This window comes from Spea bombifrons, chromosome 1 (genome assembly GCF_027358695.1).
Source record: "Spea bombifrons isolate aSpeBom1 chromosome 1, aSpeBom1.2.pri, whole genome shotgun sequence".
NCBI classification, from domain to species: Eukaryota; Metazoa; Chordata; class Amphibia; order Anura; family Pelobatidae; genus Spea; species Spea bombifrons.
The window spans coordinates 118,337,855-118,409,011 of NC_071087.1; the positions used below are offsets into that span (position 1 = coordinate 118,337,855).

The following is a 71,157-nucleotide window of genomic DNA, read 5'->3' on the forward strand; positions in this document are numbered from 1 at the left end:
TAAATATGATAAAAACGGCATCTGAAGAAAGCCCTTCTTGTTCTTAAGGGGTTAAAATTGGTTATAATTCAATAACTGTTTGTCAGGAAACATTAGTATGAAGGATTACATATCTGCTAAAAAAAAATCAAATTAGTTACAGAGCCTCAATAGGTACAAAAACAAATTGCTACCAGTGTGTAAAGAATTACTTATAATAGAAGCAATTATAGGCCTGTAGCCTAAAAGTTATCATTTGTTAATCGTTTATTCTGGAGTTACGAAACGGGCTGTCCACTTTCTGTACATTCGGCCAGGGAAAACGATTTAAATCGGATAATTCCGAATCTGGACTCTCTCCCCAATGCACAACTAAGCGCGCATCAGAGAGATATGGTGTTGCCGATGATGACGTCTGGTAGTTTTGCATCGACGCATAACGCGTTTATAACGCTATTCCTTGTCACCGAAAGAAAGTACTTCCTGTGAAATAATTGTTTAGGTTTATAAAGAGGAAGAAATGGGTTCTCATCTCCCGCCAAATTCTATTTGCCCATGTTTTTATACAATCGGTCGGGAACCTTAGTCATAACATGATATGATATCCCGTGATGCTCGATTAATGTATTCTCTACTGGCATGGCGACGAGTGACATTATCACTCCCTGTACTAGAGAAAGAAAAAAAAACATTTTCCCTGATCTATCAGAGAAGTGCAGCGGGCTTCAAACACTAAAAAGAAACACAAGTTCCACAATACTACCCCACCACCAACCGACAAGTTTTCCAGAGACTGAACCTTCGTACAACCAACGTAGTTTTACCCCGGGTTTGAAAGAACACGCAGAGCTGTATTACGTCTCTAGCGTTTAGTACTCTACATGAGGGACTTTTGACGTCATTCAGAAGGCGCCGTTAGGAACCTTCATCGGCTCGAGCACTTTCGGTTTGTGGCGCGAGTCTCCTACCGGGGAAGTGAGAAACCATGAGTCTCCCTGGTGGATCCCCGCCTCCCAGCTATCTGCTAGTAAGGGGCAACGATGCTATACATATGGGATATGTTTAGGGGGTTAGGGAAGTACTCATTTTTTTTTGCTTGTTAACGTAAAGTAAACATACAGAATTAGTGCAGCTTTACTTTCGAACACCGTATACTGGAAAGCTAATTGGTAAGGTCTGCCCTGACCGTATTGTATCCTGTTAAAGACACGTTGGCTCGTTGGCTGTACTGGAGAGAGAGATCTACAACACACTTCTTGCTGCATAATGAAACTTTCTTGGGTACACAAGCAGTATACTCTGCTCTTGCACATGAAGGCAGTCATAGAGGGTCCTTTAAGTTCCAGACCTTTCTATTTTAAATTAACGTCACCTTTGTATTTAAATAACGCCATTTGCATTTGTGGAATATTCTAGTATAATCTAGTGTGCGATTCTCTTACAAAACGTTCATAACCTGGCTGTTCTGAACGGGTTTTTAATTTCCAGAAAGATTAAAGGGGCAGTTTACTGTCTCATGCAGTCACGCCAACAGTGAAGCCCTATTTAATAACTTTAATTTGCATTCTTTACCTGTACAAAGAACAAGTTTCTTAAAGCAGCTAAATGTGGGAGTATTTTCTGCGCATGCATGTGGGGATTTTGTTAGATCCACTGGAAATCTCACACGAGCCAGCGTTGGAGTTTGTTGGTGGTCGGTTTGTTGCACGGTGTAAAACAGGAGATGGATTTGGCCGAATAAATAACCTGCACGCCAAGGAGCTGACGTGATGGAAATAGGAGGATGATGAGACATCTGTCCTTTGGTTTGTAAGGGGGCAAACGTGACGATTTAAAGGGGACACTCAGCTGTTGAATGCTCCCTTTAAAGAAAAATGTTAAGCCTAAAGATATATATTAAATACTTATGATCCTGTTTTAGAAGTTAGAGCTTACATATTGTTTTTATTTTTTTTGCTGAGGTAGGTGTAGAATAGGTATACATTTCCCATCAGCATCAACCTCATACACAAGTAGAGGAAACCCTTTATACTCTGACTGTTACCTTTCCATCTGAGAATGCTGTGGTACAGAAGCAGTTGACTTTGGGTTGTTAACTGCATGGTTTAGGCATTGTTCTGTTCGGCATCTAATCATCCCGTTTCTTTTCAGGCCTCGCTTAAGGCAGATTGCGTCAACAAGCCTTTCATCCAGAGGTGTCAAGACCTTTATAGAGTCATTGAGGATTTTCCTGCCAAGGTAGTGGGATAATGCATTTTTCCAAGTTTTATTTATTTGACGTGAAACGTGATCAATGGCCGTCTAGCTAGACAGTTTTAATCCCAGTAATATATAAATCCTGTAACCTGTTCACATTATGCACATTACTCATGCCAGGATGGGTTTTGTGAAATTATATGATGGTTGACAATTACTATATGACACCCAACAGCCATAGATTGCACCACCCACCCACTTGCATGGTAAGGTGTGGGGTGATTAGTGGCAGTATTTGGACATTTAGTTTTTGGACAAAATTGCTGGCTGTTTAGCATTCTTTGATTTTGTGAGTGTTGCTAGAATCGATCCTCTTCAACTACCTCTTTCACAAATTGCTCTGAAAGGCACATACTAATCAATCTAAGACATCCTAATAGGTGGGCATCCTTGGTGACTGCCTAACTTTCTTGGCCCTGGTGTGATCTGTGTGGACAAACCAGTCCTTCATAAGAAACACTACATAGAAATCTCTGCAAAGAAACCCTTCACAAGTGCCATAGAAATGATCCTTTAACAAGAATGTTTTTTATAACAGATATCCTATCTTAGATGCCACAAACCAGTGTGTGATATTGCATGTAAAAAAGTTGTTTTCTAATCTATCATTTTTGTTTGTGTATAACTATATGTATAAATCAGAACTTGTTAGAGGGGAGGTGAGGGATGTGGTGGATAAATATGACATTGTGGTTGAATCTGTTATTAGGAGCTGCATGCAATCTTCCCATGGCTGGTAGAGACAATTTTTGGTAGCCTGGATGGCAGCATTATTGGATGGAACTTGCGTTGTTTGTATGAGAGTATAACTCCCCTTGAATTTCGCACTGTCTTAGAATTTCTGGACCCAAGGTAAGTATGCTTGTATAACATTGTTGTGGCAAAACCCATTTATATATTGCTTCTATATTGTTGTTATTATTGCTTATAGTGGCATAATGATGAAACTGGTGTACAAGCTACAGGCAGAAGAATACAGATATGATTTTCCTGTTTCATACCTTCCAGTAAGTGAGCCTCTGTCTAGTACATTGTAAAACCAGACACACAAGTAGGAGCTGGTACTTTATCATGTTTATTATTATTTTATTTTACCAGGGACCTGTCCGCTCATCTATACAGGAGAGAGTGCTGCCAGAATGTCCTTTATACCATAATAAGATTCAGTTCTCCTCCTCAGGTGGTGTTGGAATTAATCTTGCTTTGAGTATCCTTTGCAGTGGTATTGAGAAATAATGTAATGTGTAAAATATATGTATTTAATTATGGCCAGATTAACAGCTCAAGGGAGATGCTTTCTGTTATCTTTGTACATGAAAGGACTGTAGAAGGATCATGCAGCTCAACCACATCCCTTATCAATGAGAAGAAGAATTATGCACGCCCCTAGTACACCATTCACATACACTAGCTGGTATTTTTGTGGTCACTGAGCTTGTGGATCATCTTCAATCTAAGTGCTTGGTAGAAAAGAGGATCTGGGTGAATGCCTATTAACACCACTTCCCTCTGTTTTCATGCTTAGACATTTGTCTTCGCTGGGAGATGTAACCCTTTAATCATTATACATCCAGCTAGGGCTGCAACTAACGATTATTTTAATAATCGATTAGTTGGCCGATTATTTTGTCGATTAATCGGTTAATCGGATAAAAAAATACATTATTTTAAATTGAAGAAAAATTGCAATAAAAAACGTACAATTTACACTTTCATCTCTTTATTGCAATGGCCTCTCTCTATTCACCTTCTTATTTTACTGACATAATAATAAAAGCTACAAGAACCCAAACACAGTGCTTCTCAAACTAGGTTTTAATACAAAGTTATTAGTAAATATTAATTCACATGTTAACTATTTTTCATATTTAATAAAAACTGAGAAAAAAGCCTTGTTTAAATTTTTTTATTTACCAAACTGCCCCCAGTTATGCACATCTGACCCCCAGCTTGCCACTCTGCCCCCATATATGCCTTATACCTCTTATATGCCAGATTCCACTGTGCCCCCTGATATGCCACTGTGCCCCTGATATGCCTTATACGCCTTATATGCCAGTGATATGCAACTGAGCCCCCTGATATACCTTTTACCCCCAGATTTGTTTTATGCCCCCCTGATATGCCTAATATCGATATGTCTTATACCCCCTATATGCCCTAAAAATTCATAATACCCCCCATACACCACTATAACTCACCCATACACCACTCTGGCTCCTCCCCCTCCCATACACCACTCTGGCTCCTCCCCCCTCTCATACTCCACTCTGCCTCCTCCCCCCTCCCATACACCACTCTGCCTCCTCCCCCGCCCATACATCACTTTGGCTCCTCCCCTCCCATACATCACTTTGCCTCCTCCCCCTCCCATATACCACTCTGCCTCCTCCCCTCCCATACATCACTTTGGCTCCTCCCCCTCCCATGCTCCACTCTGCCTCCTCCCATACACCACTCTGGCTCCTCCCCCTCCCATACACCACTCTGGCTCCTCCCCCTCCCATACATCACGTTGGCTCCTCCCCCTCCCATACATCACTTTGCCTCCTCCCCCTCCCATACTCCACTCTGCCTCCTGTGAACCTCCGTTTCTGACAAGACACCAGGGAACCGGGTAGAGAGGCAGAGTGGCGTATGAGAGGGGGAGGAGCCAGAGTGATGTATTGGAGGGTGGCTCCCATACACCCCTCTGACTCCTCCCCCCTCCCATACACCGCTCTGCCTCTCTACCCGGCTCCGTTACTGAAGACACTTTCCCTGCAGCTTCATAGAAGCCACAGTGTAAGTGAAGGGCAGTAACGGAGTCTGTCTGTGCGATGCAGAGAGGATGATTCTCTGTCAGCCTGTGAGTGTCTGCATCGCACAGACAGACTCCATTACTCACCTTCACTTACACTGAGGCTTCTATGAAGCTGCAGGGAAAGTACCTTCAGTAACGGTGCCGGGTAGAGAGGCAGAGCGGTGTATGGGAGGGGGGAGGAGGCAGATGGGAGGGGGAGAGAGACGGAAGTGAGAGACCGGCCGACAGTGAGGGGAATCCAGGTCTCCTGCAGCGTTGCGGGGGATCTGGATTCCGGTGTTATAATCCGATCTCTGTTTGAGGTCGGATTATATAAGGAGAGGGGTTTTTCAGAGCATTTGCTCTGAAAAAACCCTCTTTTTATAATCGATAAAAATCGATCCGATTAATCGATAATGAAAATCGTTGACAACGATTTTCATTATCGATTATTATCGATTTTATCGATTAGTTGTTTCAGCCCTACATTCAGCTGTATGCTTCTGTAACTTCTTTTAAGGGGTGCTTCTGTTTTTCTCACTGCTGAATGTAAAATTCCCAGTATTGTACCTTAATTGTATGTGTTCAGATCCATTTGAATATTTCATGTTCAACTTTGCCATATGCCTCGTCACCCCAAAGGTACGTAAAACAATTGAAAATTAATGAAAATGTGTTTTCATATCTTAATAGTATTTATAACAATTGATGACATCATGTAAAAACGTATGAGTCATTTAAGGGGACATTTATAAAAACACAGACTTTAGCGCTAGATTGCTAGGAAAAGTTATGTGTCTTTATTCATTCTCCTATCATCCTGAGTACTGTTCTCCAGTAACAAGCTTGACATTACCCTCAGCTTTTTGGACGGCTACCAATCTGCCTGAAAAGCCATTTATTTTTTTCTATTGCCAATTGATATATCTTATATATTAAATGTACAGAAGACCCCAGATTTGTATCTTAAAACTAGTTGCATCTCTTCGTTGTCCTTTTGCCTTGCCTAGTGTTGAGAAAGACTATGCATTGCTACTTGGAACCTATGCTTTGCTTACACTAGCATTTTGGCTTTTCCAACCAGCATCCATGCTTATAGACCCCGTTTTTATATTGAAATATACAAAAATGTCAGTGCGTCTGACTGAAGCAAAGTGGTGGCCCTGTCAATACATTCATAACAATGGTGTTTATAGAAGCCTTATGGATAATTATTTGTATATAGGATATTTTCACAAATTTTAAATGAAAACTGACATTTTTGTGGCATATTTCATTTATGAATAGGACACAGAGTAATGTGTTCCGTGTAGGAGCGGAAATCTTACATATAGTTTTGCATTGGGCATCCTTAGTTCCTGCTCTTCCCAGATCAATAGCATGCTGTAAATTCACTGTTTGCTACAGTTCAGAATTACCCTTCAAAGCTGGACTTTTCCATCGCGCTTCTTGTTGGAAATAAAACCACGTTGAATGCTATTTACGTTGCATTCTGTGTTGTGTCTGACATCATCGACGGTGTTTCGATTTCCAGAAGGCTTTTCTGGGTTAATAAAACCAATTCCAAAATATTTTATATGTTTTAAGAGTCTCTTTAGCAGAAAAAGCTTCCTATGTTATGTGGCCTCTTTAGAAATTGAATAATAGGATAACTGTAGACGGGTAGTGCTGCTTTATTAATACCCCATACTGTTACCGTACAGCAAAGCATATAATAGTATCCACAAATTTGTCATATACAGAACACTCAAGGACATCACTTCAGCACCTCGGACAGTGCCTACTTCATCTTAGTAGACAAGTACTTGAAGTGGTTCCTTCCTATTGAGGGGAATGTCCCACCTCCCAACTTTTCCAACCCAGGAGGAGCTGTGCCTTCCCCTGCACCCAGGTAACACAACCAAGCCCGCTATGTCTGTTAGTCTTTGTATTCATATTTACCTCCTAAATTGCTTGAGATTTTCTTGTGCTAATGCCAAGCAAGAAGATTCACTGACAGTTTTAATTATGTTGTCTTAAAGATCTCCATCAATTCCATTCACTTCTTATGGTACCAACCCCAGCCTCCTGAAGAGACAAATTTGTCATCAACATCTGGTGAACGCTGACCCTGCAACACAGGAAATATGGAGATCGGAAACGTTACTGCAGGTGAATCTTTGAGCAGAGTTTGGCTGTTAACGATCAGCCATGACTAAAGGGCTTTGTTTTTCTGGGTCCTACCCTTACAGTCAGTACAGTTACAGGAAACTATGATATAAACACAATAAAGAAACTAAAAGATGAGAGCACAAGTAAGCTTTATATTTAAAAATATATACTTGTATCTGAATTTTCAGTTAAAGTAATACCTCGTCTCTAGTATTTACTACTCATTATACCTAGTAACATACTAGACTAATATTATAGGTAAAAGATAACTTTTAACTCAAGGTTTGGGATTCCTATAAAAACTAGCAGACGCAGAGAAGGACAGGTAATGGTGGTGTAAGATGGTACTGTAGAGCAGACACACCTATAGAGATAAAAGGAAGGCTTAGCAGGCTCAGAGTTAGAATCTAAAATGAACACAAACGATCTAATTGCAATTGTTTCCTCCAGGTCTTTGTGGAGATGTGGCTTCACCATTACTCTATGGAAATGTATCACAAGTTGCAGTCTCCACATGCCAAGGTAATAACCACAGTAAAGGCCTTACTTGCCTCAGTTAATGTCAGTGTTCCACAATAAGAGTCTGTGCAAAAAATGGCATCGTCACCGGGCCAAAATTCTTCTACAGCGATGTAAAAGACTCATTGCCAGTTACTGCAAACATTTGATTGCAGTTGTTGCCAAGGGTGCCACAACCAGGTAATAGGATTAGGGAGGCAATTGCTTTTTCACATGGGTGATATACTCTTTACTTAACACGATCACTTAAAACATAGGTTTTGTGTTTACTCACATTGTTTTTGTGTTATAATAGCTGCTTCACAGCCTTAGTAAATACTATTAAGTCCTATAAAACAGACCCAACATGGACGTCACGGCTTTCACACTGGCGGGAACGTTTGTTCAGATCAGGGTTTATATCATTCAAAAAGCCTGGGATCTCCTCTGTCAGCAATGTCTCTCTCTCTCTAAAAAGAGACCCCTTATTTGCCCCCAATCCAAAGTTAAAAATCCAGTAAGACTATTATAGTATGTAAGGGAGCATTTTCCTCTCTCATAAAATGAATAACCTATCTGTGCTAGAAAAAAAACTATATATAAACATGGAAAAGAACAAAGATATGTTAAAAATAGCAAAAAAAAAAAACACAAAACCCCTGTTCACAAAGAACATGCACTGTTTTAATACAATTAATTATTTGTTTGTTGATAGAAAATATTAATAGGTACTGTGACGGACTCGTCCCTTCAGACACACCGCTGTGGATCGTATACAGCCCAACCACCCGTTCCCCTGGAACCCAGTTTCTATGTTATACCCCTTTTTCCTATTTCCCCGAGCCAGAAGCTGCCCTGTGCCGCCCGCACCGCCAGGCCCAGTACCAGGACATACAGGTTCTACTTTTGGAACCTCTGGGGGCTAGAATATCCTCCTGCCCCACTATGTGTACCAGACAGGATTATCTCCACAGGGTGGCCAGGGCTCCTGCCTGACTATCGGTGGAAGATATCAGAGGCTAATCCCGTTATCTCCCCTATTGTTCCTGGGAGACCTGAATCCCCCAGCTAAAGGGGGCGGTTCTGTTACTCAGACGTCTCATTCTGTATGTTGATTATATGGATATATATACCTGTGCCTGTGTACAATAAAGCGTTCTTAATGTTATACCCTACACTGAGCCTCGGCTAGTGACTGGGAAACCGGGGAAAGTGTGTTGTCCCAGGCTAAGAGAGCACAAGATAGCGGAGGTAGTCGGTCGGACTAGCCAGCTCCGTTACAGGTACTTTTCTAAATACAGTTGTGATCAAAAGTTTGCATACCCTTGATGAATTGGTAATTTATGTACCATTTTAAAGAAAAATTAGTGAGCACGAAAAACGCGTTTCTTTTATTTCTTATGGAATTCATATTCAACTGTAGTTTATGATAGAATGGCACAAAACATGGCAACAAAGACAAAAATGAACTGACCCCTTTAGCATCAATGACAGCGTGCAGTCTTTTGTAATAGTTGTCTATGAGGCCCCAAATTCTTTCAGGTGTTAAAGCTGCCCATTCGTCACGGCAAAATGCCTCCAGCTCATGCAACGTCTTAGGTTGTCTTGCATGAAGCGCACGTCTGAGATCTCCCCAGAGTGGCTCGATGATATAATGGTCAGGAGACTGTGATGGCCACTCCAGAACCTTCACCTTTTTCTGCTGTAACCACTGGAGGGTCAACTTGGCCTTGTGCTTAGGGTCCAAGAGTATCCCATGCGCATCTTTTGTGCGGAAGAATGCAAATTGTCTGCCAGTGTTTTCTGATAACATCTTGCCATCAATTTTCACAAGATTCCCTGTGCCTTTAGAGCTCCCGCGCTCCCAAAACATCAGTGAGCCACCACCATGCTTCACAGTGTGGACGGTATTCTATTCACTATAGGGCTTGTTGACCCCTCTCCAAACATAGCGCTTATAGTTGTGACCAGAAGACTCTATTTCGGTCTTGTCACTCCAAGTCACAGTGTGACAGAAGCTGTGAGGTGTGTCAAGGTGTTGTCGGGAATATTGTTACCGGGCTTTTTTGTGGTGTTAGTGCAGTAAAGGCTTCTTTCTGGCAACTCCACCATGCAGCTAATTTTTCCTCAAGTATCGTCATATTGTGCTCTTTAAAACAACCACACCGTCTTTTTCAGAGCAGCCTGTACTTCTCCTGAGGTTACCTGTTTTTCTTATTATCCCAAACAATTCTTCTGGCAGTTGTGGCTCAAATCTTTCTTAGTCTGACCATGGCTTGGTATCAAAAGATCCTTTAATTTTCCACTTCTTAATAAGTGATTGAACAGTACTGACTAGGTCGTTTTCAAGGCTTTGGATATCTTTTTAAATCCTTTCCCATCTTTATAAAGTTCCATTACATTGTTAGGCTAGGTTTCCACTTGGGTTTTTGTCCTGCGTTTTTTTTCTTGATGAAAAACGCCAAGAAAACTGCCACTGCATTTTCCTGCGTTTTGGCGTTTTTTCTGGAGTTTTTTTCTGGCGTTTTAGCTTTCCTGTGGAAATTGCTTTTTTTGACCTTAGGCAGTTTTTCCAGCCTTTACAAGTTAGAAGTTTCACCCAGCTAAAAGGGATTAGGATAAATGGCAAGTATCTGCCCTCTCCTGATGTAATTTACTTGGTAGAGTTCTACTTAAACGCCCCGGTGGACCCTTTTGTCTCTTTTCTGTGGTTTGTAAGGCATGCTTTATTCCAAATGTCTGCTCCTCTAGGAAGATTGGCCCCAAATGATGGTGCAAATTGTTTGCTGTTGCTTTTGGCACGCAGGATCCAGTTAATGCGTCGCGTATGTTTGTTTGTAATGGCCTGTTTGTTCTAAATGGCATAAAATTCAATATGAACTTTTTGTGTGAAACTGTTTGTTTTCAGCCTATTTCTCGTAGGACACAGAGATACTGGGTCCATCCTTTGCATTGTAACTGTGGAAAAAAATGCCATAAAAAACGCCAAGGCAAAAAACCCACATGGGTTTTTCATGGCGTTTTTTCTCTCCCATTGACTTCTATTGGAGAAAAACGCCAAGATTTCCTTGCAAAAAACGCCAGAGTGTCAACATGCTGCGATTTTGAAAAACTGCCACAGAGCCCAAAAAAGCAGAAAAACGCCAAAAGAGGACTGAAAAAACGCCAAACAGAAAAACACCAAGTGGATATGGCATTGTGCGATTTCCTATTGAAGAACAGCTAACATCTGGCTGAATTGGCGTTTTTATGGGCGTTTTTAGCAAAAAAAAACAAGTGGAAACCTAGCCTTATGCAGGTCTTTTGACGGTTCTTTGTGCTTCCCATGGCTCAGTATCTAGCCTGCTCAGTGCATCAACAGAAGAGCTAACAAACCCATTGACTATTTATACACAGACACTAATTGCAATTTAAAAAGCCACAGGTGTGGAAAATTACTATTTAATTGCCATTTTAACGTGTGTGTGTGTCACCTTGTGTATCTGAAACAAGGCTAAACGTTTAGGGAGGGTATGAAAAACTTTTGATCAGGGCCATTTGGGTGATATGGGGGCCAAACTACTATGTGATAATAAATGGCTTCATATGATTACTAGCCTTAAATGAAATACTTTTTTTGCCTGCTGAGTCGTATTTTCAAAATCAGTGCCAACATTTCACAATTTCTGCCAGAGTATGCAAACATTTGAGCACAACTGTAGAGGACTCTGACTTAATGTCAAAAAAGAAAAGCAAATCTGTCATTTTTTCTTCTATCATTGATTGGTCTGGTAACAACCAAATCGTCTAAGATTTTTTTTTCTGCTAAGATGCTATCAGCATCTCTTTGTGGTGTGTCTCCTGTATTTAAATGTTGCTAAGCGGTAGGTTTTTACTGTGACTTTGTGACCATTTTATAGCTATTTATGAACATTTAGGCATTTAGTAGAAGAAGAATGTACTATTTTAATCAATCAATTAACACATAGCTGCCTTTTCTGTACACCTTTATTGTATCTTTTATGATTGGAGAACATTTCTTAATTTAAATTGGTTAGACATATAGAGGTAGGTATTCCCTTGTACTTGTACTTGATGTTGTGTATCTAGGATTGATGTGCATTTCATATTTCTGGTGATGCATAATGGATTCTAGAATATACGATTTACAAATAGTATAAAATAGTATTAGAAATATATTCATGAGAAAATTAGTCATTGCTTTCAGATGGCAAAATAGATTGAAATGTGCTCCTGAATATTGTAAAAATGTTTAGTAGTCTTAGGGGAATCTATTATTGTCCTTATCTTGGCCTGGATTGAAAGTTATGGAGTGGATATCTGGGAGAGGCACTGCTTTTGTATAGCAGATTCTGTGTCATGGTGTCTGTATTTACTTTGCTTACTGACTTGTCCGTTCTCTCACTCCATATCTTTGTTTTTTTGTTTCGTCCCTCTGTCCAACCTGTTGGGTCCTGTGTGTCTCAGCTGGAAGCTCTTCACAGCCGACTCAGTTTGTCCAGTTATCAGCACATTTATCCTGTACTGCCTGCCAACTTCCATTCATACCAAGTACTTCCAGCACTGTGGGACACACTTGTGTGTTTTTAAATTATTTCTGAATTTAAAGTGTTGTGGCTTCTTCTGTCTTACCTCTTACCTCATCTTAGCTACCTCTGTACATTGTAATGAATGTGCTGGCATGTCAGAGCCACGAGGCTGCTGTAATATAACACTTTTACTGCTTTTTATATATTTCCTAAAACATATTTGCTTTGGATATGCTTGTGGTGTTCATGCTGTAGCTCTAACTCGTAGAAGTGCATAATGCCCTCCTGGTGACTTGGGTGCATCACATGATCTGGGGTGCATCACATGACTGCTGGCTGTGTGATTGGCTAAACCCCTGGATGAGACGTTATATCACTCTGGCTGGACAGACTTCTAATATATCGTATAACAGGAAAAGGTGCATTCACCCTCCTTAAAGCTTTACATATTTGATAGAAGCTAAATTGTAATTTTGTATTTTAGCCTTTAATATTTACAAATTGGGGAAGTTTTTGAACATTACTTTTTTTTTTACCGATTAAACACCTAATTTTTACAGATGGCACCTAACCGGTAGCAGAAATCCTAAGTAAAATTACATAAATCCCCCCCCCCTTAAAACAACAAAATATTTGTGTAAACAAGCGAGAGACAAATCAGTGTCAAAGAAACACATAGCAAAACCACTAAAAACGTGTAAAGCAGTCTTGACCCTTAAGGGGGGGTAAACACCTGGAAGGTCCTGTGGTAAAATATGCTGGTAATTGTATAGGTTTCTGTGTTTCCGTCCTTGTTTTTATTCTTGTATTTTGTTTATCTAAAGTTTTCCACACACACACATTATCTCTTTCTCTCTATATCTATATTTGACCCTCCTTTGGAATGTCCGATATAACTTAGTGGTACCAGTGATTGTTCTTGGAGTGGTGAGGTCAACTGTTTGGTTCAGGTGCGGTAGCCAGAATGCTGGTTTTGTCTGCCTTTTGTGAAATTATATTTATGATTTTGTTCGTAAAGCCTTTTTGAACTTGCTGTGAAAGGGTGAATGCTATCTTTTATCCACATAATGATTTTCAGGCACCTGCTTCGGCCTTTTTTGCTTTACAAGCTTTGATCTGCTGAGGCTTTCTTGTTTACGCTCTGTGCTGCAGTGTGTCCTGAGCTTGCAGGTTCCTACTTGTAAGATGTCAGCAAACATCCCTAACTCTGTGCCCTTGTTATCTCCAATGACAGGAATCATTCCAGCCCACAGAAGAGCATGTTCTGGTGGTGAGGCTTTTTGTGAAACATCTGCATACGTTCACCAATAGTCTGAGGCCAGAGCAGGCATCTCCTTCCACCCACTCTCACACAGCCAGTCCCTTGGAGGAGCTGAAAAGGTGAATACATAAAGTTACCGCTAGCATCCTTAACTGATATATATACCTTTTTAAGTCTTCCTAGGCACTCACGGTGTCTAGTAAGACCGCTAGTCTCAAAACTCCTGTAAAATTTGCTTGTGTCTTTTTCTTCTTGACCTCCTTGTTCTAACTTCATTTATTAGGGTGGTCATGCCTCGATTTGTTCAGCAGAAACTCTACATCTTCTTGCAGCACTGTTTTGGCCATTGGCCACTCGATGCCTCCTTCAGAGCTGTAAGTCTTGCATCCTATAATTGTAGACTGTGCTAGGGCATATAAAATACCTTCAGTCTTACTGAGCTCTTTGCCGTGGAACTATCACATTGTAGCTGTCTTAAAAGAGCTGTATTCCAATACAGGTCCTCGAGATGTGGCTGAGCTATGTGCAGCCTTGGCGGTATATTCCTGAGAGGTATATCCCTGTCAGCAATGAACCACAGAATCGCTGCGTATCTGACAAATGGTGAGTATTCAGTAATTAAAAAAAAAAAAAAAAAAAATGGATGCAATGTATGTTGCTATTTTATTAGAGTGAAATTTTCTGTTGTGTGTTTCAGATTTCAAACTGAAAAAAATATCTAAATAATAAAAATCAAAAAATATATATTTATTTCCAGATAGGTATCAAAACACTTTTGATATGTGACTAAAAATAAGTGTGGAGCACTCAACTAGATATTGAACCATTTTGAAATGTGCACTTTTATTTTTAGTCGCATATCAAGTGTTTTGATACCCATGTGAAAAAAAATGATCCCCTTTTTGGTGTAGTTAAATAAGTGTGCTTTTTAGTCTTTTACTAATCATAAATTTCAAATGATTAACTTTCTCTACTTATCATAATTTTGTTTATTCAAAAAGAGTAGACCGATTGCTCAGTGTATTAGTGGACCTTAGCTTTTTATAGTGCCATCTGAGAGAAAAAAGTTAAGATTTTTGAAAATTTACATTTTCTGAAGCATGTGAAAGCATGAGCCATTTTCTATAAAATGATTTCGTCTACAATCCGAAAGTTCCGGATTCAAGTATCAGCGAGGTTGTTAATATTTTCTTTATACTTTATTTTTTTTATATATTTTTTTCTAAACTCATATGGTAAAATTAAATTATTTTTTCAATTTTTGGCTTAAAATATGATGAAAATCATGCTACCTTCAGTTTTTGAAAAATCTAAATTCCGAAGAAATTTAACGTTCGAAAAAAAAAATAAATTATTAATTTGCAGCCAACTTCATTGCTTACAAATTCCATATATAAAAATCAGATGTAATTTTGTTAATATGTTGTAATTGTTTAATGCTGCAAATAATTGAAACTGGCATTGTCATTGTGATTAAGTAACTATGGGAAATTTCAGAACGCTAGCTGGCTAGTACGTGAGTGAAACATTGCCTACAAAATTTTGACCAGGCAAATGAAGTTTAATAAAAGTGTGTAACAAAAAATATAGCGCAGGGCAGTGTACAAATATTGATTTTATTTTTTTGTTAAGTGTTTAATCTGCTGTCCTGCATGCATTTAGAATTTTGTGCATTCTTTTGTACGTTAGCACACATACTGAACTGAATATGAACTGACGTTTTGGGTGAGTTGCAAGTAATGAATGAAGTGTATCTTCATATGTTTCTCAACAGGGCACCCTTTGTGCAGGAAAACCTGCTCGTATATACCAAACTCTTCCTTCGTTTCATAAACCGTGCTCTCCGTACTGACCTGGTTAGCCCTAAAAATGCGCTGATGCTGTTTAGAGTAGCAAAAGTATTCTCCCAGCCCAAGCTGCCAGAAATGATTCAGAAAGGTAAGCACTGCGTAACCTGGATGTACTAAAGGTTTTTCCAAGGACTTTGCTCATTTTAACAGTTTTATAACTAAATGCTGAATTAGTAATAGAATTTCTGTTACTAAAGAAGCAAAGCATCTGAAAATCCATATAAAACCATAACTTTTTATCACAAATACCCCTAAAACAAATGAATAAACTGGTAATTATTGCAATGCATGGATACTGGTAGTGAGAAACACAAAAGGGTTAAAATCCCACTGATGCATACGACACACATTCAGTCATTTAACTAACTTATTGTCAGGCCAAACCACTTATAACTAGTGATTGGTAATGCCAAAAGAATTGGGATTTCTACTCTCTAATTTAAGTCGCTGAGGTGGTAGCCCACGGGTTAAAGAAAGTCAAAGTGCACCAGTGTTAGATTAAAAGGAAATTAATGCACATAGTTAATTACTGCAGGTAACCACTAGACGATCATTCTCACGCTGAGAACATCTCTGTACTTGTGTGTTCGTTAATTTCATTTGCATGTGAGTATGAGTTATTTGTATCCCGTGGAAGAGATGTTTATACTGCTCCTCTCTTGCTATTCAGAAGATAATAATAGTAGTAGAATAGTAGACACCAGTACAGACAAAACTATGACGTTTAGGTTATGCACATTCATTCATGTATATTTACGAGGCATGATGATGTTGGGTACTAAGTTATTTACTTTACGTCCTTGATTCGTAGGGGAGCAGCTGTTTTTGGAACCAGAGCATGTCGGACCTCAACGGCAGCACCGGCTTCTTATGTCGCCAAGTCTTGGTGGCAGTTTTCTCTCCTCGTGGCAGCCACCGATTACAGATGCCTCATTCAAGGTGAAGAACCACGTGTACAGCTTGGAGGGGCAGGATTACCAATACGTGCAGATGTTTGGCAGCGATTCACGCAATTTGGTAAGTGTGTGGAGCACGTGATTTGGATGAGTCTTAATCTTTTGGTCCAATACGATTTCCATGATTTTTTTTTTTTTTTTAACATTCAATACTGAATACTAAACTACATTCAATACTTCAATAGTCACGTTTGTGAGATACTGTATGTAGTACAGAACCACACATGAATCATTGCAAATCTTTAAGCCTGATAGTTGGCAGCATAATGTAGTTCAGGTGTTTGCTATTAAATGACTCTTATTACACTTGTTCATTCTGTCAGGTTCTCCGACTCGCCCAGATGATTGTGCAAGCGAAACAGACTGCCAAATCTATCTCTGACCAGTCGCCGGATGCTGGGGGAAACCAGTCCTTCCTATCCTGGTTCGGGTTGAACACTTCAGAACTGAACAATTCCTACATTGCAAATGACGTGGATGAAATTGGACATGACAGTGTTAGGAAGACTGATGAGCACTTGGAGAAGGCCCTGGAATATCTCTGTCAGATATTTAGGGTGAGCTCTGGGGGAGATTCACAAAACAATTATAAAATGCAACCCATGTACTTTCTAGCCACAGGAATTGTAAAACAACATGTCCTCAGGAGTTTATAATAACCCCTAAGCAATTTGCCAAGGTCCAAGTAAGGTTGAGTTTACACAAAACTGAAAATAATTGGCAATCATTCATTTGGGAGTTGGCATTGATTTATTCTTTTTGTTTTCAGCTTAACTCTACTCAGCTGAGCCAGATGTCAGTGAGCTTTGGGACATCAAGGGATGAAAATGGGAGGAAGCAGCTACCAGATTGTGTAATGAGTGAGGATGGGGTAGTTCTGACTCCTTTGGGCAGGTACCAGGTAAGGAGGAACCCTTATTGTCAAGTTTACATGTGTGCATCATTTCATTATGGAATAACTAACCATTACCTGAGAACCTGAAACTGCTCCACAAACTTGGATTCAATGAATCCAAGAAGAATAAAAAATCCACCAGCCTTCTGCTGCCATTCACTTTTAAATGCTGTTACTGTAACACTATTCTTGTGAACTCTTCTCTTTACAATCTCCTTATTACTTGGGTAACTGCTAATTACACTAACTATTAATGATGCCTGATTTCAGATAATAAATGGACTACGCAAGTTTGACATAGAATACAATGGTGACCCAGAACTGCAGCCAATCCGTAGCTTTGAGAATGCTACAATGGTGCGCCTCCTGTACAGGCTGTCATGCTCACTAAATGAGCGGGTAAGATATAAGGGAGAAGTCTTTGCTGTTAGTAGGATGTATGAACTGTATTATTTATGAACTTCGGAAACTATTTGTTTTGGTGGGCATACTTGTATGGCTGGTGCATGTTGCTGGCATCCCATTCTTGTGAATGTAAGGAAGGTCCACCTTCATAATAGATGAGGAGAACCTTATCGGGCAATGAAATTCAGTCTTTTTTTTTTCCTCTCCATTCAGTTTTCAGACAAAATGGGTTCTCTGTGTGCACGTGGGGACTTTCTGGGAAAGTTTTGTCGGTACCATCTAGTCAGTAGCCCGCCGAAACGCAGACTGACCCCGATTACATCGCACCGATGCTCTGTGCCGCCAACCCCCAAAATTCGCCTCCGCTTCCTGGCCAACTACCGGATCCTGCTTTACTTGCTTTTGTTGTATATCCTTCGTGTGATGCTATCAATGGGTCCTGTGAGCTATACGTTCTGTCTTCTGATTGGTTACTTGCTGTATGCAACTGCTATGACTGTTATTACAGAAAGTTGGAGGTCACACCAGGACTGATGCAGACGTGTTTTTTTTTTCTTTGTTTTTTAACGTCTTTTAATGCGATATAGCTCCTGATTGAAATAATTAAATAGCTTCATTTTGTTTTCATTTCATCGTGCATTATAGTGTTTTTTTAAATTCTGTGTAAAATGTACTTTTATATGCAAATTATAAGTTATATTGTTCAACTTTGTTTTTGTATTGGTTAATATTATTTTCCTAAGAAAAAAAAATACTTGTATTGAGCATTGATACAAGGCAGACATCTTATTCCCAGCTCCATTTTCCATTTATTACATGGAGTGGATTGTTTGCACCTAAAGAAATTCATCCAGGCAGATACAAGTTGCCAGAGGCAAATACTTTCTTCAATGCTGGATTAAAAGCATCACAGGGTGCTATACAGCATGGTTCACATTACTCCTGGATGCCATCATGAGAAGTTTTTATTAACAAAATGTAGAATTCCAGAAAAAGATAAAAAAACATACAGTATAAATAAACCTAGCGTTTCTGTACACATTTTAGAGATGTAAATTCATGAAAATATAGCGGCCTGATTTTATTCAAGTACAAAAGCACATTAATACATGATACCTGCTATCTTTGAAGGATGAACTGTCTGTATCCATTATTGTTTATTCCTCGGCTAAAAAGAAAAAACAGTTTTGCGAACAAATATCTCCCTATTACTCCATGTACTTAACCAACAACTTGCTATATAGTTTGGACGGCTGAGCATCCACGGTCATGTGTCTTTAGATAACGTGCTGCTCGTTCCAGCACAAGGAAATAAAGTACAAGCAATCGAAGTGGGAAGTTACTATAGCAACCAGGCAATGAAAGTGGGGATAGGGTAACGGATTGAAACTATTGACATGGAAGTAGCTACGTTTTCTAATTTGCAATGTGTATGTAAATTAAGTAAAGTGACAGCAATGCTCATCAATATATTTCACTCATTAGGTAAGGCTAATACTGCAGTTATTTGTCACCAGGTGCTTGTTTCTGGGCCACATGTGCAGTAACTGGTCCTCATCTGGGATGCCTCCACATACTTACTGGCCCCAAGATCATATGTACTCAGGTGTATGCAGCCCTGGTTTAGGGAATGAGTGAGTTGTAAATTTCACTTCCCTACATCCTAGCGCTTTGGCCTGGAAAGGGACCACAGTGGAGAAGATGATCCAGTCATGAGAGAAAATAAAGTAGGGCAGGATGTTTTAAGCTCCCTCTTAAATTGTCTTGCCACCTCAAGAAATATAGAATTTGATGCAGATAAGAACCTATTTGGCTCATCTATACAAGAATATATATAAAATATGTATATATATATATACACACATTACATGTAAGGCATTCTTGTCCTGTGTGAGATTTGGAAAGCTGCCACTGATTATGTTTTCCTTTATAACATGACATTAATGCTATGAACACAGCCACCCAACTGTCAACACCACATCATGCTTGCCCAACATGAAATGTATCTTTCGCAGTTGCACTGTAATCTTGTATTTCAATGTAATCTTGTATTTCAATGTAATGAGACTAAATGTAGCTTTCCATACTGGACTAGATAATAGGTAAGTAGCCAGGCGAATAACTTGCTTCTTGTTGCGATAAATCACATCATCTGTACAGGTACACAAACAAAATAGTACTTTCCCCAGCCCAAAAAAACAAAATACCTTTATTATAATAAACCAAGAGGCAATTCATAGTCAAATAAAAAAAAATGTGCTCCATCATTCTTTTAGAACACAGGATATACTAATGTTTTTTCACCAGATTACATTAGTCAGCAGTCACCACCACAATGGAAATATACTTCATTATGTGTACTTATTTGACTGCTGCAAGATAATTAGACACCATATTCTCATTTAGAGTCCTGTCTTTAATACCATTGAAGAAAAGATCGGCATACTTTACTCACATCCCAAAAGGGATTAGATTTACTGTGTGAGTTGATAATATAGAGTCCATGCTTTTGTTGATAGGACAGCACTCCCTCATCCAGATCCATTGGCCCCAACAACAAGAAAAGCAGCCGATGTTTGCTGCAGTGGGTCCGTTTTTATGATTTGGGTGCAGTTCCCCCCCCCCCCCAACCTTTAAGCAGCAGAAAGGCAGGCCTGTCGGATGCTCTGTGCCCAAGTGTTCAACAGCGCTGTCAGAGAATGCTTGTCAGGCAGCTGTAGGAGCTTGGACGTCATGTAGCGATACACGGACTGCAGGAATGGGTTGGCTTCTGAAGGGAAAGAGAGATGGCGGGGAGAATATTATAGTTATAACATTGAACACTGTTGAGTAGTAGCATGCTACTGTTAAAGGCCATCTAGTTAAAGTACCATATTGCCGAGGGTTATCCATCCACAATGGGCTCTGCTCTGGGTAATCAGCAGGGACGCTAAGTTGCAGTGGAGGAACACTTGGGAGGTTTTTATCATCTGAGGGAAAAAAATCAAAGCATTTCTGTGTAAAAAGTACTAACACACAAACGCTACTCAGAATATGCAGGAAACAGTAAATTCTTACCTGATAATTTATTTTCCTAATAGTATAGGAGATAGTGCTGTCTATGCAGGTAGGGCAGGAAACTACAAAATGCCCAGAACCCCCCCCCCCCCCCCCCCCCACACACACACACACACACACACACACACCCTCAGTGAATCCAAAAGAGGTTGTGCAAAATCAAGATTATTGCTACTAATTGTAAGTGACAAGCAAAATAAATTCTCAGGTAAGAATTTACAGTTTAAATCTCACTCGCAGAAGCATAGGAGATATAACAAAGCTAATGGGTGGGCTGGGAAACCACAGCCTGCAACACTGTTCTACATGTGAGGTCTCCAGCCGCTAATGTTTAACAAAGGCGCCGCTCTGCAGGTCTGGTCCATGAAGACCCCAGCTGCCTCTGCTCAAGAAGTTGAGACACCTCGGGTGGAATGAGATGGTCCTCTATAGATAGATCTTCAGGCAGTGAAGCTGATGTTCTTCATCATTCTTAAGCCTGGAGCAAAAACTATTGCAGATGGAAAGGAAAGAATATCTTGGGTTCTTTGAAGGTGTATGCACCTCCAAAAAAAAAAAAATATATATATGAAGGTTAGGTTTTATTGTAGAGACCTTTGAATCTGAATCTCTTGTCATCCTGCTGGCTAATATCAGGGCCACCTACAGAACTGTCTTCAGGTAGAAGAGCAGGTTGTTTGTTTTAGAGTTGCAACATGAACTGTCAAGGTCTAGGATCTGGCCAACAGCAATGTTACCCAAGTGAAGGTGTCTGAGGGAACATCAGGAGCAAAAACGTCTCCAAATCTTGCCGTAGCATAGATTGGTAACCTGCTTCGCACAATGGTGTCTGCAACCACTTCACAGAAACCAGACTGTACTAATCTCTACCTTTCAAAAGTCAGCCCATCAAATTCAGATGTGTTGGATTTGGATGAAGGACAAAAAGTCTGGTGTCACCTGTAGTCTTCTGGGATTCGCCACTGACAGACCAAATCTGGGTACCAAATCCTTTTGGGCCAGTCTGGAGCCATAAGGATCACCAGGCAACCTACTTGTTTATCTTCCTTAATACCTTAGATATGAGGGGCAGAGGAGTTCTAACAGGCCACCACTGTGCAGCTGTCCAAGAGCATCTTTATAGCTTTTCCATGAGTCTGTTCTGCCAGGACCATAGAGCTTTCTAGACAGATAAAAGTTCTATAAGACTGACGCAGAGACAACACTTTTTGGGCTGACCAGAGGCCAGAAAATCATCTTCCCATGGTGGCACCTTAGCCCCCAGGCTAGCATGCGTAGAGGTGACTAACCAAGCTGGTTTGGTCTGCTGAAAGTCTGCTTTCAATCTTGTACTCTGTAGACACCACCTGAGTAAATACCACACTCTTGCAGGAAGCGTACACCTCCTGCCCAGATCTGGGATAGAAGAATCCCAGGGCCTCATGATAAAATGCTGGGTATAGCACATATGCACATATGCCCTGGACAGAGCCTGCCTTGTCAAAATTGTAAGTCTCGAGTTGCACTTGTCTTCCAGAAGAAGCTGTTCTGGCAGGCTGGAGCCTAGACTTTTGGAAATTTATTATCCAGCCTGGGTCTTGTAAAAAGGACAAGGACCTCTGGATCTGGCAAACCAGGATATTTGAGGAGCTAGCAGCCAGGAGAAATAAGGTCTGTCTCAAAAATGGGAAGATCATCGGGAGTCCTGGGTCCTTGATGACTTGAATGGGTTAGGATGAAAACAAGGCAAATCTTTTCTTCTGGCCTTCTCTAGGAGCACCCCCAGTTCCTTCCTAAACAATTCCTTACCTGAAAAAGGAATAGTTGCACAAGCAAAGTTTGGAGACAATATCAGCTGAACATGACAGGCCACAACAGGGCCGAAGTTCTAGCAGCCATACGGACAGATTCCATGACTGCATCACAATAAAAACTGCAGCACTCTTGCTGTCTGAGGGGCATTTGAGACCTTTATTTCTCAGTGCCCCCTATTAACATCCTCTCCCAGTTGCTGCACTCACAAATTCCTGGATCTGGGAGACAGAAGCCATCGCCTCAATACCTGGTACCAGCTGGGGAAACCCTGGTCTGAAGTAACACTCATTCCAGAAAACCACATCTCCTCAAGTTATCTTTTAAGGTTTTGTCTTCATTTTTTCAAATTCAGATATAGAATCCTCTTAAGGAAGGCTGAACATAATTTTCTTGTGGCATTGGATAGGGTCCCTTTACAATTCCTGCTGGCCTGGTGTTTAGTTTTTGAAGTGGCCTTCTTAGGAACCGTGGTTTAACTCTGGCTTGTCTGAGGACATCCAAGCAAAAAGAGCAAGAAAGTTAAGGAGAGAGCAGAGAGTCGAATTCAGCCAGGAAAAAAACGTTCTGAAACCTACTTGAGAAAAGGCAAAAATACCGTATTGGCTCGAATATAGGCCGCACTTTTTTCCCCCACTTTAAGTCTTTAAAGTGGGGGTGCGGCCTATATTCGGGGTCTAACGCCGGGCAGGCAGCGGGGTTAGGATACAGATCCCCCGCAGCGGTGCAGGGGACCTGCATCCTACTCCCCGATACGCTCAGACAGCCTCCCCTGCCAGCACTTCCCACGGGGGGGGTGCCGGCACGGGAGGTTGTCTAAGCGCATCGTCCGCACGATGCGTTTTACCACCCCCCCCCGGGACTTACCGGAGCAGACTCCCGGGTGTCTTGTGGGGCCGGCGGAGGACATCTACGCAATACGCGTATACAACTTCCGGTGCCGGCACCCCAAGACACCCGGGAGTCTGCTCCGGTAAGTCGGGGGGGGGGCAGAGGAGGACAGTGGTAGCATATCTCGGAGGGGGGGCAGTGGTAGCATAAGACAGTGGTAGCATATCTCGGGGAGGGAGGACAGTGGTAGCATATCTCGGGGAGGGAGGACAGTGGTAGCATATCTCGGGGAGGGAGGACAGTGGTAGCATATCTCGGGGAGGGAGGACAGTGGCAGCATATCTCGGGAAGGGAGGACAGTGGTAGCATATCTCGGGGGGGGGGGGGACAGAGTGGCAGCATTTTTTTTGGTGCTTTTTTAAAGAAAAAAAACTTTATCTTTAAAAAAGCACCAAACTTTTAGGGTGCGGCCTATATACGGGGGCGGCCTATATCCGAGCCAATACGGTATATATTACCAGCAGACAGCATGTAACAGGAGATACATGAAACAAATAGTGAAACGCTGGAAAAGGACTGCCAAAAAACGCTACAAAATCCATGATAGCCTGCATCTTTGCCTTAGGAACGCTGTCTTCCTAACCCAAACCAGGAAGCGGAATAGTCCTCACGAATGCACTAGCTGCACGTCACAAGCTGGCAGCAAAGTAGGCCATCTGGAAGATGTTGCGGGTTCTTGCATCTTGTCCTTGGTAAGAACACTGCTGAAGCCCGAAAGGAAGGGACTGCGATGCCCGCTCTACGGTTTCCAATAGAAGGTAAACAGAGGCAGAACCAAAAAAAGGGGGGGGGGGGGTTCTGGTGATTTTGTAATTTTCTGCCCTCCCTTGATAGATGGAGCCATCTCCTATGCTACCCGGAGTGACATTAAAAAGTGATTAAGCGTGTCAGCTGAACAAGAAGCATAAGTAATAGGTAGTATTAATAAAATGTATTTACTTTAGAAGCTGCTATATCAACAGCACCCCCGTACAAGGTTTACTACGTGGGAGGATACATGTTATCACTCACCTAATTTGCAGATAAGGTGAACAGTCCCATTGTTGCTACAATGAGAAGGGTCGAGATTGACCAGAAACTTTGAGTGCAGTTTTGCAACCTCCCCCTGAAGCACAATTGGTATGGTCTGCCTTTCATCTTCTTCAAATTTTCTCTTTCGGGGAACAACGGTCTGCATTCTGTGAGAGAGACTCCACTCATGTGACATATATGCATTTACGTAACAGATCATTAGTTATTGACCCACAGTTAATGTTGTTTCTACCTTAGAATTCCATTACCCAATACATTTACATAAATTGGAAAGGGCTGGGGACCTGTGCTTCTGTTGCATAAATCTCTTTGGTATAACCCAGTGACCCTCACTGGGAGTTCTGCACAGTGCAGCCACACAATGAGCCAATTAAAAACTAGCTTTTAGGAACATGGATCTCAGCAAAACCATCTTAGAGGAACCCCCTTCATGAGGATAACCAGAGGTAAGGAGATGTTCAGACGTAAGGAGACGTAGGACAGCAGGCAACAAATGCATCAACGGTCACAGGTACAATGGAGCTGGTCTTATTACCTTATCAACTAATAGTCTGCTGCTTGGGCCAATCCATTGACTTCTAAGTCGATAAGACCACTAGTCTAAATTTTGCACCAGAATCGCTTTTTGCAATGTGTAATTCACCAGTGGATGATGTATTAGTTCATATTTATTCATTGCTTTGCTTAAAATGATGCATTATCTGGCTCAAAGACAGACTTAGAAGAGATTGACCGATGAACACAAGCGCTACTACATTGTGTTTTGACATTTATATTAATAAAAAAAAAACTATATAATATTTATCTACTCAAATATTGTACAGCAGGCATCCCTATTAGGAATGAAGACATCAGGACAGTCTGAAAATGCAGGTGCGGCTGTACCCCATGGATGCACATGAAACACAAATGGACTAATCCTTCTGTTGCATAAAGCTGTATTTCTAACAAAGCAGCAGCTATTAATTGCTCAGTTGGCAGTCATTAGGATATTGCACTTACGTGACTGGCTGCCCATGGATAGCAGTCATGGCTGGCATGAATGTTCGATAAAGTGAATGGTTAAATACAGGTGAGCGGATATTTGCTAATACAGCATCCAGAAGAGGTTGGCAAAGGTACTGCTGCTTAGTTGATGGAACTGTGGGAGGAGGAGGGGTTGGCTGAAAAAGTAAAAATAAATCGTATAAGTCAAATTGTTACTACCATCATGCTACTGTATATATATATATATATTTTTTTAATTTATTATTATTTTTTTTAAATAAAACTTTGTAGGTAGGCGGTTTTATTTGCCACCACTTACAAGCACTACATTTTTATACAGCAGTTGATAAGGACATATTATATGCCCCTAGTCCAAATGGAAAAAAAAGTTAATAGAGTTTACTTAAACATATACTGCAGCGCTCTAGGCAGCCAATAAAGTGTCTGAAGCAGTCTGAAAACTTCCTCACCACTGCCATGTCATTCTTCAGCTTCTCCAGTGCAATCTCACACTTTTGCAGGGTCTTCAGGGGGCATCTGTGGAGGGGGACAGGCATGAAAAGGTTTATAATGAGGGGTAACAGAGAATGAAGTGTGCATTTGTGCATATACACATACCTCTTAGATGGGTCAGTCAGAATATCCAGGAGGCTCTTCATCTTACTGAGATCTTTCTTTCTTTCTAAAAGGCCAAAGATAGAGGTTACGCTAGATCTGAAACCAATCAAGGACTTTGTACTGCATACAATTTTCTTGTATAAAAAGAGCATTCTGTATTCTGTACAACAAATGTAAAGGTGTTCATATTTTGTACTAATAGTCTCAAAATAACAAAAATACTCCTTCACATAGTTGTAAATGTACTTTTAGTGATGAGACTGGAACTTCTCATTCTGAACTTGTGTGTAAGGTTTTGAATAGTAAAACTCTTGGAGGCTAGATTTTTCCACCATGAGTACCCTCTAACGGAACCATTTGTAAGACCAATATGAAACAACAGTAGAAAAGTGAATTTTCTACCAACCTCAAAAAGGTATCTACATTTCGGTCTAAATTCACATTTATTTCACAAGACAATGAATATCAAGTCTTGGATATTGTATTCAGTCTTATAGAAGAACAGACCAAATGTAACAGAACCCACCTTCATTCTTATCAATCTTGTTAATCATCCGTCTCAGGGGCTCTATATACTTAGACAACTGCTTCAGCTTCTCCAGGTACTGCTGCTCCTCTGACTGGCTGGAGCTTGCGGGGCTCATGACAGAATTTGGATTTCCTAAGTCACAACAGTTAGATGCAGCTGAGAACACAGTTTAATAGGCACAAAGCACCTTTGAACATTGCTCCTCTAACAGACCCATTAAGCAGCAGCATGCAATCTGTCAACCTGGGCCTGCCATGCTGGGCCCTGTTGGCCTAGACCAGAATACATTGCGTCTTACCTGGCGTATTAAGGGGTCCCGGAGAGGGCACGCTGAAATTTTGAGGAGTGCGGGCTGATGCTGGGCTTTGAGAGGGCTGAGGGGATGGGCTGGGCATGAAGCTGCTGGGAGAGGGAGCTGGACCCGAGCTACAGAACGAAAAAAAACATTCCATTTTGCTGCTGGATATTTCATTTCAATAGGCAATGTAAATGAAAGCACTGTATAAAAAAAGTCATACTAGAAAGCCCCTATACATCATCATTATACAGGTAGTGTCAGCTTTCTGGTGTTTTTAAGGAGTGTTGCTTACCTGACATTGGAGTTTGGTTGTGACATGGGTTGTGAGGGCTGTGGTGATGGCTGAGGAGGTGGGGGCATGGACTGTGGGGTTTGCACCTGCTGTACTGGTGATGGTGAAGACATTAAAGAGATATTGTTCTGAGTGACCTGAAACAGACATAATACATGTGAAAATAAATTCAGAAGCACCATGGTGGCAGGGAAGAGGAACTGCTAGACATGGTACCCAAACACATAATTCAACATCATACTGCTCCTGTTAAAGAAATAGTTCTTCCTCCTGTTAAATGACTGACCTGCAGAGGAATTATTAGTGGAACATGGTTGTATGTGTTGTAATCCACCAGAGCAAGAGGCACTAAAATATTAACTGGATGTATTCCGGAACCTGCTAAAAAACCCCAAACATATGTTCAGTGTCACAAAGGGTGACTTCTATGATAACTCTTAAATTAGTTTTCTGCAATTTGTTTTTTACTCAGCCACAAAGGTACGATAATGCAAGCAGGCCATATGTACCTCTTCAAACTTTTCAAATACCCATGTGAGATGACTCAATGACTTAGAACAATACAAACAGTTCTACACGATCAACATGTAGGGAAAAAGCAAAATGAAGGAGAGTATGCAAGATCTAACCAAGTATGACTAGAAAATCTCTCAAAGTCTGCAGCAATTGGCGTGACAATAGCAGGGCAGTATATTTCCTATACTGTTACACCCCAAACAGACTGCTTTCCCGATACTTCAGTGAGACCACTTTTAGAGGACTTCTAAGGGAAGAAGACACAATCAATGCAATGAAAGGTTTTCTATAAATACAGGACACACACACACTAATAGATTCAAGTTCCCATTGCAACAAAGCTCAAGCCTTGCTTTCTGCAATGGCAAGGGTGAAGACAATGGGTTAATATGTCAGACAGACATGACATTCTTAACATCATCAAAGAAGCAGGTTTCGACCGACCCACAGGAGCACTGTGTGGGGTTAGGACCTGCAGGAAGCCAGCTAACCGACAGACTATATAACAGCTCTGGCACCCGTGAGTCAGTCAATACCTGTGGGATCTGCTGTCCTCCCACAGGGACGGAGCTTGGAGACGTGGCAGGTGGTGTGGTGGTGGGCGGGAAGCGTGGTCTTACTGGCATCCCACCTCGAGGCATAGCTCCGGTCATCATCTTTGGAGGCAGAGGTACATACAACAGACAAAAGTGAAAACAAGAAATGCAGTGTGTGGGGCAAGATGGAATAGAGGTGCATGCACTACCAAATGTAAGGGACCCAAGGCCAGTCTACAGATTACAGGATAGGATTGGACAGCACCCCAAGCACTGCACACCTGCAACAGAAGCTTGCAGATAAAAGCAAGAATTGGTAAACAGCCCCATACCTCACAAAAGCTATTAGTTTGTTTTATCAACTCCACTCTACTGTTTCATCACATGCATTGTCTAGCAAAATCATGAGTTTCAGGTATATATGAAGAAGTAGATCTCATAAAACCACCAAGCACCCCAAAATATTAGCAGCCGAGTACAATTACTACATTAGTGTTTGCTTTAAATGTTACAAAGATTTGCAATATCATTTAAGCAGAATGTTTTGCCGCATAACACATCAAAAAACTTGCCTCTCTGGTATTTTTACTGGTTAAACAAACTAAAACGAGGGTTCTGCAATCCGACACGAGGAGATACATTTAACTTTCGGTTTTGCACCTTGCTGTTTTTCCACTGCTTATCCTGTGCAAGTATTACATATTCACAAACCTCTTCTCACCAAAGGTCCTAAATAGTGACTTTAGCTGTAAACTATCGCACCTAGAAATGGACTAGCCTTAATTCCTGTATCACAGAACCAGCAGGTTAAATGCAGAAAGGAAAGTCCTACAAAGTGACCGGTACAGCATGAGAAACATGCAGATTCCATAGACTGTTCCATAGAGTAAACAGAACATGTTGTTTTCAAAGCAAAGGTACAAGCTTGCATGGTGGACACAAATCAATAATAATGTATATTCCGGTAAATCTAAAAAAGATGATTTGAATGATTGTGAATGTGCCAGGAATGGGATTTTCAGTGGAAGTAGTAACTGCAAACACATTTAAGACAGCCTGGGATCTAAGTAAATGGTAGTTCAGAAAGGGCAGACTAGATGTCACTATAAACATATCCATTTTTGTAATTGTGCTGCCTTACAATATCTTGTTCCACATGGTAAACATATGAGGTATGTAGGGCTGCAACTAACGATTATTTTAATAATCGATTAGTTGGACGATTATTTTTTCGATTAATCGATTAATCGGATAAAAAATGCAATTTTTTTAAATTTAAAATAATGTAATAAAAAAGGTACAATTTACACTTTCATCTCTTTATTGTAATGGCCTCTCTCTATTCACCTTCTTATTTTACTGACATAATAATAAAAGCTACAAGAACCCAAACAGTGCTTCTCAAACTAGGTTTTAATACAAAGTTATTAGTAAATATTAATTCATATGTTAACTATTTTTCATATTTAATAAAAACTATGAGAAAAAAAGCCTTGTTTAAATTTTTTTTATTTACCAAACTGCCCCCGGTTATGCACATCTGACCCCCAGCTTGCCACTCTGCCCCCATATATGCCTTATACCTCTTATATGCCAGATTCCACTGTGCCCCCTGATATGCCACTGTGCCCCTGATATGCCTTATACTCCTTATATGTCAGTGATATGCAACTGAGCCCCCTGATATACCTTTTACCCCCAGATTTGTTTTACCCAGATTTGTTTGATATGCCTAATATCGATATGCCTTATACCCCCTATATGCCCTGAAATTCATAATACCCCCCATACACCACTATAACTCACCCATGCACAACTTTGGCTCCTCCCCCTCCCATACACCACTCTGGCTCCTCCCCCCATATTCCACTCTGCCTCCTCCCCCTCCCATATACCACTCTGTCTCCTCCCCCTCCCATACTCCACTCTGCCTCCTCCCCCTCCCATACACCACTCTGGCTCCTCCCCCTCCCATACTCCACTCTGCCTCCTCCCCCTCCCATACACCACTCTGCCTCCTCCCCCTCCCATACACCACTTTGCCTCCTCCCCCTCCCATACATCACTTTGGCTCCTCCCCTCCCATACATCACTTTGCCTCCTCCCCCTCCCATGCACCACTTTGCCTCCTCCCCCCTCCCATACACCACTCTGGCTCCTCCCCTCTCCCATACAACTCTGGTCCCTCCCCCTCCCATACTCCACTCTGGCTCCTCCCCCTCCCATACTCCACTCTGCCTCCTCCCCCCTCCCATACTCCACTCTGCCTCCTCCCCCCTCCCATACTCCACTCTGCCTCCTGTCAGCAACGGATCTTCACTAGACACCAGGGAGCCGGGTAGAGAGGCAGAGTGGCGTATGGGAGGGGGAGGAGCCACAGTGGTGTATGGGAGGGTGGCTCCCATACACCCTTCTGAATCCTCCCCCCTCCCATACACCGCTCTGCCTCTCTACCCGGCTCCGTTACTGCAATTCACTTACACTGTGGCTTCTATGAAGCTGCAGTGAAAGTCCTTGTCAGTAACGGAGCCGGGAGAGAGGCAGAGTGACGTATGGGAGGGGGAGGAGTCAGAGGGGTGTATGGGAGGGGGGAGAGAGACGGAAGTGAGAGACCGGCCGACAGTGAGGGGAATCCAGGTCTCCTGCAGCGTTGCGGGGGATCTGGATTCCGGTGTTATAATCCGATCTCTGTTTGAGATCGGATTATTATAAGGAGAGGAGTTTTTCAGAGCATTTGCTCTGAAAAAAAACTCTTTTTATAATCGATAAAAATTGATTCGATTAATCGATGATGAAATTCGTTGCCAACGATTTTCATAATCGATTATTATCGATTAGTTGTTTCAGCCCTAGAGGTATGATCTGTTTTTTATTGCATATAAATATTTTTGTTGGATAAAAAGATTTTATAATGAATCCATTTTTAGTCTTGTCTTTGTTAAGATTCATGATATAAAAATATATCTAATTTACACCAGTGTGACCATGAGTCATGTAATGGGTTGACTTTACTAAAACTTTCAGTAGTTGTTTTTTTTTTGTTTTTCTTCTTTCATCTTATCAACTCCCCTTAAATTCTATGGTTTAGATTCAACCCCTTACCTAGTTCTTGGTCGCACTGGTGCTAATTAGATATATTTTATATCATGAATTTTTACTTTAACCCCTTCAAGACCGGGACGTACCTGGTACTCCCTGGTCACGTGTCATCAGCAGACAGGGACGAACCAGGTACAACATTGATGATACAAGATCCAGCGTCGCTCTGAACGCTGGGATCGTGAGGGGATGGCTGCTACTGACCGTTGGGTGACCCCAGCGATCCGTGGCAGCCAATCCCACCTCAGTTCCATGCACGTGATCGATTCTGAAGCGAATCACGTGTACGGAACTAGGAAATTTAAATGGGTACGCGGTCTTCAAGCGAAGACACAGTACCCAAATGCCAGTCTCAAAGGGGTTAAAAAAGCCAACACTAAACGTTGATGTATTGCGTTCTAAAGTATTTTTAAAGAAAAATATTAATATGAAATCAACATCATGAGATCATAGTTTACCATGTGGAGCAAGATATTGTAAGGTGGCAAAATTCCAAAACATGGATATGTATATAGTAACAGAAAGAGCCAACAGAAGGACTATGTTTTCCTAGGCCAAAACGTTGCCCCTGAATAAGGCACGGTGAGATTTAAGTATTACCCCAAAATGTACGAATGCAGCACTTTTTGTAGGAGAAAACGAAATAGAACTTACATTGAAGAATTCTGACGATGCCATTTAGTGGTCAAACCATTAAGTGGAACTTCCCACAAAGTTAATACAGATAACTTTAAGTCTAAAGAGCATGACGCTTGCACGTGTAATTAATACAAAAAAAAATTACCATTCAAATACCTAATCTCTGGTAACAGGGTCAGTGTTCCTCCAAAATGTTACAATGAAAGGCAGGGTATGATGCAGCAGTAAATACTTTCGCAAGAGCACTTTTACTGGGAACTGCAGCTGCAGCTGCCACTGGAGTAAAGTCCTGCAGCACGATACTGTCAGAATGGGGACACTATTGGTGCCATATCCACACTTGCCAGTCTCTCCCTTCAAAAGGGATTCCTCCCAGGTGATCTAGTTTTAAATTCACTGTTAATACCTTCCTACTTAAATTAGTCATATTTTTTTTCTCCGAGATTTTATAGATCTAGTATAGAAGCAGCTGTACAATACCTAGCGACTTTTAAAGAGAGAATGGGGCATGTGTAACCTCTGAAAAGAACACGATAGCAGATGGCTCCACTGCCAACCAGCAGGCAATTAATATTCAACCACCACACAGGGACCAGAATTAAAGAAGTACTGCAAGTTACTGAGAATACCCAAATGTTGCTAGAAAGATTACCCTTCCTGAACTTGAAGTCTTAGGCACTTTTTCTAAATCAAAAGTAACAAACTAACATTTTTGTTGCTGGATATATGCTACACTAGTGACAGACATATGGAGATGTCCATCCCTGCAATCCAAACACAATGCTGCCAAGATACACTGTGCTAAACCTGCAATGCTTCTTTAATTGTGTCGCCCGATATTGAAAAGTCATGCATGAGAAGAAAGTCTCTAGCCGGCAAATACACTTACCTGTCCCGCTGCAGCTGCCATGTGGGCCTGAGCTGCCTGATGCTGAGCTGCCTGTTGCTGTGCCACTTGCTGAGCCTGTTGCGCTACTTGCTGTGCCTGCTGCTGAGCCTGCTGTTGTGCCTGCTGCTGGGCCTGTTGTTGTGCCTGCTGCTGAACCTGCTGCTGGGCCGCTTGCTGCTGGGCCTGTTGTTGTGCCTGCTGCTGGGCCTGTTGTTGTGCCTGCTGCTGGGCCTGTCGCTGGACCTGCTAAATACAGGTAGATATGTAAAGCCAAACACGTTGTGTGAAAAGTATAGCTAACACAAGAGTTGCAATTGTTCTTTCAAGGACTTCTGCGGAAAAACACACAAATAAACGATTAATACCTGCAGTATCTTCAGCTGATGCTGCTGTTGGGGTGTGAGAGTTACAGACAAAACAGGGGGGACCATTGTCTGTCCCTGAGTCTGGTTGGAGAGCAGCTGCTGCTGTTGCTGTTGTTGTTGCTGTTGTTGCTGCTGCTGCTGCTGTTGTTGTTGTTGCTGCATCTGCTGGAGCTGCATCTGTTGTTGCTGCTGCTGCAACTGTTGCTGTTGCATGGGCTGCTGTAACTGCATTGCCTGTTGTATGTGAGCTAATCTTTGTAGCTGTTGCTGCTGCTGTTGTTGTAATTGCTGGCAAGACAAAGGGGAAAAATAAAAAATGTGGTATGAGAAGAATATGCTGTGTCTTTAGAAATGAAATGGACCAGAGGTGGGTGAGCTGGCCAAAATGAGGTTTAAACCTGGCCCAACTGGCAAGATGAGTCCACCCAACCCAAACTTCACTTTCTTTGAGATAAGGGTCCCCTGAAACAAGGAACCTGATGAGGATGCAGAGCCAATACTCATTCAGGTGTCATGCTCACCCAGCCGCTCGGCTTGGCCAGACATTGACCTCAGGCTCACCAAGTCATAGTGCAATGTACCTGTTGTTGGTTCTGCTGCTGCTGTTGCATCTGCATTTTCAGAAGATGTTGCTGCTGGGCCTGGGCAGCCTGTAGTTGCTGCTGCTGTTGTGCTTGCTGCTGCTGGGCTTGCTGCTGCTGCTGTTGTGCAGCTGCCACTTGAAACTGCTGCTGCTGCTGCTGCATGGCTGTTTGTTGAACCACTTGGAACTGCTGCTGTAAGGCCACCTGCTGCTGCTGTTGCTGAAACTGCTGCTGTTGCTGTTGTTGCTGCTGTGCCATTTGCTGTAGCTGCAGCTGAGCTGAAATGTAGAGTGGAAAGGGTTAAAACGTGTCTTAATTTAAAAAGCACAAGTTAATATTGGCAAATGTAACACTAAGAAAATCGATCTGACAAACATACAGGCTCAGAGATCAAACGTGGTCCAATTCAGGACCTATTTCGTTATTACTTGGAACCAACATTTGTTCTATCACAGCTTTTAATTACTGTAAAACTTTTAAATTGGTGGAAAATGATAGGACAACTTGCCCTACTCAGCGATGGAATAATGCTCGCTGGTACAAACAAATATATTTGTCTGCGCAAATTCAATAGCCAGTAGAATGTTTGTTTGCCTGACTCATCATTTTGCTAGTACTATATATAAATGCGACCCAAGGTCACCTAAAGGAGAAAGAAAAAAACAACCACAAAACAGGATTATCACAATGTAGAAAGTGTCAAATAGCTCCCCCTTTGAAATAACTTACTAGGCTGGTTTGTACCAGGCACTGTTATTCCATGTCCTGTCATCCCAGAGGCACCCGGTTGACCAGGAAGAGTCATTTGCTGGGACATTTGTGCCATTCCACCAATGCCTCCCATCTGGGTTCCAGGAGGTCGGGCATTCATATTCATTGTTTGTGCACCAACCGGTGCTGCCCCAGTCAGATTCTGTAGGGCATTCATAGAGTCTGCAAAGAGATGAGAGAATATTACAGAAAGAAACGTGCGTAAAAAACAAGTCTGCGGGATGTTTTATATCTTACCGTTCACTGACGCTTGAGACTTCTTGTTATCTGTACAAAAAAAATCATAATATATTTAAAAAAAACGAAATATAGTAAAGCAACTGCAATAGCTTCCGTTGATCACTATACTTAATGCAAGGTATCATGTGTAATAAAATAAGTGCCTTGAATATGGGATTGGTAATTACAGATGAACGACACAACTGAAAGAAGAGGGACTGTTTTAGGCTATATTTTGGGGTGGAAGGGGGCAGTTTCTATTCTTAATTATGTAGTCCATGTATTAAGGTTAACACTCACGTATATCTCGGAAGTGGATAATAAGCCGGGCTACCAAAGAAAGGTATTCTTCCTGCAAATCAAGGAACAGATGCTTAACGAAAATTAACTATATCATACAGTTAGTTAAAACACAAATCTTTACAAATAACAGCCAGTTCAGCAAAAGCATGGAGAAGCCAGGTATCTGTGCAAATGTGAGGGAAAAAAGCATGACACTTACACGTGTTTTAGCTTTTAGAAACACATGAGATTCCATATCCTTACTGGACTTATTATGAGCAACTCCTGCTTTGCGCATTGCTTCATCTCTGAAATATAGAAAAACAGGAAAAGAAAATATTTTAACAATGTAAATCGGGGGTCGACAAATTTGGCTTGGATCTAGGAGACATCCCCCCACCATCATGGGTTTATTTTCCTGGCTCCTGGGGTTTGTCAAGCCTTGCCATACACTTTTTTTTTTTTTGTTAATTCTCCGTTTATTGAAGAACAACATGACATTACACAGCGGCACAGCAACAGTAAGGCACAAGTAAAGTAGGCAATGAGCACCACGATAAGAGCGACAATCGCCCGCACAGATACAGTCTGATAGGGTATCACAACAAAGTGCCCGACAACAGGTGGTTACAGTTACAAACAATAGCAGGTAGATTTGTGTAACAGACATGTGGCAACAATACTAGCATACGGAGCAAGAAATAAACACAGTACCCAGAGAGAGCAACGAGCTCCGGAATATGGCATTACCTAAACAGCAGTAAAATCGAGTCAGAAGACCCAGGTAAGACGGGTACTTACGATAACAAAGGAAACCAAACCAAAACAAAGACCTGTGTGGCGGCAGATAAAAAGGAATAAAAAAAAGAAAATGTAGAACAAATCAAATCAGAGACCCGGTGTGGAGGGAAGCCTTGCCATACACTTACACACGGAATAAACAGGGGTGTCCAACCTGCGACCCTCCAGCTGCTGCAGGACTACATCTCCCACAATGCTCTTTCAGTGAAGAGGCTGGCTGAGGAGTATGGGAGATGCAGTCCTCCAGCAGCTGGAGGGCCGCAGGTTGGACACCCCTGCCATAAAGTAACAGACACATGCTAATATCATATGCTCACAAACATTCTACGCTCATGTACACATACACACTGCATCTGTCACTACAATACGGTAGACATACTCATTCTGGCACTATACATTTACACACAGCCTGACACTACAGTATACACACACACACACACTGGCCCCAGCACTATACATTTACACACATACACACTGACACTACAGTATACACACACACACACTGGCCCCAGCACTATACATTTACACACATACACACTGACACTACAGTATACACACACACACACACACACTGGCTCCAGCACTATACATTTACACACATACACACTGACTCCAGCACTTTACATTTACACACATACACACTGACATTACCAGAGGTCAAATTGACATGTCAACTAACAAGGTCTGGAATTATATTCTGGTGACAGTACGTAGACCCAACATCCATGTTAAGGCATTCACAATAGGCGAGGTAAAAGGAAAGATGCTGCAACATTTGGCTACACTGTAAGGCCCTCCACCAAACAGATCTGACCCAAGCTCCGAGTCTACTCTCAATGCACCAACGTTACTGCAAGCGAGATGCAAACATGGGTGTCAACTAGGCCACTGGGGACCATTACACTGGCCACTCTGCTCTATGGCTATCATATGACAAGCTACTGACATCAGCTTTGAAACTATACCATCCGCTTTCCAGACTAAGAACGCACTACACCACATACTATATTCTGCGCTCGCTGAAAAAGTACTCAAATACCATATATGCTCGACTTTGCTCTATAAAAAAAAAACTGTCTTAGATTCGAGGTCATCTTATAATCGGACCTCAAATAGACTAACATCCAGATCCCCCACAGAGCTGCAGAGGACCCTCTTCTCTGGCAGCCAGTGAACGTCTGCAGGATGCGTGCAGACAACCTCTGCTGCTGCCGGCACTTCCACTAGGGCTTCTATGATGGAGCGCCGGCGTGACATGCCCTTCCGGTGCTCCATCGTAGAAGCCCCGGCGCAGAGGTTGTCTATGTAAATCGTGCAGACGTTCACCAGCTGCCCCTACTAGACACCAGGGAGTCTGAGGCACAGGGGACAAGTCTGGTGATGCATTGGTAAGTCGGGGGGGCAGAGTGGCATATCAGGGAGGCAGAGTGTAATACAGGAGGGGATATAAGGCATATCTGGGGGGCAGCTAGGCAAATAAAAGGACATAAAAACAAGACATGCATTTTTCTCAATCACAGTTTTTATTAAATATGTTTACATGTGAATTAATATTTACTTGTAAAAAAAACACACACATATATATATATATATATATATATATATATATATATATATATATACACTATACTATAGGGTACTCTTATATTCATGTGTTTTCTTTTTTTCCTAAATTAATATTCAAATTTCGGGGGGTCGTCTTATAATTGAGCAAATACGGTATTTTGGTGTGTATTTCTCTTTGGAGAGGCTGTCTAGGGCATTAAACTGCACCTTTAAAACACAAGGCTCTGTTAGGAAAGCACAGAATGCTGCTCAGTCAGCGACGATGAGCCGCATACATTTACATAAATACATTTATGCTTTTAAATAATGAGAGCAAGCAGATGGGCACTTGTGGACTACAGTCAGAATGGTGATGAGAGGATGGGAGTAGTACTAAGGTGGGAATACTGTGATAAATGCTTAACCATAGTATCAAGTATATGTGCTTCCCTGAAATTATCTATGAATAGTTTAATTGCCCTAAAAAAAAAACAAAAACAAAAAAAAACCCACACACACACAATACTATATATTTTATTAGGTACGCCTGTCATCTAAATCTAACTATGACATTTGTCCTGACCTCCTATGGGAAATAAATATGTCCAAACAGCTGACACTTAAAGCGATGTAATAATGACATCTTCAGGGGGGGGGGGTCTATCTAAATATTGTAACAAAAGATGTGGTCTGTAAGGTTGAGTGTAGTCTCTTTAATCTCCTCCTAAACATACAATTCTAGGGGTATGAGGCATTACTGTTCTCAGGATGGTGCTGAATATTTTTTTCCAGCAGGTGCAGCTATCCTCAAAGCATAACTGCTAATGGTAAAGATACATATTTTTTTTTCCTGTCCACATACTTTAGAAGAGGTTACCGCAAAACATCAAACTTGATCATCCACATTTAAGATGAGCCAACTTTTCATGTACGGCAAATAAAAAAACATAAACAAGGATCTTTCACAACTCATTCTTCTTACACGGTATGAAACACCAGCTTTCATTTACCCTACTTTACTTAAACATAGAATATGACAGCAGGCAAGAACCATTTGGCCCATCTAGCCTGACCAGGTTACCTGATGTAAAGGCTCAGACCCTAACCAGTTCTTGGTCTGGTCTTTATGCTAGTTGATTCACATCTACCACTTCTGATGGGAGGTTGCTACATTTATCTACCTCTACTTTTTCACATCCGTCATCTATTGCAACACATCCAACAGTGACGTTAATACAAGGTATGTATCTGAACATACAGTGGAGAGACTGAAGTGTCTCACCTTGAAAGAGAAAGCAATATAGCAGAAGCATAAGACTGCTTCTATCCAGGTGGCCTCCACACCTCCTCTATAGAAGATGATTGATAAAGGAAGCTATTGTCAGTTTTGTAATAAGTCGGAATTTAAATAGATTTTCCCCAGTCTTGCTGGCTGTAATGACGTTGTCAACACGTTGCTGCCCACCACTCCCAAAAAATAACATGTTTTACAAAAAAAGCCTGAAAACGTAAACATATTGCCAGTTAATATTAATAAAGTAGGACACGATATTAGTCATCAGGTAAGCCGCACACCACACGCCACTGAGGAACTACTTTAAAAATACGTATAGAGTCCCTTATCATGAGGGGTCGCCCAGTGATTAGAGCATGTGGTAGGCGTGTTCTTGGTTAACTATATAGTATATAATATTGCGGAAACACGCCTCCTACCCCTAGTGAGGCAGAGCTGCTGGCCTACGAGCTTTCCTCAGTACAAAGCATTTCCGCCTGCCCAACACGGTGAGGTAAGAGCTTACGGGCCTACACACGGACCAGCCGACCTTCTCTTCCCGGGACTCGCACTTACATTTGGCTAACCAGCTTTTGTCTGAAGGTCAAGCTTCGCCAGTCACTGTCCTGCCCCGTCACGTCCATCTCAATCCCCGGTACCGTCCGCCTGCCCGCCTCTGGCCCAGCGCGCAACAACTTCACCGGAAGTGACGCGGAAGCCACAGCACGACGGGAAATGTAGTCACTAGTGGCACTCGCCGTTGTCAGAGCGCGTTACCTACCTGTCGATTCTCCAAATGGCGGGAGGAGGAACCGAGTGAAGACTCAGGCATTTTGTACTTTTATTTCCGCCAGCAAAGTAAAGCGTGTATCCCACCCGTTTTGTATATAGCTGTATAAAGGTAGAACTAAAAGTTAGAGAGAAAAAACAACGCAGTTTGGCTTCTCATGGTCTCATTGCATCCCAACGTATAGACTTTGGGATGAACCCCTGGGTTTTACAGCATTTCTCTGCAAAGGCAACAAATACCCTGCATGTTTTAAATCTTAATATTCATATTTTATTTTTATTCATTTTCACTTCCTCAAATGGTTTTCCTAAAGAGCAGTAATACAGTATTAAGAGCATACAAAGAATCACAATAAGTGAATGTACAGTTAGGTCTGGAAATAGTTGGACACTGACATAATTTTGGCGCTGTACGCCACCACTATGGATTTGAAATGAAACAACCAAGATGCGACTTTAAGCTTTAATTCAAGGGATTGAACAACAATATTGTATGAAACGTGTAGGAATTGCAACCGTTTTCACACAGTCCCCTTATTTCAGGGGCTCAGATGTAATCGGACAAATCGACACAATCATAAGTAAACATGTTTATTTTTAGTACTTTGTTCAGAATCCTTTGCAGGGATTGACTGCTTGAAGTCTGGAACCCATAGACATCACTAAACACTGGGTTTCCTCCATTGTGATACTGTTGCCAGGTGTTAATTGCCGCTGTTTTCAGTTTGTTTATGGGTCTCTTTGCCTTTACGTTTTACATGCTTGATCGGGTTGATATGAGGCGATTGACTCGGCCATTGCATGTTTCGCTTCTTTACCTTAAAAAAAAACTTCTAGGGTCATTCGGGTCATTGCCCATCTGTAAAGTGAAGCATTGTCCAATCAACTTGGCTGAATTTGGACAGACAATACTGTATATCCCTATGCACTTCAGAATTCATCAGGCTACTTCTGTCACGTCATCAAACACTTGTGACCCCGTGCCATTGGAAGCCATGCATGCCCATGTCATCAAAATGCCTCCAACTAGATTTACAGATGATGTGGCATGCTTCTGATTGTGAGCCATTCCAAGCCTTCTCACTACATTTTTCTTCCTATCGTTCTCGTGCGGGTTGATCTTGGTTCCATCTGTCCAGTGAATGCTGTTCCAGAACTAGGCTGGCTTTGTTTTTGACAGGCTAATCTGGCCTTTCTATTCTTGAGGCTTATGAATGGCGGTGAACCCTCTGTGTTTGCTCTTGTGAAGTCTTCTCTTTTGTGGGTAATGATATGTCTGCCTCCTGGAGAGTGTTCTTCACTTGGCTGGATGTTGTGAAGGGGTTTTTCTTTACCATGGAAAAGATCCTACAATAATCTACCACTGTTATCTTCGGTGGACATCAGTGCCTTTTTTGTGTTGCATTCTTTTTTTTTTCTTCTCTGAATGTACCAAACTGTTGATTTATCCACTCCTACCTCCTTGATTTATCTATCTCTGATAGTCTTCTTTTTTTTTTTTTTTTTTGCAGATCAAGCCTGTTTCCCTTACATTGAGAGCTCCTGTGACCACATGTTTTGGGTTCACAGCAACAGCTTCCAAATGTGAATGCCACACCTTGAATCAACTCTAGACCTTTTACCTGCTTAATTGAAGAAATGATGAAGGAATAGCCTACATCTGTCCATGAAACTGCTTTTGAGTCAATTGTCCAATTACTTTTGGTCCCTTGAGAAAGAGGCTAAAGAGCTGTAATTCCTTAACCCTTCCTCCAATTTGGCGGTGAATACCCTCAAATTAAAGCCGAGAGACTGCACTTTAAGCTCATGTTCATTATTTAACTATAACTCTAATTTATTTTGGTAAACAGCCAAAATAACAAAACTTGTGCCAGTGTCCAAATACCTCTGTACCTAACTATATGTATAAGCCTATACCGGATAGGATGGGACATCCCACAAATATTTGTGGATTTTCTGGAGAATATAAAATGGGTTGTAGGGTGAAAAATACTCAAATATTGGTATTCCTCACGGTTGAGTATATGCTGTAGCCTGGCATTATCCAATAATGTGATGAGAGGTTTTATTTTTTCGTATTATCAATGCGATCACCCGTTCATACCTGATACGCTGGTGGATCTGCTAGTTGGCAGAAACATTCTTAATATATTCTGCATATATCAACATTTTTATAAGGCTAACTATTTCTTGGACTTGGTTTGTTTATATTTGGTCATTTATAAGATTCAATACAGCAGACGGAGGATTACGCAATATAGACAGCAATGAAAGGGTTGCAATGTCCTTTTCTCAAATGGTAGGGGCAGGGTTTACTCACCAGAGGAAGCCTATTGGGTGAAAAGCTTAGTGCATCACCCCCAACCAGGAAGTAAATATTAAGCGGAAGACTTGTAGGAAGCCGTATCTATTGTACAGAGCGCTGTCGGCAGCCTGGGGCTTGTTTCTTCCTTGTGGAGCCGCTCTTCGCTTATTTTAATGTAAGACGCGTTTTTGTTTTTTTTTGTTTTTTAGGAATAAAATTTGTTATACCTTTGTAACTCCTGCTCCTTCAGTCTGTTTGTCACTTTGAGCCATAGAATCGGCTGATGCTGTGTCTAACTGTGTTTGACACCTCTTGTGGGGTATCCTCAAGCCCAAATTGATGAGAAGCTTGTCTGCTGTCTGAGAAGCGAGTGCTATACCGGGGGTGGAAACCTATAACTCCGTACTTGTTTATATCATTGTGCACAACTGCAATCAAGCTGACTATTTCAGTATAACTTTCTTTTTTCTAGTTTCACTTTTGGGAGACACAGGTGTATGTATTATCATGTGCGCAACACTATAATGATTCTTAGTTTTTGCAATTGCTTTATACACTTGTGGCTATTGTATTGAGCTTGCTACAATATGTACACTTTTTATTTCATTTTATTTCTTAATGCTTTACATTTTACTTTCACACTGTCTTTTGTTTTCACTGTGACAGCAGATGGCATTATGTTGATTTTTAATTATAGAGATTGTATGCAGTTTCATTTTGCTATATCCCTTATGAGATGGGGAAGGTCTCGGGTCCAACCTTGCCAGATAACTTAGATGACATTTACAGATCTCGGGAAACCACCAGGGACGTAAAATCAAATGGGAGGTAACCACTCTTGAAAAATATGTATGTGATCAAATTACCCCAAGAAGTAACTCTTTTTTTGACCAGGAGGACAAAGAAATTATGTCTGCCTGAAAAAATTAACCTTAATGTTTTTAAATGAAGACATTGATAGGTTTGAGTGAAAACATCTCTACTATACAAGAGAAATTCCAAGCCTTTTTTAGGAACCAAAAATTTTAAACATATCACCCAACACAACTAAGATTAATATTGGGAAGGTTGGGAGAAAAATGAAAGCTATAAAACATGAGAAAATACACCAGAGATAAAGATTATAACACTAAACAGATAAGTAATCAATCAAAATCTGGAGACAGGTTGAGCATAATATTAAGAATGGTGGAAAACCCTTTGTCTTCAGCAGGTCAGAAACGAGAAAAATGAATGATGGCAGGTACCAACAAGGTAAAACTTATAGAAGAATGAGCAAAGACCACACTAAAAGTAACCACTACAATCACATTTTTTTTTCCTAGGAAGTGAAATCCTGCCCCTAGAGTGTGCAATTATGACCAACCAAACCCCACCCTTTATTCCCCTCAAGAAATCAACCCCTATTTTAAATTTTGAACACCAGAGCAATGAACACTAGAAAAGGTAAAGACTAAACACCTAGGAAGTAATAATTTTATGTCTCATCTAAAATCTATTGTTATTAAACTGGCGAATAAGGGGTAGGCATACAGATTCTATACTCATAACAATATCTTGAAGAATGTTTCCGCCAACTAGCAGCTCCATCAGTGTATTAGGAATTAAGGGAGTGAAAAAATCTCGTCACATTATTGGGTAATGGCGTGTGGAATAACAATATTTGAGCATTAATTATCCTAGAGCCCTGAGATTTCATTTTCTCCTGAAAATCCACAAAGCTTTAAATCACGCACAAGGCTGTTTTATCGTATTCAGTATAGGCTCAAAATCCAATTTAGCATATTATGTGGATATTTGTTTGCGGTCTATAATGGCCACTTAATATGTAATTAGATCTAGAATTGAAAGATTCTACATCTTGGTGATGTGACTTCAATGTATACCAATATATCCCATACTAGAGGCCATGAAGCATTGCAGTATTTTATTAATTAAGGTTCCCTGAGGCCCAGAAACACTTTATTTTAGACAGTTTAGCCTGGATTTGTAGAAATTATTGTAAATTTGTTGGCAGCGACGCTTATTAACCTATAGATGTTTTATAGATATGGTTTTTTTTTATTATTATTTAGGATGGACTTGAAGGCAACCATTGTAGAGTTTTTAACATATCTTATGAGAACGTGTGGGGAATTTAACGAACTCCCCAATATAGCATCTGGATTTAAATATTTATTTATGCCACCATTAGGACAAAGACCCATTCCCAACAAGTGGACATCTGTAGCTATGTACTGTTTAGCCGCGGACACTACAGGCCATTTCATTCATTTATATGAGGTTAAGTTCAATGGATAAAGGATTCCATAATATAGACAGCAGTGAAAGGGTTACAATGTCCTTTTCTCAAATGATAGGGGCAGGGTTTAAGCGCCCGAGGAAGCCTATTGGGTGAAACGCTTAGTGCATCACGCCCAACCAGGAAGTAAACATTAACCGGAAGTATTGTGGGAAAGCCGTATCTATTGCAAGAACACCAGGCTATCGGCAGCCGGAGGCTTGGTTCTTCCTTCTCGAGCATCACTTCACTTGTTTTAATGTAAGACGTGACTTGTGTTGCTAGGAATAACATTTGTTAACCCTTTCGCTTTCACCATAGAATCACAGCTGATACTGTCGCCAACAGTGTTTGAACTCTCTTGTGGGGGATCCCCGTCCCGAAATAGATCAGCAGCTTGTCTGCTGTCCGAGAAGCGAGTGACATATCAGGGGTGGGCGCCTGTAGTTCCATACTTTAACATTGTTGCACTATATATATGTTTACATGTGTATATCATCGTGCGCATCTGGAATCAAGCTATGATTTAAGTATAATTTTCTGTTTTATTATTTCACCTTTAATAAACACAGAGGTATACATAGTATCACACGTGAGACACTCTGTATTGAATTTTACTTTACAGAAATGCACTTGTTTGGGAACGATCCACTTGTTTCATACACAGAACTAAATATTATGTGGAAATCCTACAATAGCATTAACTTACATTTTAATTTATGGATAATATAATATATTAATTGACATATTAATGTCAGCCAGCTACAGAGTTTAAAATCAAATTTTTTCAAAGTTAGTAATAGTGCCATTGTATTGATGAAGTGTTTGAAACGGCATGTGGAATATAGCAACATTGCGATCTTGGAAACATGTGAATAAATATACATATCTTTACATGGCTCAGTTGACATATATGTTACCAGTAATACAAAGTACAGTCCATGTTGCCAATGTTCAACTTTTATATCAAGACAGCACAAAAGTGCTCGAAAGAAGGCATGAGAAAGGATTAAATCCATGAAGAGAGCAGATGGCAAGAAGGAGAGAAGAGGGGGGGGGCACGGAGGTGGAAGAAAAGAAGTCCAAGAGGAAGCTAAGGGCTTTAGTGTATACAAAGGCATGCATAGTGACTGAAGTATGAAGCCGTGAGGTGCAGGGCAGAAAGTTAGGGTATAAAATTCATCCCACTGGGAACTTGGGGTATTTTGACACTATTTTAACACTTTCCATGCACTAATTCTACCACCAGTGTTTGTCCTCAAGAAGAATATGATTTTATGTGATGTACCTGGCAAGGGATTAAAGGCCTAAAGTTCCCATGTCAACAACCATGAATAAATAAGAAATAACTGCTAGCTGCACGACTGAACAGAACTGACATTAGCATGGTGGTGTTCCTTACAGAGTATATCAACAAGATAAACAAGCGGTGGTTGCTACAAGAAACAAAGTATTGTGTGCAGCGCCATTGAGTGACATCACAAGCTAGGTAATGACAGAGGAGTCCGTTGAGGATCCAGCTGCCATCCATTAGTAAAAAAAAAACAAAAAAAAACCCTTTCCTTACGGGATTCTAAAATCGTTAGAGCGGTAGACTGGAATAAAGTTGGTTCATAGCGGGTAGTGTCAAAAGCAAATCAACATGCGGTTTGTTTACATCATGGCAGCTAAACTCTGGCATTACCTATCGAGCTCCTGACTACTTCTGTTCAGTTTTGCTTTTGAATTTTATTTTAGAGAATTCATGTTAAGAAATAAAATAAGGATGAAGAAACGGCAGGGAAAAAAGTTGTTAATGAACTAAACCTAAGTCAGTAATGCTTGATTGTGCTGTTCCAGTTTACATACATAATATCACACTTATCACCAAGTGTTCCCTTAGACGTTGTGAAGAAAACTACTATTACTTCACTTGGCTAGCATTAATACAAAACCATATTTTTTTTTATTCATTTGTATGCTTTTTTTAATCTGATCTGTATTGGGGGGGGAATTTGTGAACTTTTGCTATCTTTTTTCAAGCATATATTTGTTAACCGTGCAAAATTGTATATTGTTTGTTTTTTTCCCCCAGTAGGGTTTGTTATAACCATATGCATATTCATAAATTATCATTCAGCATGAAAAAAAATTACAACTTTTTTTCAGTTTCTTGAGGCATCCCTTTGCAAAGAAACGTGTAAACATAGAAATGAGGGGATTTCTGACATTATAGTAAGATGTTGTATGGGTTTTGTAGTTTATGTACATGTTACAGCTAATTTAGCTATTTTTTTTGTCTCATCTCCAGATATCTGTGGGATCTGTGGTCAGAAAAGAAAGTTTGTTTCTTCCTGTTTGTATGGATGTTCTTCTGACTAATCTGTCTGATTGGGGTCCAGAAGATTCCCACCAACAATGGCAGAGGACCATGACATTTTAAAACCAGACAACGTACCACAGGAATCTTCACTTCCACAAGACACCAACAAGACATACCGGAGTCTAGAGCACTCACGGTCTCTTCTAAATGGCCTGGTGGGCCTCCGGGAAGGAGGAATCTTGTTTGATGTTGTTCTCAAGTTGGAGGACAAGTCAGTGGAAGCTCATCGCATCCTCCTCGCGGCATCATGTGATTATTTCAGGTATATTTCAAAGAATCCCACATTTAGTTTGTAATTAGGATTAAAACTGAAACTATTTCAGTGGCAGTTCATGAATAGCAAATTGCTAGACCTACTTGTCAGATGCAGAAATTCAGTGTATGCATTCTTTCCAAATATCGAAGGCCAGCAGTCGGTAAAGTTACATATATGCAGCTGCATGTTGGGTACGGTCATATAGTGTGCAACCACATTTGTGTTTCACAGTAAAAAAAAAATTATTGATGCTGACCAACTTTTTCACTTTTGGTTTAGCTCCTTTCCCCTCTAAAGCCTGTTTATTCTATTCCGTTCACTTAAATAATTTTTATTTATTAATACATGTTGCAGTGCATTTTGCATGAACTCCATTTCATTTTTCTGCATGCAAATGAGTGCAGGCATTCTTTACATATTCTTTACATGGCAGTGGGATGCATACCATAGTTTGCTTCTTACATAGGTTCAGTAGAAATCCCATCTTTGTCAATGGGAGCAGCGGCAGCCGAGCACATGTATGCTCTTTGAAGACAGATGTTTTGCTAACATACATGTTATTGGCTGCTGTTTGGTAACTTCAGTGGGAGTGCTACTGAGCGTTTGTAGGAAGTGTACCTACATTCGCTTCCTGCTTTCTAGAGAGGCAGCCAAGGGAGGAACAAAATGAGACAGATGCTTCAATTTGCATGCTTGTAAAATGAGGCGCAGTCAAAGTGGACTTCAGTATGCATCTAAAATGATAATAGAGCCAGTGTGCGTTTAACTGTGTCATAATTTTACAACTAAATAAATAACCATACAGAATAAAACACAGTAACATATCTTGTAATTCCAGGATAGTACAGGGAATAAATGTATTGGACATATTATGGAGAAAAAAAAACCCAGAAACATAATATGGCATAACTAATATGTATATAAAATGAAGGTAAAATATCCAGCTCCCAGGTGGCCGCTCATATTTTACAGAGCAGTTAATTGCTCTATATAACCTGCCTTCACCAAATAGGTGTCACAGTCCTTGGTATTTTCTGGTCATCGTGGTGTCACACCATGAGGAAGCTCCAAAAATGTTGGGGCGAAAGGCGCTGTGCGAAAGGGGACAGCAGACTGGTGGTTATTTCACTAACCCCGGACATTCACGGGACAGCTCTTATACTGGTAGCTGTTTTACGGAGGACTGGACTACGGTAATCATTGACATTTGTTATGATGTAGGCGCTATTTTTATTTGTCAAAATGTTATACTATTTACCTATGCTGCTGCTTTTTCTACTTTGCTGCATGTATCCTGGGGAGTTAATGGATGACCAGAAAATACCAAGGATTCTGACACCTGTTTTTTTGGTGAAGGCACGTTATATAGAGCAGTGGACTGCTCTGTAAAAAGTGAGTGGCCACTTCGGAGCTGGATATTTTACACCATATTATGTTTCGGTTTGCTTTTATTTATTCTCTTACATATGCTTAGTAAATTTATTCACTGCACTTGGACTTAAGAGATAAGTTACTGTGTTTTTGTGTTTTATTCTTTGTGGTTACAGGTCACCTTTCTATTTATATTATTTTTTTGGCTTGTATCTAGTATTGAGACACTAGAGAGTGTGGTGCTGCTATTTTGTCATTTCACTGGACACACTGTACTCTATATTACGGTAACTGTATTCTAACTAAATGTTTAAAAGGCATCTGTTTCTACTCTGCATCTTTGTTACTTTTATTTTGAGTCTTTTTGAATAAATAATTTTTTTTTTTAAATGGAGATGTGTACCTTGTTTGTTTTACAGGGGGATGTTTGCAGGAGGGCTGAGAGAGATGGAACAGCGGGAGGTACAAATCCATGGTATCTCATACAATGCCATGTGCAAAATACTGGATTTCATATACACATCTGAGCTTGAACTTAATGTTCATAATGTGCAGGACATCCTTGCTGCTGCATGTCAGCTACAGGTGAGGAATTGAGGAATTCTTCGCTAATTAGCTTTTAAATGAAAGGGTCGACCTGGTGGCAGATCTAGCTGTACATACTTAGAAACAACCTTTGAAAAATCCCATTAACCCCTTAGTTGACCATGGAAAAACATTCTGCTAACGACAAGTAATACGTGTGGCACGTCATTAGGTTAAACAAGTTTAACCTAATCTTCTCCCAAATAGTGTTGCTGTAATGCAGCAACACTGAAAACTGCAGCAGGGACCATGTCTGATCACTCCTCAGAGTGTCAAAGTGCGCCTTTATGGAGCTGGCCGTCTGCTGTAAAAGTCTAAAGCGCCCCAGGGTGCACTGTGACCATTCTGGAGAGCATGCCAAATCCTGGCATGAAAAGATTGAGAAAACTGGCATTTGAAACATTCATGTGTCTAGTTTTCAAAAATGGATGATAGGGTTAATTGAATTGTCGGGATTTAAAGATGTAAAATAGGACATGGGCACAGATGTCAAAGTTCACATAAACAATGTGCACCTCCCGAATGAGGCCTTTTAGCCCCCAAACAACCCAACAAACCTATGCATGGGGTGGTATCACTGTACTCAGGAGATGTTGCTGAATACATACATACGTGTTTTTTGTTGGCTGTGGCATATACCACGGGCTGTAAATTCATACCTGAATTGTAATGTGTGTGGGAACAAAAACACAATAAAAACTTTTTACCACAAACTTTGACAAAGGCTGGTGGCAAAATTAGTATATGGAAAGGGTTAAAATACCAGCATTTGAAACTTCTTGGGGGATCTAGTTTTTAAAAATATATGAAAGGGCCTTTTACCTCCTGAACAACCCGACAAACCCATGCATGGGTGGTATCACTGTACTCGGGTGTACAAGTCTTTTTTTATAGTAAATTAGATGACTTGATTTGTGTGAATCAACACTACTTTGTGTCATTCACAATAAGGGGATTCACCAGAGCAGCACTTTGCAGGAGAATTGTAGTTTCATCTAACAGAATTCCATACTTGCCAATTTTTGCTCCTGGTGTCTCAGGACAGAAAGGACGGAGCCTCTATGTGGCACTGTGTGACTCTGCCAACCTTAGGCCCCACCCCCTCAGTCTTGAGATACCTGTACTTAGTGTCTGGAGTAGAGCCCGGCGCACAGGGCCGGCCCAAGGCAAAATTTTAAAATGCCGCCCCCCCCCCTTATCTACCCGTTATCTACCCCCCCCCCCTCTACTTGCCTTTCAGCAGTCCTGTGGCGAGTCTCCCTGTTCGGTCTTGGTGCCGGCTTGTAATGCTGAGCGCCGGAAATCTTCCGGCACTCAGCATTACAAGCCGGCACAGAGAACGAACAGGGAGACTCGCCGCAGAGGAAAGAGAGAGGGGCGCCAAGCGGGTACTGACAGCTTGGTAAGTGAAAACCACTCGGCTCTCTCTTCTTGCTTTAAAAAAAAAAAAGGGCTTGGGGCGGCAAAGTGCCGCCCCTTCAAAAGTGCCGCCTGGAGCGGTTGCCGCTCCCGCTGATTTCTTTGTCCAATCCCGCCTGCTCCTGCAAAGCGTGTGTTCCACTCCCGCAACATGTGTGGTCAATCCTGCCCGCTCCCGCCACAAATGTGGCCAGTCACGCCCACCTCCTTACCTGAACTGCAGATTTCCCAGGCAGTCCCAGGAGGCTGCCTTCGAGTTGCTCCCTTGCTTTATTCTGCATTACAAAGGGCCAATTCCAGTGACTATCTGCTCCAAGAATAGATTGGACAGCCCTGTATAAAGCAATTTTAAATGTTTTGTAGATTTAGTTTTGCATTATACAGGTCCAACAATGTTCTTATTGAATCTCCTCCTGTGTATAGCTCTCTTTTGAGATGTTGGTATGGTCTATGTATTGTTCTATTTTTTGGTAATAAGAGTTTTCTCCCAGAACTGCTGATATAGGCGATAATGTCATTTATCTGGATTAATTTAAAAAACAAATTGCCGTTAAGCAATTATAAAAAATACATTATAAAAAATGTCCTTTATTTATAGATATCCAGATGATTTTCTTTATCATTTTTGTGCACATGACTTCCACCTTCCTGATTCATTGTTCATTGTGTTTTATTGGTGCCATCTATAGAACAGGAAAGAAAGGTCACAACAAGAATACCAAATACTGCAAAAATGTGGTATTTCACAATGGACGCAATTATTATGAACTCTTATATCGTTAGATGCAATCTTTTCTAACTTTAGAACCACTGATTTGGGGTAACCTTGTTATTTTAAATGTTCTTCTTGCAGATCTCTGAAGTAATCCAGTTCTGCTGTGACTTTCTGTTATCATGGGTGGATGAAGAAAATATCTTGGAGTTGTACAAACTGGCTGACGTCTTCCATCTCAGCCAACTAAGTGATCACTTGGATAGTTTTGTGCATAAAAATTTTATCACGTTTTCTCGTACACAAATGTACCGGCAGCTGCCTTTGGAGAAGGTGTATTCTCTACTAAACAGCAACCAGCTGGAGGTGCGATCTCAAGCCAAATTGTGTCATCCATAACCGGAAATTGATCGGGATATGTTGAAAGGTTAAAAGAAGGCCTGTCACCTAGAAGCAACATCACTTTAATTCAATAGCCAAGCTAGAAAAAAAAATATTAGGCTTCATAATACAACACAGTTTGGACAACTGCCAAGAACCTTCATGAATTGGCATGAACCACCTTCTCATAAAAGTATATCACCATTATGGTATATACCGTATTGGCTCGAATATAGGCCGCACTTTTTCCCCCCACTTTAAGTCTTTAAAGTGGAGGTGCGGCCTATATTCGGGGTCTAGCGCCCGACGCCCGGGACATGCAGCGGGGTTAGGATACAGATCCCCCGCAGCGGTGCAGGGGACCTGCATCCTACTATCCTACTCCCCGATACGCTCAGACAGCCTCCCCTGCCAGCACTTCCCACGATGCGTTTTACCTCTGCCCCCCCCCCGGACTTACCGGAGCAGACTCCCGGGTGTCTTGCGGGGGACATCTACGCAATACAACTTCCGGTGCCGACACTGGATGTGCTGGCACCGGAAGTTGTATACGCGTATTGCGTAGATGTCCCCCGCCGGCCCCGCAAGACACCCGGGAGTCTGCTCCGGTAAGTCCGGGGGGGGGCGCAGAGGAGGACAGTGGTAGCATATCTCGGGGAGGGAGGACAGTGGCAGCATATCTCGGGGAGGGAGGACAGTGGCAGCATATCTCGGGGAGGGAGGACAGTGGCAGCATATCTCGGGGAGGGAGGACAGTGGCAGCGTATCTCGGGGAGGGAGGACAGTGGCAGCGTATCTCGGGGAGGGAGGACAGTGGCAGCGTATCTCGGGGAGGGAGGACAGTGGCAGCGTATCTCGGGGAGGGAGGACAGTGGCAGCGTATCTCGGGGAGGGAGGACAGTGGCAGCGTATCTCGGGGAGGGAGGACAGTGGTAGCATATCTCGGCGGGGGGGGGACAGAGTGGCAGCATGTTTTTTGGTGCTTTTTTAAAGAAAAAAACTTTTTCTTTAAAAAAGCACCAAACTTTTAGGGTGCGGCCTATATACGGGGACGGCCTATATCCGAGCCGATACGGTACATTTAAAAGCCCTTCATCCTATCCCATAATAGAATTTACATACAAGTGCCAAGCCCTTTAGTTTATGTGCTTATGCCTTAGCATGTCTCGTCCTTTTAAATAAACCTCCCTCTAGTACTCCCCTTATGCATTTAACAATTTCTTTGTTTCCTATTCTAACACTTCCTCAGATGATTCATATTTAGGTCCTTCAGTATTTCCTGCCAGCTTATATCCTGTAAACCATGTAAATGTTTGTGTTAAGTAAAATAATTTATAAAGTATGTCTTGATAAATTATTCTATTCTACTCCTTTAGGTGGGATCTGAAAATGAAGTTTATGAGGGAGCATTGCTTTATCACTATACTCCAGAGCAGGTGGAAACTGACCAGGTGAGCCTCTCCGAATCTCCAAAACTACTAGAGACTGTACGTTTCCCTCTAATGGAGCTCTCGGTACTGCAGAGGCTGCATGACAAGCTGGGGCCATGTCCTCTCAAACAGACAGTGTCCAGCGCCTTGGAATATCACAGGAATGAGAGCATGCAGCCGGTGCTCCAGAGTCCCCATACGCAACTTCGCTCTGACTTTGATTGCGTTGTGGGCTTTGGAGGGATGTATTCTGCCCCCTATACAGTGCTTACTGACCAAGCTAAATACCTGAATTCTCTGCTTGGAGAGTGGAGGCCACTGACGGCACCCCAAGCGCCTCGAATGTCCAATCAGGGCATCGCTGTGCTCGATAACTTTGTCTACCTGATTGGGGGAGATAACAACACGAGGGGCTACCGGGCGGAGGCAAGATGCTGGAGGTGAGAGGATTTTAAACGTAGCCAAGCAATAGGCAATGAAGACATATTGGTGTGAGAAGGAAAAATGTCCTGATATGGCAAGAACCCAGGTTATGTATCGGTTTCCTTAACATAGCATATTCCTATTATTCTAAATCAGTGGTTATCATAGAATTATTATTATATCATTGTTGCAGCCAAAGGCATCTTGTCCATACATGCATGGTAAACACAGTCTCATTCATACATTTCATATAAATACACTTTCTCACACACACACACGTACATTGCACAGTCCCTGAGCGCAACCTGTGATGGAATAGTCTTGTTCTATTCCAGGACAGCCTCACGTTGCGTCTCTGAGCAGAGATTGGTGCTTGGAAACAAAGGAGGGAAAAAAACCTAAAAGTCCATTAGGAACAATTGTCTAATCCCAGGTATCTTGCAGGAATCCGACATAGTCGCATTTGCCAAAGAATTTTAAAAAGGAATAATAAAACAATTGTATATAAATATTTAATTCAAACATGCATGATGTGTTCTTGTGGACAACAACTGTCATGAACCTTGTCATAAGTGTCATGGGCAATCCATACGTATGATAAATATACTCAGGGGATGCCACATTTATTATTTAGTTTGGCATTTAAAAATAACGGTGAAAATTTACTTATTTTTCCCCATTGTGTCAGCCCAAAAAATATAGGCTTTCCCTGGGAAAGTTGGAAGTTGTTTGTGATGTTTTCACCAAAATATAATTTTAGTAAAACTATGAAGATCGGCCTTGCCTCGTCTCCCAGGTCGAAAAATGTGTCCGGCAAGGGTTAAGGGGTATCTGCACTCCTCAAATATATCCTTGCTAGGGGATGTTAAGAAGTAATGTCAAGAAAAATATGAGCAACCGGATACAGTTTCGATATGGATTTGTGTAAAAGTGTGCAATCCGTTTGCGTATTCATAGAAATATTCTATACGTGTAAATATTATAAAAACGATGAAGGTTGTTAAAAGAACGTCCTTTACTTGACGCTGATTGTCCCCTTTGCCGTGACATAAATAAAGTATGTTCAGTGTCCTTGCTTCCACTTAGGGGTGTATTCACTAAACCAGGAGTTAACAGGAAAGGTGAACATTTTCACTGTGCTTTAAAGGGTCAACTCTGGTGAACATCTCATGATTTCTCACCTTGCTGATATAACTATGCATTATGCAGGGCCAGCTCAGACCTTCCTGCAGGAAGAAACTGGGGTCGATCCTTCATAATGTATAACAGGGTTATATATTTGAAATGTTCCGATTTGATGAATACACCATTAAGTGACAGTGTCTCGAGTTAGGAAAATCATTCCTTACAAATCCGTATGGCTCTGACGTGCAAATTATAAATATCAATTCTGTTTTAAAGATTTGATCCCAGGCACAATCGTTGGTTCCAGATCCAGCCTATGCAGCAGCCCCATGCTGATCTGTCTGTCTGCCTTTTGGGGGGTTTTATATATGCAGTGGCAGGCAGGGATTACCATGATGAGCTGAAAGAAGTGGAGCGATATGATCCGTGTACCAACTCTTGGGAGTATGTGGCACCTCTCCAGAAACAGGCAAGGATGTCTTCCATCACATACGAAAAAAATAATCTCAGAAACTATCACTCCAAAACAATAACAAATCACATCTTTGTATAGTCATTTGACAGGCTAAATTGGTTTATTCACTTAAGAGGGAGTTTGTATGAGAGTTGCATTTTCATCTTGTTGACTACACTTTGCATTATGAAGGGCCAACAGTAGTAAGCTTCTGCTCCGAGAACAGCTTGGACAGCCCTATATAAAGCATATTTAAGTCAATGACATTCCCTGAACGGGCCCTCGCTGATTGAACTGTCCACTATATGAGCCCAGGCATTGTTGTAGAGAATTTTGCAATGCATGGCCCTTTATGATGCATACAGAATTCATGGATCGGAAAACCACAACTCTACTGCAAATGCTCCTGCTTTAGTAAATAAACCCCAAAATATCGATTGCTGGAAATTCATCTGGCTTTATAAACAAACCGCAAAATAAAATGTTTCAGGTGCTGCAGGTTTATTTCAGAACAGCAACTAACAATGTATTGCATGATATAGAGAATAGGTACTACTGTGTTAATTGTGTAGCAGTGTTGCTTTTGAAAAGTGATATTAATGTCTTAATGTAATTTGCAGAAAATGTGATGATATATCCAATTATTGACAAATATAACCCATGCATCTCATCCTTATTTTAAAAATAGATATTTAAAAAAAACACTACTGGAATCACACCATACTAAACCTACTGGGCATCTGTCTCATGAAGCCATCACTCGTTTCTATTTCTTTTATTTGAACAGTGCTATACATTCACTCTTGTTCTACGTGTCTGAGTACAGGTGCACGCGCATGCCGGTGCAGCTTTGGATGGAAAGATGTACATTTCTTGTGGCAGAAGAGGGAGCACCTACTTAAAGGACACCTGTTGCTATGACCCAGACAGTAATCTTTGGACCTACGTGGCATATGGCCCAGTGCGAAGAGCGTGGCACGGAATGGTGGCGGTTCTGGAAAAACTGTACGTGATTGGAGGAAGCAATGATGATGAGGGTTTCCGCCAGGATGTTTTTGAGGTAAAAATGATATTGTGAGATTTTTTATTTAGTCTTAGTATAGTGCAGATACATCCCATAGAGTGGAAAACAAAAAGTATATGAATGGGCAATATGGTATTGAACAGCGGATAAAATAATCCATAGGTTGCACCCGTTTAACAATTGTTTACCTTGGAATATGCATATCTTCCTAGGTGTTTGCTCATCGTGTATTAGTAGGTATCTCTATCTTCCACTTTATTTAAAAATATGTGTAACTTTGTTAGACCGCCTGTATCCAGGATTAGGAAACTTAAGTTGTTTTTGGGCAACAAGTACACTTTGATTTTTCACCTTAACCAGTATTGCCCACTTATGTATCAACAATTCTGCAGCATTGTAATGACTAATATTGCTAATATAGCTAAAATGCTTTACATAGATGTAGTAATGGTAGGAACATTGCAGATATTTGTCCTTGTAATGTCATTCCTATTCTATATACTAAATGCTATAAACCTGAATTGGGTAAGCAAGCATAGCATCATCTACTTGATCTGTTCCTCTCTCTTACTGCTTGTTCCACCTATCCTTAAGGTGGTTTGCTACAGTCCGAAGACAGACCAGTGGTCCCATGTGAGTCCGCTTCCGGCAGGGCATGGCGAGCCAGGTATTGCTGTTCTAGCCAATAAAATCTATGTCTTGGGAGGCAGATCACACAATAGAGGCTCGCGAATGGACTACGTACATGTGTATGAAGTAGAAAGGGACTTCTGGGAGGAGGGACCGCACCTGGAGGATGATATTTCAGGCATGGCAGCCTGTGTCATCACCCTGCCCAGATCTGTGCTTATAGATACAGATGCGTGGACTCAAGAGATGTACATCCATTATTTGGACAGAGTACATCATCCAACTGACAATGCTTCTGAAGTTATGAGTGTATCAGACTGGGAAGACTTGGATAATTCAAGTGAGGACTGATACACATCCACTCAACAGTATATGAGCATATGAAACATGCTGTCCTCCACGTTTTCCTGGTTTCTTTCCTGTTTGGAGCACCTCGTTGGTTTGCATGTTGACCTGGAGGAAGGCCTTCAGACAGGGCATGGGTTTAAATCATGTATACATAACACCCAATTCAAGAAATAAATGGAAAATGTTGAATGTTCAACACTTTGCCCAAACCTGGCTGTCTCTTAACATTTACTGCCTACATTTCATTTTAAGACTTAGGGAATAAACAAATGGACACGCGCTATGAGGAATGATTATTCTAACAACTGGTAAATTCAAGTGATGTTTTAGTATTCTGCCAAATTCCGTGTAATTTATAATGTAACTGTTGCATTTGCCTTTACAAGCACAAGTATGTTGGTATGTTTGGATCACATTCTAAATACATTTTTCACGGTTTCTTTTATGAACAGATATCTTAATTAAATAAAATTATATACTGTATATATAAATATACAGAAGTTGTATTCGAATCTGCTTGCACAATATGAATACACAGGCCTTTTGCGCTTTGCTTCTCTGTCTCATTCAGCGTGTACAGTTGAGAAAATTAATCATGTGGATTAAGGAGTCAATCTAATTTTTATATTCTACCTGAACAAAGGCAGGGTCCAGTTGGCTCTCAGTATGTGGGTTTAATGAATAGAATGATGTACCAGATCATAAGAGGAGCTTAAAAGCACACAAGTCTGCTGGGAAGAACAAAATGTATAGAGACATACAACCCTACAAACATGGAAACAGTCAGTGGTTTATTGACTAGACTCCCCCGAAGTTGCATGCCTTTGCAGGACAACCCTCCCAAAACAATTTGTATATTCACTAATATAGTAACTGCCGACGAGTATTCACACGCACATGCATGAAATAAAATTTCGCAAATTGAAGGGAAGCTAATTTAAATTTAATGACTAATTACATTTGAAAAATCCAAAAAAATATTACCAAAAAACATGCCTGTTGAATTTAAAGGGAAAGGCTACTGTATTTGGAAGGAGGAACAACGTGAAAAATTAAAGGGACTGTTTTTGTTATTATGTTTTATTTATACAGCGCCAACAGTTTACGCAACGCTTAATACAATACATATATTCAAGGGGTATGACAAGACAAGAATTGACAGATTAAGATAAACCGATACATTAGGTGAAGAGAGCCCTGCTTGCAAGTTTACAATCTTGAGGGAATGGTGTGACAAACATAAGGCACAGAGAAAGGGTGAGAGCTAGTGTGGGGCTCTGCAGCTAATTATTAATACATGCATTAAAGTACATATGACAGCTGGATGTCCCTTTAACATCCATAACTAAATACTGTATTAGATTATACCTAGTCTTGTCCAATGTCTTCCTTTCAGTAATGTAAACTTGTATAGGGTGGATTTGATATATGTGACTAATATTAACGTAAGAGACCACCATGTCAAATCTGAGGAAAAAATGTTTGAAAAAAAAGCATGTTGCAAGTTCTAATATTTGCCCTATAATGGGAAAAATAGATGAAAATCCTGGCGATGTTTGGTAATTTCCAAATCAGGAAAATGTTATATATTTTGGCTATTTTTTCGTATCGGCTATAGCTGTGTGCTGATTATATCCGCATAAAACTGTCTATTATTCCTACAAAGTAATGTCTTGCATTTATGAATATGGCGTCAAAAGAAATCCCTACGTGAGCTGATAAAAAAAAACAAACAAAAAAAAACATCAATATATAGTTTATTTGGGTGATTTAAGTGAGTAAGAGGGCCATTGCTCCGGTCCTGTAGTGTAAAAAAAAGCCCTGGCCCTTAAGGGGTTAAACTTTACATAATTTAAATTTATTTTATAGTTTAGTTTTGCATTTTAGGCTGAAAGTGTTACATTTGTCAGTGTAGGTATATCCATGACCGAAATAGAATTAGACTAAATATACAACACTAGGTGGAAGCACACTTTACAATGCAAGCCTTAAATTATTCAGACGCTACCTTTCAATTCAAAAAGCTGCATAATTACTCCCTGCTGCTCCCCCTCACTATTGTGTTAATCAAATTAATACACTCATTGATAAGTGGATTGGATTGCGCGGCAGTAATTTCATTACCATTAGTACTACATATATATAATATTTATGAGGTAACTTGACGAAGATGTACTTTCTGCATGCTTATTGTAATAACGCCATTGGCCGCGTCTTGGTCATTTGTCACTAGGAATATCTTTAGTAGTACGTAGTCACGACGCCCCGAACGCTCAACAATTAGTTCGGTAACCAAAATTAGCTCGGTCGAAGCGAACTCATTGCCAGACTAAATATAAGGAATGATGTAACTCGTATCACACCCCAATGTGGCGGGGTGTAACTGGAACAGCGAATAAAAGCAAAGGAAGGGTATGACAAAACGGCTGCTCTCATTGGCTACGTCATATGATTCTTGAGGGAATGAGCGTGATGATCTGCACGGAAAGAAGTGACTGAAGGCTAAGCCAATGAGGACGCGGCGGGTCCGGCTCTGATTGGAAAATGGAAATATAGGCGCCTAGCGTAATCGAAGAAAGAAAAGTGGGCGGGGAAGGAAGGTAAGATGATCACGCGCTTGATAATCATTGGTCGTTGATGTTCTCTGACGTACTTCCGCTTGGCTGAATGTGAAAGCCCGCTGTCCGGACGCCATTTTTATTGTCTTTTAAGTCTTGCTAAGCGAAGTAGGGAGGAGATTCCGGTGTGGGATACATCGCGCGGGCCTGACAGGACCTGCAGCTTCCGGCTTGAACATGCGTCCCAGAGCTGACGAGGAGCCCGTCTGCTTTTGAGGAGTCCCTCATTCCACCTAGCCGCTTTATTTATTTTTTTCTAGGCAGTAACGTCCAAGATGTCGTCCGCTCGCTTTGATTCTTCTGACCGCTCAAGCTGGTACTTCGGACCTGTGTCACGGCATGAGGCTCAGTCGCGACTGCAGGGCCAACGTCACGGTGTGTTTCTGGTGCGTGACTCTTCTACCTGTCCCGGCGATCACGTGTTGTCTGTGTCCGAGAACTCGAGGGTCTCCCACTACATCATCAACTCTCTGCCCGGCCGCAGGTACAAGATCGGTGACCAGGAATTTGATAACCTCCCGGCCCTTCTGGACTTTTACAAGATCCACTATTTAGACACCACTACCCTCATCGAGCCCGCACCCAGGTGAGAGAGAACGGTACCGGGGGGGGCGTTTTAGATCGGTTCTACTATAAGTCACATCACCCTCAGCCTATAGCGAAACAGCAGCAGGATGTCCATTTTTATGTTGTAAAGGATTTGGGGAAGGTGTTTTATTGCCCGTTATACCGCCGTTGTTCGGCGTTCTGGAATACACCTTAACCCCTTGGCTGCTAAGCCATTTCACACCCTGGTGCTAAGCTAGTTTTCGGCATTTTGGTGCATCTCACGTTTAAACGCGTTTCAAGTACATTTCTTGGGAATAAACTATACAAACCATATATTGTTTTTTTCAGCACACCCAGCAGATTCCAAATATACCATTTTTATATGTGTATGTCTCATTAGATTTGCAAAATACAACCAAAAATGGGAAAAAAGTGTAATTTTTCACTTCCAACTCAATAAAAACTAGTTTGTAATGTTATTTTTCTAAACTCTAATATCAAAACCTGTGTTGCTAAATATTTGTAGTAGGTAACCGGTCTAAAATAAACAGACATTGAGAACAGTAGACTGTGTTTTTCTAATATTTTATTGCTAAAAGTTAAATTTATTAGACTATTTCAAAATTCATCTTTAAATTTAATGCATGGCTGCGTCAATTAAACAGCTCTAGCTGCCTGGGATGTTAAAATATGCCAACAAAACTATATATTTTTAGAAACTACACCCCCAGCCGCAGCAAATGAGGTCTTATTTGTATTTGTATCACAAATCTGACTTGCACAACAAATAAGTGAATATCACACAAATAAAAATAAAAAATAAATAAAATTAAAAGCGACAAGTTCATTTATGTATTCCGCACTCCAGGTTTGTCCTAGAAACACATGCAGCCCCTCATCTGATGCGCCAAGGGGTGTCGTTTCTGAAAATATATACTTTATGTACCATAATTTAACTTCCCAGCTGTCTGGAGCTGTCTAAATGCAGCCATCACCCCTAAATGTTTTAAGACAATTTTTTAACAAGATTCTCCAATCTGCCATATCTGAAGTTAAGGTGGTCTAGACATCTGGGAAGTTAAATTAGGGTACATAAAGTACACATTTCAAGAAACTACACCCCTTGGAGCTTCAAATGAGGGGTTACATGTATTTCTAGGACAAAAGTTAAGTTCACAGATAATGATGGAATATGTCGCTTTGGCTAGAAAATATGTTTTTTCTAACCATAGCGACATGTTCATTTGTGTCTTGCGCACTCCAGGTTTGTCCTAGAAACACACGCAGCCCCTCATTTGATGCGCCGAGGGGTGTAGTTTTTGAAAATATGTACTTTTTGTGCCATAATTTAACTTCTTACGTGAGCAGTAATGCCACGTCAAGGCTTCAACCCTAAATACTGACCATTCACACGCTTTTCATATCTCCATTCACTCGCAGAAGCACACACCATACTTTCCATACATTCACTCGCAGAAGCACACACACCATTCTTTCCCCTTACAATCCCAAAGAGATGATCGTAAAGGGAGAAAAACATCACTTTTACAGCAAAAATAAGTTTTGCAGTAAAAATGCAAGGGGCTCCAGGGATGACATGGTTAACTTACGTACTACAGGCTATACGGCTGATTTTTGCAGTTCATCTGGATTTCAAAAATTGCCTTCCTCTACCATTGGCTAAATTTAACTCCATGATCAAAGGGATCATGGGGTTAAAATTTTGTATCGGCCATTTTTAAAAAGGGAATGTAACTTTTTATAGCTGTATGATCACTGTGGTAACATTGGCTACCACAGTGATCATTTAGCTAGAATACTTAAACTTTTTTTTTTTTTTAAAGTTAAACCAGTTTATGTTTAGATAATTTAATTTGGGGGTCTCTAGGCAACTTTGATCTTTATTTATCTGCCTTTAGAGACCCCCAAATCATTTTTTTTACCTTTTTTGTACATTTTTATTTTTTTAACATAATATTTTTTATTCTTTTTTTACAAGCATTATACCGTTGGAAAGGTGAGGCGATTACCTTTCCAACGGTATATGTTGGGGGTCTGTAGCTGTTCAGATGCCTGAGATACAGGCATCTAAGCAGCATGCCCCCATACCGTGAAAACTGACAATTGTCAGTTTTCAATAAAGTTGCGCGGTGACGTCATCGCGTCATTACGCGCGACGTCACCGGCCGGATCGGGTGGTCCCAGCGATGCCCTTCAAAATGAGGGGCAGATCGCCGGGGTAGGTGGTGATGGGGGTCCACAGACCCCCATCAAGGTAGGAGAGTGCTAGCGACGGCATGGTGCCGTCGTTAGCACCTGACTGGGACTGCTAGCGACGGCACCATGCCGTCGTTAGCAGTCAAGGGGTTAACGTGCGCCGTCTACTTGGCTGCAGTTGCCCCCCTTCCACCGATGTACGTTATCTACCGCAGGGGTAGTCGGTGTGTTACTAATGACCTCTGTCTATTGAGGCGATCGCGTCTCTGTCCGTGTATCCGCTGTCACAAAGTACATCCCAATTGTTTTGACTTGATAGGAATTTTATATGTAATCACCACACCTCTCATTCATAGAAGGGAAGTACGTGCCGAGGCTGTGCAGATCCTTCCTCAGTATACCGGTGTCTGTCAGTTCTGGGTTTTTATGTCCCCTTTGGCTGAATGTAACCATCAATTGTTGGCACTGTATAAATAAATGTAATTAGTTTTCAAGAATACAATATGTGTGCTCCCAAATAACCCCATGTACATAGTGCAGCATTGATGAGCCGTTCATATTGGCTTTTTGTATAGATCCCATCTGTACCCCTCCCGAAAGCTTATGAATCTTTTGACCCAATAAAAGGTGGACTTCAGCTACACTCTACAGTTTGTGTCGGGCTAATTCAGCTGTATTCCTTTTTCTTATGCTTTTGTCACCCTAAACATACTGGAGTGTCTGTGCAGATCTCCCATCTTCCGTATTTTGCCGTTAGAAAGTAGGTCAGCGTGGTGAAGAATGTCAGGAGTTCTGCCAGCCCACGGCAGCTAAGAAGTTTCTAGTCCGGTCTGTAGGCAACTAATCAAAAAAGCCATTCAAATACTGGACTCTGTGACCCGTCTCTCAATGAAATGCTTTGGTCAGCATGAAAATACTCAACTTTGCTCCGTAAAACAAAACAAGTTGCTGATGAGGAGAATGCCTTTCGTGCCCTCGCGGTATCTGACACTGCGCTGTGTCGATAGTGCTGATTATCCACTACAGATGATCGTGCTGTAATCAGGCTCACGCATCTGCTAATACAAATCAATGCTCCGATCGCTCGTAGTGCAGCCGCTTGCTTATGGCGAAAGTGACATTGCAGTCTTCAGTCCTTTACATGTCCCCCTTAAGGAAATCATAAATGGGAGGCAAGCTTGACTATTATAGATGTTGCAGTTGTGGGTCCTTTGCTGTCTTAACGTTAAGAAGCACTGCATTGCATCACAGTTTGAAGGCAAGATTATAAAACGTGCTCCGCTTTTAGCAATGCTAGGTAGAGCAGATGGCATCGGTATGAAGTCTTTCGACTTGGCTGATCAGAGTAGGATAATCTGTTTAGCATATCCTATAGTGATTATCTTGAATTATTATAATTGGATTACTGTGATTTTTGGCTGATCTCTCTTGTGAGCTTTAAATCCTGTTTCAAGTGCAAGTCATTTTCATCTATTGCAGTGTCCCTGCGTGCGTTCTGTATCTCCATGTTTTTTATGATTCTATAAATGAACGTTTTATTAAGTGAATAAATGCTATATTGTACTGATGTTTAGTGCCCTTTGAGCTCACTAATGTTCTTTGTAATTAGGTATCCAAGTCCGCCTGTGTGCACCAGCTCAGTACCTAACGTACCAGCTTCTGAGGAGAACTTGGAATATGTGCGGACTCTGTATGACTTCCCTGGCAACGATGCCGAGGATCTGCCTTTTAAGAAGGGGGAAATTTTAATCATTGTAGAAAAGCCAGAGGAACAATGGTGGAGTGCCCGCAATAAAGACGGTCGTGTCGGAATGATTCCCGTTCCTTATGTGGAGAAGCTGTCCCGTCTTTCTATCCACGGGAAGATGGGAAATAGGAATTCCAACAGCTATGGCATCCCAGAGCCAGCGCATGCTTATGCCCAGCCTCAGACCCCAAGTCCGCTCCCTGCTTCCTCCACGCCACCTGGGGCTGTGATCACCCCGTTACCATCGACCCAGAATGGACCTGTCTACGCTAAAGCGATTCAGAAAAGAGTACCGTGTGCTTACGACAAGACGGCTCTGGCATTAGAGGTAGGTCTGCTTACACGTGCGCATGCTCTGTGGAATTCTGCACCCCACGTCTTCCAGTCAAGCTGTGTTTATGTTGATGTTCCAGTGTGTTATAGCTGTTTTAATGACTTACTATATCACACCTTAGAACTTCTATTGTGATTTTACTACTGAATTATGGAAAAGAAATGTAAGATGCCTTGGCAGGTTCAATGAAATAATAGTGCTTTTTGAGGTTTGTGTATAAAGAACAATTCTGGCACGTCCAATGGAACGTTGCTGCTAATGGCTGTTGCCACAATTGCTTGTTTTACGTAATGTATTTGTCTGAACTGTGAGAACAATTTGACTTCTGCCTGGCAATGCCTTTGTATCAGAAGAGGTGAACGCCATGTATGCCCTGTAGCTTTAATGTGACCGACACTGAGTAGGGGCTAAAGAAGCAGAGCTAATCAAGATGCCCCCCCCTTTCCCATGTCAGCAATGGGCCCAGGTAACTTAATGAATGGGTAAAATGTCAGTCTAGTCTCTTTGTTTTAAGCAGTCCTGGGCTGTTGCATTTTACCATGTATTCAACATAATGAACTACTGTGTTAAATAATGGGCTATGTCTTCTCCACCTCAGCAACAGTTCATAGGAATTGGTCCACTTAACATTCTAATAATATATAATTGTTTTAATGTATGTTATATATCTTAAATGAAAGCATTGTATGTTACAAAGCTGCTGTATAGTAAGCCCTATGGTATGTGTGTGTGTGTGTGTGTGTATATATATATATATATATCTATATCTATATGTGTGTGTGTGTATATATATATATATATATATTTATTATGAATGTATGTGTATATAGTGCTTATGTGTACTTGGCAGTTTAAGTGAGGGACAGTAGCCTACTGGTATTTTGCAGAGGGTACGGTATGTATCAATCGGTGAGGTCCCTGCCCCATAGCGCTAACAATCAGTACAGTGTGTTATATTTGGTTAAAACACCTCTGGAATGCACCGTTTCAAAGAGGTATTTCATCTGTGGACTGGATTAGTATTATCCGATGCTCTTGTGAGACTATCTCAATCCAGCACTGTGTCAAAATAGAGACCCCGGTTTGGGGCTACAAAGTATACATAGTGGTGATAGGGTGTCTAACATTGGGATTTGGCTCATAAGTCATCTACAATCAGCACATCTATTTTCATTTCCATACCTGTGCTTTTTCGATTGTGTGTGTGTGAGAAATATAGGTCTCTACAGCTTATTTTAACAAATTTTGCAATTAGTAAAACAATCAGAAGCGTCTCCTGGGTTTCTTATTCTAATTAGGTTAGTTCTTGGCAGAAAAAAATGAAAATGCTTAAGTAGGTTGAATTGTTCTAAATGAGATCATAAAATCTCTGAGAATGTAGCACAAAACTGTCAGACCCCGTATAAACCCCAGTAACGAGTGTTGTAAAGCGTTGTGTGAGACGTTACGTAGCCGATACGGCCATGTCTTTCCGTAGGTCTATCCTCTCTAGTAAGAATAGCGGTCTTTCCCCAGCTTCTGTTGATGTTCAGGGCTGAGGGTGACAACTGGTTGTTGGTAGTAACAGCAGGTAATGGGGACGCTTCTGGACTAATCCGGAGAACAGAAGTATTTCTTTTGTGAACTATAAGTTTGCGATGCTTTTGGTCCCCCCCCCCTATTTAAGTTCTCTGTTGCCAAGGGTTTTTGTGTTTTTTCTTGTAATGGTCAGTTCTCTGATCACTTAGATGCGCTGAGCTAGATGGGGTAGGTGTTTTAACACTATGGCAGTTAGGTCATTTATTGCTGTTTGACAAATCATTACATTTCAGTTAAAGACTAATGTAAGAATTGGTATGTGCGGCTGACGTGTGTGTCTAGCAGTAGCTTCCCATTTTTCTCCCCCATGTTGGAGCAGAGATTCTAGATAAGTTGATTGCGCTACCAGCAGAGTTCTCTGGACGTATTGCGCAGACAGTTCCCTTTTAAGCAGTTTCGCTTAGTGTGCGTGGGGGGTATTCTGCCAAAGTGCATGTCTGTTGATGTTTAGGAACTCTACTTTGGGCTCGCCCTCTCCATGTCTTAATGTTTTCTAACCTCAAAAGGTACCCATCTCGCTGCACTTCAGCGGCACTTTTGAGAGATGTAGTGGAGGTTCTGCTGGTGACAGTATGAAGAAAATCAGTTTATCCACCAGACTCCACATAAATTGTATGGGGGGGGGGGGCTCAACCTCTCATTGCCTTGTCTTCTCTTTGGTCAAATGCAGAGTTTGATAAGTCTGTCTCTTGCGTAGCTTAACTGCCCCTTTCTCAACCGTTGGCATAACTAAAATAACTTGGCTGGTGCCCCTCTACAGAAGATGTACTACTGACTAGTCTGTTCTACTATATATATGGTAAAACTGGCCACTCGCTTAGCTGCACAATTAAAAGAAAATCATTAAGTGACCTCCTTGGCTGCCCAGTTGGGTTTCTTGCCTGTAGCCGGTACTTTACTGAGACAGAGCAATCTCTCTGCATGAGAACTTTCTTCTATGTTCGTGTGTAAATGTGGATGTGTCTCTGTTCGCTCTCCTGACGTTTTCATGGCTTGGTCTTCTGTGGCGTGCGTTACCACTTTTATCGGGCAACCGGGTTGGGAATGAGTCAGTGCATGGCTGGGTTTATCAGCAAATACATTCTAACAGGAGGAAGTGACACATGGCAGCGTTATGTTAAACTGAGTCAGCGGAACGCTGAGTCTACAGGTGGGACAAGGCTAAGAGTTTGTGGAATTTGAGTCAGGTCTTCTTCCCCCAGGCTGAAGATTCCAGCAGGGACTAGTTGTTAACGCGTCACATGGAGGTTTATGATGGGTGAGGTTCTCCCCACGTGGCTTACTATAGCAACTTTTTTTTTTTTTTTTTTTTTTTTAGCTTGGCTGAGGTAAAAGCCTGCTGCAACCTGTCTTTACCTGACTTTACCAGGGCTCTTTGCCCCTTGAGCAGGAATCCATACTGTGGAAGTCCAGCTGTTTCAATGCAGTTTGTTTGCTGCTTCCGAATAACTTTTTCTAAATTTATCATAGGATTCTTTACTTTATGGAATTTTCTTGACTTGTAGAAGCTTCATAGGTGTCTCATGCTTTTTTCTTTTTTTACTTGCAGGTGGGAGACCTGGTGAAAGTGACTCGGATGAACATAAATGGCCAGTGGGAAGGTGAGGTGAATGGTCGGAAAGGGCTTTTTCCATTCACACATGTCAAAATAATCGACCCTCAGAATCCAGATGAGAACGAGTGACCGGTTTCTTCTCCCTTCAGCGTTCTGCCACATCTCTCCCTCAGCCTTGTTCCAGATCGTCTGAAATTTCCTGGCATACCCCTCACCTCATTTTTTCCAGCCGCATTGTTAATTGACACATCTGAAAATAACACGTTGCAAAGTTCACCTACTGACGCATGTAACATAGCTGTGTTTGTCCATAACGCAAAGCTGCTGCTTATCATGTGCTCAACGCCCTGAACAAGCTTATGGAGTCTGGCAGCATTGCCGGTCTGGATTGACTGCTTGGGCAAAAATCCTACTCACTGTTACTTGGAGAATAATGTGTTCACATTCAGATGCCTGTGGTTTTTCTTGAGCAAATTTAAATCAGTCTTGTCTGATTACTTTCTGTCTGGGGAAAGCTCCATCTCGTACAGGAGATAACCCAGCAGCAGCTCCGGACAAAAATCGCTACAATGCAAGGATATTTCTTGTCGGGTAAATTTTGTGGCCTCTTTGAACTGTCAAGATCCACCAGGTCGTTGAAGTCATTTGAAATGAGGCCTTTATTTAAAAAGAAAACCATTGCTCTGCTAGACATGAATTATCAGATGCCTAATTACCCTTTCATGTGCACAGAATGCTGTGTCTCTGGGTAAGAACTTTGCCTGCCTGACCTTCTGGACAGATCTTAACGCATGTGTATCATGCACCATTGTGATTCACCCTCTGTGCCATTATTTGAAGAGTTTAGCAGATAGACCTCATTGGGACTCCTTATTTAGTGAATGTGCCATTTTTTTTATTTTTAGGAAAACGATTGTTTTAAAAATGACAACTTTGTTCAGAAATGAGTTTCTCTGCAGCTTCGCTCTCCCTAGGATGTTGCTTTTATTTTAAGGAATTGGAAAAGCCTCTAATAGGCCAGTATTCTTACTTCTTTCTGGCCCTAGAGGTTAGCTGTTCAAGGGATCTACAGCTTCTACTGCAAACAATTCCCACCAGGGTCGTTCCTCGCCTGCTGCCATCTTGTTTTTCTAAAACTGAGCGGCTATGTTCTGCTGCTACAAAAGAGCACAAAAGGCAGAATCTGGTCATCACAGCCTCTGGTTCAGAGGTAACGTGCTCAGTTTCACTAGTCGACCTCCTTTTTGTGGGGGGGTTAACACAAAACATTGTTCTTTTAAAACTTACATTTGTGCTGTTGTCTTATAGCTGATCGGTTTTTCTGTTGCTTTATATCTGCAGATTTGCCCATTTTCTCCAAAATAGCTCCCCTCAAGGATTTGCTGCTTACGCCTATCCACCTAGCAGTTTTGGCTATGTCCTGTTAGAATTTCACAATCTACAATTGTTTACGAGTGAGGCAGATATTTAAAGGGAATCTGTCATTTGGGGCACCTTGTTAAGGCAAGATGATGTCTCATTTTATTTTTGTAAAGGGATGAAAAAGCATCTGTGCCATTTTGTTTGCTTGTAAATTGTAATTTTATATGTATTTACTGTTAAAAATAGTGTGGTTCCTCTTCCCTAACGTAATGACATGCCATGACTGTACATTTTCACCATTGAGTCCACAGGTAGCATCTTTTTCACCATTTCCTGCTGGGCTTGTTAACTTTTTTTTCTCCCCTGTGTGGCATCCCAATTCAGCAGTGTGCCCTACAAAAGGGATCTGCATCTCACCTGGTTATATAGAATACACAAGCAATTTTAGGTGTAAGCTTTTAACTTTTTTTATTTCATAAATCATAGACTTGAGTTTGTTTTATTTTCGCTCTGTAAAATTAACAGTATTAAATGACTTATATTCTTAGTATATGTTGTGTGGTTATTTTGTGTACATTTTTCAAGGTCCAATGATGGATAAGAAGAGATATACTTGTGCTACTTTTGGAGAAGATACATTCAACAATAGCATTTAGGTTTCAGGTTTAAATGGCAAAACTAAATATCCAAAACAATTACATTAATTGAAAGATAATTTAGTTAAAGGCGGATATTTTACCACGGGGAACATGAGCTAAAGCTCGCTCTTTCATTCTCGCTCGCTCTTTCAGATTGTAATATACCAAAGGTGAGCCATAACTGTACAAGAGGGGAGGCATACCTCTGTCAAGTTTACCAAATTCTGCAATTCTTACTATTCACTTAATAACCATGTGTAATAAGTGTGTGTGAGATAGATATATGTGGGGGGGGTATATATATCATACAGGCAACGCCCCGCTAATGTTCTAGTATCAGATGGGAAAAAAAAAGTTTTCAAAATAAATTTACTATATTTTAATGAATGTCTTGTGGGACACACTTCATAAACATTGTCATAAAGAGTAAGATCAGTGTGGTGTTCGGACAGTGATAGTTGCCCAAAATAATACAACAATGGTCTGCAGACAAAGGTTTGTTGAAATAAGATGTAATAGGTCTTTTGTCAATGCTAACCTACCTTATTGTATGAAGCGCAGTAGTTTATGCCCAGGAAGATTTCCCCTTTCAAGCTATCAAATACTGTATTTATACCATGGGAGAGTTGCTTAGCTTCCTGTTGACTGTCTGCTTCTGTAAGGGTGTCTAATTTATTTAACTTTTAAACAAAATGATTTCAAAATTTAGGAAGTCCTTTTTAAAGGGTAAAATTGTTAGTTACTCCAGGCGTGCTTTGTAAGGGTGGGATAGAAATTCTGGATGGAAAGTGTTTTTTAGATAACGCGTTCTGTGTACATCCAAATATCTCTGCTTCTATAAGGTGATGGTGACATTCTTCTTTTAATAGGGGGGAATCCTTACAAATTCTGGGCTAAAAGCAGGAAAATACTCATATTGAAATCAGTTGGAGTGCTTACTTACTGCACATGTCCATAAAGGGGGTCTTATTAGACACCCAGCCCATGCTGAGCCTCTGCTGGAACCGAGAGCAAGGGGGAGGAAAAGGGGCAAATGTATGTGGGGTGATTCTGCCGCGTCTCTCCGTGCATTTGCAAGGGCTACCTCATGATGATTTAGAGGACCGCTTGGTCATCATTTATTGAAGTGCGTCCAAATACAAAAAGGGTTTTTATCGGAAATGTTTCTAAAGCCCCGGCCTGAAGTTTCCCGTCTTCAAGTACATTTTAAACGCTATAGAGTGAAATGGCCGCAAAGTTAACAGCAAAGTCTTGACGCAACCTAATATAAGATGCTGTGTGGGAGATTCCAATGTATTAATGGCTTAGCGGTGGTCAACAACTGAACAAAAGTGGGCATTTGTTTCTATGTCCCAGTCTGTATAGACACATTGGTGATTAAAATGTTCTTTTTTCTGCCAGTCTTATTAAATTTAAATTCATGATATATGTAGCACAGACACTTTAGGCCTTTGTTAAAGTTGCATAAGATTAGTGTCATGTTAATGTCTCTTTAAATAGCCAGGTAGCTGCCACCTTTTGTAGTTAACAAACATGATTTAATCTGCGTATCTATCATATACCGTTAAAGGAGTAAGAATTGATAACATGGGGTTGAATTTTTTTATTTATTTATAAAAATGTCCCTAATAGCCCCACCAAACAATGTGTATGGGAAAAAATAAATCTTAAGCAACTACAGCAGCACCACCCACCCTTTATGTGGTCTATTTTTGCCTTTTATAGGATTACTGATATTCACCAGCAGCCGGGCATATTGAGTGAATGTCTTTCCTCACTCCTGATCTTCTATGCCTTGACTGCAATGCAGTACGAAATCATTTCATATTACATATGCTCTATTTGCAAACCTGGTTTGAATATCTGTAATTGCTACATTTCATGTCATTGTTGCTTAGTAAATTGAGATAGAGCTCAGACTTGTGTCATTAAATATAAGAAAGAAATATATATTTGCTGTTATGTCTTTACATAGCTGGTGCTAATTGTTATACATATCTCAAAATAGCATTACCCTATTTCTGCCCCTTTCATATGTGATCATACCCCTCCCTTCCATCCTATTTGTACTGGTACATGCTGATCATA

At 41.1% G+C, this 71,157-nt stretch overlaps 4 protein-coding genes across 11 annotated transcripts; 3 read left to right on the top strand and 1 right to left on the bottom strand.

Moving 5' to 3' along the window:
* The first annotated feature begins 883 nt into the window (after positions 1-883).
* Positions 884-18,274, top strand: SMPD4 (sphingomyelin phosphodiesterase 4). Of its 3 annotated transcripts, none has more exons than XM_053470460.1 (19): positions 884-1,006; positions 2,131-2,217; positions 2,945-3,087; positions 3,167-3,242; positions 3,334-3,442; positions 5,607-5,659; positions 6,760-6,908; positions 7,039-7,168; positions 7,619-7,690; positions 12,134-12,244; positions 13,430-13,575; positions 13,740-13,830; positions 13,956-14,059; positions 15,231-15,394; positions 16,118-16,323; positions 16,586-16,819; positions 17,032-17,163; positions 17,428-17,556; positions 17,776-18,274. In XM_053470460.1, the coding sequence occupies exons 1-19, from the start codon at positions 965-967 to the stop codon at positions 18,094-18,096; spliced, it is 2,499 nt and encodes an 832-aa protein (XP_053326435.1). In that variant the 5' UTR covers positions 884-964; the 3' UTR covers positions 18,097-18,274. The 3 variants fall into 3 exon arrangements, with proteins under 3 accessions (XP_053326435.1, XP_053326443.1, XP_053326451.1); XM_053470468.1 differs by having other exon boundaries at positions 939-1,006; positions 12,134-12,217; XM_053470476.1 differs by lacking the exon at positions 12,134-12,244 and having other exon boundaries at positions 939-1,006.
* A 1,480-nt stretch (positions 18,275-19,754) lies between these two features.
* On the bottom strand, positions 19,755-39,284 carry MED15 (mediator complex subunit 15). 5 transcript variants are annotated; one of them, XM_053470514.1, is made up of 18 exons: positions 39,153-39,284; positions 35,178-35,265; positions 34,976-35,027; positions 34,694-34,723; positions 34,415-34,618; positions 33,683-33,963; positions 33,102-33,389; positions 32,737-32,955; positions 28,110-28,229; positions 27,058-27,194; positions 26,766-26,893; positions 26,465-26,599; positions 25,939-26,002; positions 25,791-25,857; positions 25,336-25,496; positions 24,313-24,479; positions 20,433-20,531; positions 19,755-20,332 (listed from the first exon to the last, which is right to left on the bottom strand). In XM_053470514.1, exons 1-18 carry the CDS (start codon positions 39,218-39,220, stop codon positions 20,196-20,198), a joined length of 2,445 nt encoding a protein of 814 aa, XP_053326489.1. In that variant the 5' UTR covers positions 39,221-39,284; the 3' UTR covers positions 19,755-20,195. The 5 variants fall into 5 exon arrangements, with proteins under 5 accessions (XP_053326489.1, XP_053326481.1, XP_053326473.1 ...); XM_053470506.1 differs by having other exon boundaries at positions 32,737-32,958; XM_053470498.1 differs by having other exon boundaries at positions 32,737-32,979.
* A 4,826-nt stretch (positions 39,285-44,110) lies between these two features.
* Positions 44,111-56,752, top strand: KLHL22 (kelch like family member 22). 2 transcript variants are annotated; one of them, XM_053470535.1, is made up of 8 exons: positions 44,111-44,212; positions 46,242-46,575; positions 48,360-48,525; positions 50,798-51,022; positions 52,414-52,907; positions 54,292-54,484; positions 55,296-55,529; positions 56,088-56,752. In XM_053470535.1, the coding sequence occupies exons 2-8, from the start codon at positions 46,349-46,351 to the stop codon at positions 56,472-56,474; spliced, it is 1,926 nt and encodes a 641-aa protein (XP_053326510.1). In that variant the 5' UTR covers positions 44,111-44,212; positions 46,242-46,348; the 3' UTR covers positions 56,475-56,752. The 2 variants fall into 2 exon arrangements, with proteins under 2 accessions (XP_053326510.1, XP_053326520.1); XM_053470545.1 differs by lacking the exons at positions 44,111-44,212; positions 46,242-46,575 and adding an exon at positions 47,834-47,961.
* Positions 56,753-59,155: 2,403 nt separating this feature from the next.
* On the top strand, positions 59,156-68,075 carry CRKL (CRK like proto-oncogene, adaptor protein). The gene is made up of 3 exons (XM_053470570.1): positions 59,156-59,675; positions 63,465-63,930; positions 67,064-68,075. The coding sequence occupies exons 1-3, from the start codon at positions 59,365-59,367 to the stop codon at positions 67,196-67,198; spliced, it is 912 nt and encodes a 303-aa protein (XP_053326545.1). The 5' UTR covers positions 59,156-59,364; the 3' UTR covers positions 67,199-68,075.
* Positions 68,076-71,157: the final 3,082 nt, after the last annotated feature.

Excerpts from the sequence above, each read along its gene's own strand:
- CRKL (XM_053470570.1), top strand. The coding sequence starts at position 59,365 with ATGTCGTCCGCTCGCTTTGATTCTTCTGACCGCTCAAGCTGGTACTTC. Across the intron at positions 59,676-63,464 it reads CTCATCGAGCCCGCACCCAG|GTATCCAAGTCCGCCTGTGT; the intron begins GTGAGAGAGAAC and ends CTTTGTAATTAG. Across the intron at positions 63,931-67,063 it reads AGACGGCTCTGGCATTAGAG|GTGGGAGACCTGGTGAAAGT; the intron begins GTAGGTCTGCTT and ends TTTTACTTGCAG.
- KLHL22 (XM_053470535.1), top strand. The coding sequence starts at position 46,349 with ATGGCAGAGGACCATGACATTTTAAAACCAGACAACGTACCACAGGAA. Across the intron at positions 46,576-48,359 it reads GCATCATGTGATTATTTCAG|GGGGATGTTTGCAGGAGGGC; the intron begins GTATATTTCAAA and ends TTTGTTTTACAG. Across the intron at positions 51,023-52,413 it reads TAAACAGCAACCAGCTGGAG|GTGGGATCTGAAAATGAAGT; the intron begins GTGCGATCTCAA and ends CTACTCCTTTAG.
- MED15 (XM_053470489.1), bottom strand. The coding sequence starts at position 39,220 with ATGGACGTGACGGGGCAGGACAGTGACTGGCGAAGCTTGACCTTCAGA. Across the intron at positions 35,266-39,152 it reads CAAAAGCTGGTTAGCCAAAT|AGATGAAGCAATGCGCAAAG; the intron begins GTAAGTGCGAGT and ends TCTATATTTCAG. Across the intron at positions 20,333-20,432 it reads GGATAACCCTCGGCAATATG|AAGCCAACCCATTCCTGCAG; the intron begins GTACTTTAACTA and ends CTTTCCCTTCAG.
- SMPD4 (XM_053470460.1), top strand. The coding sequence starts at position 965 with ATGAGTCTCCCTGGTGGATCCCCGCCTCCCAGCTATCTGCTA. Across the intron at positions 7,691-12,133 it reads TGCAGTCTCCACATGCCAAG|CTGGAAGCTCTTCACAGCCG; the intron begins GTAATAACCACA and ends TGTGTGTCTCAG. Across the intron at positions 17,164-17,427 it reads CTCCTTTGGGCAGGTACCAG|ATAATAAATGGACTACGCAA; the intron begins GTAAGGAGGAAC and ends GCCTGATTTCAG.